The sequence below is a fragment of the Pinus tabuliformis genome, chromosome 3_2 (assembly GCF_031772625.1).
Source record: "Pinus tabuliformis cultivar Carrire ecotype Pingquan chromosome 3_2, CPIR1, whole genome shotgun sequence".
Lineage (NCBI taxonomy): Eukaryota > Viridiplantae > Streptophyta > Pinopsida > Pinales > Pinaceae > Pinus > Pinus tabuliformis.
Genome location: NC_142302.1, coordinates 631,352,792 through 631,424,880, shown reverse-complemented (window position 1 = coordinate 631,424,880; position 72,089 = coordinate 631,352,792). Strand labels below are relative to the sequence as shown.

Sequence of the window (72,089 nt, the reverse complement as noted above, 5' to 3'; positions counted from 1 at the left end):
ACGCAAAGGAGAATGTGCATGAAGTTGTGATGAAGGCGTGTGTGCAGGTGTGAATCATGTGGAAAGATCTACCATAACGAGACTATGTTGCAGCATGTATGAAGTGAAGAACTGCGTGTTTTTGTGGCTGGTATAGGCTGCACTCCAATCTCCAAACGGAGATGGCAGTGGAGACTTCCTCAACCTTTTTTGCTGGAGCTCCAATGTATTATCAACCTGCTAATCTAACTAAACAACCGAGAGCAATTCAACCATAAACTAGTCCTATCTATGCTCATGAAAAAGACTAATTCAACAACCTGTAATTCAAATTGCATATGAAAATGAAAACTCAGAGCGCTGAAACGAAATGCAAACAACACTACAGCAGAGTGGATCTATGGCTCTCAGGTTGGGCCCTAACCTGAGAGCTATAGTCTCCTTAAGAAAACTCAGAGCTAGATCAAAATCTGCCTTCTTTATTCATAATCTGATGTTATGCCAAAACTGGCTTACAACAGGAACTAACACCGAGCTGTGCTCAAAAATTACAATAGTAATGTGAAAGTTTCAACAACCTATCAAAGGCTATGGCCTCTATACTTATGCAAAAACGATCATCCAACAGGTCTCCTTGATTTTAGGAACTCGGCTGTCCAACTGAAGTTTAACTTGGTGATCCTGTAGAACAGTTATGACTGCTGTTCCTGTAGAACAGTTGGCTGCCTCTATGCTCGGTGCTCTATGCTCGGTGGGGAGATTGGTTGGAGCTCGGAGCTACGGTGGGAATCATGAGGAAGGTCCCCAAGACTGTGGACATCCTCTCCTAAAAACCAGCAGTGCCACCTCATTGTCCCCTTGTCTCCTTTTTCATGTCTTTTCTCCCTTTAAATGCAAAAAAAAACCTGAAAGCATCATGCATTAGTCACGTAGATAATATGTCTACCCTTCTTCCTACAAACAACATGAACAAACAAAGAAATGCATGCATAAGAAATAAAATATGAATGGTTTGAGCAAGTATAATAGGCCAAAATGAGCCCAAATTGTACCAAAATTGGGGCTCATCATCACCCCCCAGCTGAACCATTTGCTCATCCTTGAGCAACCTTGCTCCTGCTCCTTGTCCTTGGCCGAGGACTCGGGACCGGAACAGGCTCTTTCTTTTCTGCTTTTGATGGCCCTGCCTTCTCTGCCCCTGGTGGTGACGAGGGTGGAACTTCTTCCCTCTTTCCTGTTTCTTTGAGCCGGGCTTCGGAAGGCGATTGGCCTATCTTTCGTGTCCAGGAGGTGACCTTCGGGCTTCCTTTCTCGGGGGTGACCGGTGTCTTAGAGGGAGTTCTCTCACTGGGCGAAGTAGGAACACTCCCTAAAGTGGTTTGGCTGCTGGGAGGAGGCTGCGACATGTCTGTTTTCATCCTCTGACTTCTCCTGGTTTCGGAAGGTAGAGTGATCTCCCTCTCCCTCTTTTCTGTTGGTTTCGCAGGTGTACTGAGGGCGGCCAGCGCAGCTGCCGCCTCCTTCTCGAGAGGATCAACTTTCTCTCCCTTGCTTTTTACCTTCCCGGTGCTCCTTGTGGAAGGCCCTTCCCTTTCTATTTTTAGGCTTCCTGTAGAAGACCCCTCTTTATCCACTTTCAGACCTCCTGTAGAAGACCCTTTCTTTACGAGCTGTGGGCTTCCTGTAGAAGACCCCTTCTCTGTTTTTGGGCTTCCTGTAGAAGACTTTGTCTGCTTTCCTGTAGGCGTAGTTCTTGGGCTTCCTGTAGAAGCCTGCTTTTGTTTTCCTGTAGGTGTTGCTTCCGGGCTTCCTGTAGAAGCCTGTTTTTGCGTTCCTGCAGATGCAACTCTCACCACCTTATCTTGCTTGGCTGCATGGATTTTGCTTTTGGCTTTGACTGCAGGAGCTGACGAGGTGCTTGGGCTGGCAGGGACCACCTCGGTTTTGACTGCCCTACTTTTCAACCTCTTTTCCCTTGCTGACAGGATGGGGGTGTCCTCTTTTTCTCTGTCATCCTTTCCCTCCTCCTTCTCCTTTCGTTCTTTCTTCTGTGTTGGAGTCGGGATCTTTTGGCTTTTCCCTTTCTTATTCTTGGCTACTGGCTCTTCTTCCGCACCGCTAGAGGACCCCGTTTCTTCAAGCAACATTTTTATGTCCCCTTCTCTTGTTAAATTCCTAAATGATTCCCATGCGAGGGGGACCTTATATGAGTGGAGAGCATCCTCCACAAGAAGCTTGATTAGCCCATGGTGGGCTACCTGATCCGGAATGCCTTCCTTGAGCTTTGTAGCGCACTCCATCAAGGACTGTAGTAGAAAGTAAGGAATGCTCAATCTCTGTTCTGCAGGAAGATCAATCCGGTGTCTTAGTTCACTAAGCAGCCGGAAGTGATATGCATACACAACGTTGTACCGACCCTCACAGGTAATATATTTCATGATTTGCAAACTGACTTCGTTCCATGGTGGCAACAGGCTTGTCCTTCTCACCCCATTTTTGTCCTCTGTGAATGATTCTTCAGGTGGGAAGAACTCTTTCTTGGCTTGCTGGCTTAGCTTTCGTTCTTCTTTATCCCACAGGAGACCCATAGGAAGCTCAGTGATTCTGCTGATAGACTCCGGGGTGATCTTGAAGCTTAGGCCTCTGAAATTGATTGTGGCCAGCACCTCGGATTTTGGCCTCAGGGCCTGCAAGAATTCCTCAGCCACTTCCTCATCGTATCCTTGCAACTTATCACAAAAAGACATCCACTGTGCTCGTGTAAAAAGCTCTACCACGGCCTGATTTCTCCTCAATTTTTCTGAATCTGTGGGTTCTCGCATGATAAATCCACCCGGCATGATGCACAATTTTCTTAACCGGAGGTGGTGATGGTGGAGGAGTGTGAAGTTTCGGTGACAGAGTGCAGAACAATGCGTATAATCCACAAAATTTTACAACACAGTCTAACTACTTCAACAATCCTGTAGAATGACAGTATAAGTCTACAGACAGCAATTTCACCACTTTCTCTATACCCAGATAGTAACTGACAATTCTACCACCTTACATGACCATTTGCATGAGAAGTCCAGGGTTACCTCGTTACTCAGATACCTTTTTTACGTGAACACCCGCGTTCCTGTAGAAGACTGCGTTCCTGTAGACTGCGTTCCTGTAGAACTGTGTTCCTGTAGGAGCAGTGCGCAAATTTCCGGGAGGACTGCAATTGGACCGCGGTTGAGGTGCGCTTCACCGGTGTTCTGGTAGCCAACAGCTCGGCGTATCAAGGTGCAGAGACGATCGGAATAGCCACTCGAGTTCGAAGTGGTGGTTGATTGAATGCATGTCAAAATCTAGCCGATTAGATTTTGAATCGGCGCGATCCGTGGCGCGGGGGACAGCTCATCCCCCGCCGGACTGTTGAGCGACGTCATCAACCACTCACCGGCGTATTCACTTGCTGCCGCATTCATTCCCACAGATCTGCCGCCGCCTTTTTCTGCTGAACTCATTCCCACAGATTCTCACGTGCGTGCTGCTCATTTGTTTTGTGGCCGCCACCCGAACATTCAACTATACCATAACTCGTCGACGTGGCCAGTTTACTTGGCCATACGGCTGCTCAACCATTCACCTTTACGCCATGCAAACAAATCAAAGTAATATTCATGCGATTTGATGGAAGGAAGGGGTTAGACGCTTACCTGCGTGGCTGCACACGATTTTTCCAGTTTTTCGATGATGGTGAGCGGATCTACCTGCTGCATGCGCACTCACACAGACCCGGAGGCTCATGGTTACAGGTTGCTGACGATGGAGGGAATGCTGTGGTTGCATGCGCTCGCATTACCTTGGAGATGGCGGTGTTGTGAACGGTATCCACTCCAGCAGGTTGAACTGTTACAGGATTCCCGCGGGTGTCTCGTACCAGTTCTTCTTCCTTGGGTGTATGCTGCACGGCGGAGGATCTGGTCTTTCAATCCCGCTTCCGGAGCTTCTGATGCCTATGGTGTAAGATCTCCGCGCTTGTTTATCTTTGAAAATGCCTTTTCTCGCAAGAACTCATTGATCTGATTTGCTGGTGCAGGGGACTTGGATGCATGTTGACGAGGATGGTGGAGCAAGGTAACAGCGTCGTGCATGGGCCCAAAAGAGGCTTGCATGCATCCACACCAACCCGTAGTCATCAAATCTGCTCATGAAATGCATTCTGGCCCGTTCTGAGCCTCTACAGGAAGTTTCCTGTAGAAATACAGAGCTTCCTGTAGACAGGCAGCTCTTCCTGTAGAAACTGGCACCTTCCTGTAGAAAATCTGTGTCTTCCTGTAGGAGACTCAATCTATAATGAAAGTGCATATACCTTGAAGAACATAAGCATTCTTGGAGGAGGTGCTGGTGAGGTGTCCTGGCTGCATGATAAGGACCTTTGACCTTGAGTTGAGAGGCTTCCTCTCCTCCATAGAACACCTGCAATCTGCATGCAAATAACTTATGGATCTTGTTTTTTTCTTTTGTTTTTTTTCTTTTTTCCCTTTTTTTTGAAAGATAGCAGGGGTGCCTCAAGGAGGTTTTCACCAGTGCCATCTGCCCTGAGCGCCTCAGAGAGGTTTTCACTCAAGGATCTTTTTCAACTTTTTTCCTTTTTTTTTTTTTTTTTTTTTTAACAAAAGCAATAGGAGCGCCTCAATGAGGTTTTCACCCCTACTACCTGCCTTGGGCGCCTCAGAGAGGTTTTCACCCAAGGATATTTATTTTTTTTTTCTTTTTTTTTCTTTTTTTTTTTTTTCAGATCTTCTTTCAGGGTGTGCCAGAGGCAGAGGCAGAACCCTTCTCTATGACCAATACAGATTTCTCCATAGTTTTGATAAACTCTTGTCTTGAGAGAGGTCTCATGTAGATCTTCAATCGATGCCCATTGACAAGCATGGGAATGGCTTCCTCATCAATGGTTCGAATGAGGACAGATCCATTGTCATGGCATTTCTCCACTGTATATGGTCCTAGCCATCTGGTTCTCAACTTCCCCTTGAAATCTTTGTATCTGGAATCATACAACAAAGCCCAATCTCCCGGCTGAAATTGCTTGTCATGGAGATGTTGGTCATGCCACACCTTTCTCTGAAGTTGGACCACTTCTGAGTGAAGGAGGGCCTGCATGCGGTGCTCATCCAGTCCATTCAGCTGCAGTAGCCTTTCTTGTTGTGCATGGCTGAGATCTAGATCCAGCTGAGCTGCCATCCTCAAGGTGTTGTACTCAAACTCAATGGACAGCAAAGCTTTCTTCCCATAGACCAGCTCATAAGGTGTGAAGCCAGTGGTGGTCTTCCAAGTGGTGTTGTAAGCCCATGTGGCCTCAACCAGGCGATCTGCCCAATCTTTTCTGCTGCTGCTCACCACTTTGGTCAAGATCCCCTCTAATGCTCTATTGGTGACTTCCACCTGCCCATTTGCTTGAGGATGATAGGGAGTGGAAATCCTATGCTTGATCTTGTGATGAGCTAGGAGATCTTCAACCAAGTTGGATGTGAACTGGCTCCCTTGATCGGTCACCAGCTCTCTTGGGTAGCCAAACTTGTAGAAGATGTTCTCTCTTAGGAACTCGGCCACTTTCTCTTCTGTTGCTGCTTTGATTGCTTTGGTCTCTGCCCACTTTGTCAAATAGTCAGTACACACAATGATGTAGGATCTTTGCCTCGAAGAGGGATTGATTGGACCCACAAAGTCCATGCCCCACTTCTCAAATGGCTCAAGAGTCACTTGGGGTTGGAGAGGCATCTCATCCCTTTGGGTCGGTTTCCCCATTCTTTGGCATTGGTCACACTGACTGACATATCTTCTGACATCTTGATGAAGTGTGGGCCAATAGTAGCCTGCCTGCAGGATCTTGAAGGCAGTTCTCTTTGCTGCAAAATGCCCTCCACAAGGCCCATCATGACAAGTGAGGAGGATATCAAAGACTTCCTCCTCCCTTACACAACGCCTTAAGATCTGATCGGGGCCAAGCTTGAACAGGTTGCCCCCAATCCAAGTAAATGAGGCACTTTTTCTGATGATTCTGCTCTTCTCTTTTGAAGAGAGGTGCGGAGGGAACTGAGCCGAAACAAGGTAGTTTGCTATATCAGCAAACCATGGAGAGAGTACTGAGATAACAAACAGATGCTCATCAGGCATCTGGTCATCCACCGTCCCATCTTCATCTGCAGACAAATCCAATCTAGACAAGAAGTCAGAAACAACATTTTCTCTACCTGGTTTATCAACAATGGTTAGATCAAACTGCTGCAATAAAAGTAACCATCTAATAATACGAGCATTCACATCTGGTTTATTCATCAAATATCTAATAGCAGCATGGTCAGTATGTACAAAGGTCTGGTAACCAGTAATATAATGTCGGAACTTGTTTAATGCATGGACCACAGCCAAGAATTCCTTCTCGGTTACAGTGTAATTCAGCTCAGCTTTGGACAAGTTTTTGCTAACAAAGTAAATGGCATATGGAAGTTTCTGCTCAACTTGTCCTAAAGCTGCACCTATGGCTTTGTTTGAGGCATCAATGTGGATGTGGAAAGGTAGGGCCCAGTTTGGACCTCTCAAGATTGGTGCTGACACCAACTTGTCCTTTAACTCATTCAAACTCTTCTGACGATCGTCAGTCCACTTAAACTCCACATCTTTTGCCAACAGACCAAACAATGGTGAGGCTAGCTTGCTGAAATCTTTAATGAATCTCCGGTAGTATCCTGCTAATCCCAAGAAACTCCGGACGTCCCTTACTTTTTGAGGAGGTGGAACCCTCTTGATGAGAGCAATTTTGTTAGGATCCACCTGCAATCCTTGGGAAGAAATGGTATGGCCTAGCACGGTCCCCTCAGTCATTAGGAATTCACATTTTTCAGGACTAAGGGACAAGTTCATCTCGGTGCATTTGGTTAGGACTTTCCCAAGGTTGGACAATGCTTCCTGGAAGTTGGCCCCATAAGGAGTAAAGTCATCCATGTATATTTCCACTGCATCATGGACCAACTCCGAGAAGATGCTCAAGACAGCTCTCTGGAAAGTAGCAGGAGCATTGCATAGCCCAAAGGGAAGGACTCGGTAGGCAAAGGTACCCCAAGGACAAGTGAAGGTGGTCTTATCTTGGTCTTCCGGGCTGATTTGGATTTGATTGTACCCGCTAAACCCATCCAGGAAAGAGAAGAACTTCTTTCCTGCCAGTCCATCCAACACTTAATCTATGAAAAGTAGAGGGAAATGGTCTTTCTTGGTAGCTTTGTTCAGCTCCCGGTAATCCACACAGATTCTCCACTTCCCATTCTTCTTGGGAACCAACACTAGAGGGGACACCCATTCACTATCTGAAATGGGGTAGATGAATCCGGCATCCAACAGTTTCTGCAATTCTTCCTTGACAATGTCCTTAAGAGCTGGATTCATTCTCCTCTGAGGTTGCCTAACCGGTTTACAATCCTCTTTGATGTATATATGATGGGTATAGACCGAAGGATGGACTCCTTTCATTTCCTTATAGCTCCAAGCAAAAGCATCTAGGTGGTTGGCCAACAGACTACACAGCTCCTTTTCCTGGGAAGGAGATAAGGAGGAGCTAATCTTCAATGCTTTCTCAGGGCCGAACTCCACATTCTTAACTCTGGGAGTGACAGGGTTGGTTGTACAAAGATCCACTAAGGTGCTAGCTTGGGCATCCTCCACCAATTCCTCTAAGGGTAGTGCACTGGTAGGTGGATCCTGGATCAAGGTCTCGATCAAGTCATCCTCGCTTAGGGGGTCTTTCCTAGTGGTATCTAAGGTGCAGAGAGGTGCTGAGTACACCTCGTCTTCTTCTCCTTCTTCCAACCAGAGTGGTAAATCATGCTCTAAAGAAGGTTGGGCAGGAGGGTATAGGACTAGCTGCTTGGACATGGGACCATTTTTGATGGTCATGTTCCCTGCCCGACAACTTATGTAAGCATCTGCAGTAGCTAACCAAGGCCTTCCCAAAATGAGAGGATATCTAGTAAGCTTGGCCTTTGGTTGCAGAACCAGGAAGTCTGCAGGGTATTCCCAAGAATCAATGGAGACCATGACATCCTCCACAATCCCTTCGGGAGTCACGGTGGAGCGATCTGCTAATTGCATTACTGTCGAGGTCTTTCTCAAGGAACCCTGAAGATTGAGTTTAAGCATGGTATCCCTGGTCATCACATTGATGGCCGCCCCTAGATCAATCAAGGTGTGGGGGATAATGGTGCCATTGATGTGAACATCTACTACAGGACTTCCAGGATCTAGGTACTTTGGGCAGATGACTTGTCCTAGCATAAGGTCAGACAGTTGTCCTATGACATTGATAGTTGAGGCATCTTTCTTCCGTCTGCCTGGGTGTTTGAAACACTTCTCCTTAACCAGCTTGTTATATATTGGCACATCCTTGATGGCTTGGAGAAGTGGGATTTTTACACACAACTGCTTGAGCTCACCCAAAAGCTCATCTTCTTCTGGGTTAGGTTGTGTGGTGGCTATTAGTCTTTCAGGAAAGGGTGGAATAGGCTTTGGTTCACTCTCCTGATGGTCTTCCTCATCCTCTGGGGGAGGAGGCTGGCGATCTGGAAGAGTCTTTCCAGATCTAAGATTGATCTCCTGGATCTCCACAGCATAGGTAGGGCATGAGGTTTCCCCAGTGTATACCTGCTGGGCCTGTCTATTGTTGGGGTTCGGGTTTGGTTGAGCAGGCATTTGAGGTTGCCTTGGAGGAGCAGGAGGTAATGGTTGTGGTTGAACTGGAGGTGGAGGCAGAATGGCGGGTGGAGTGTTGTACTGAGGCCTCCACCCCGACTGAGGTGCATTCCATTGAGGCTGTGGCTGGGTATGTGAGTGATATGGATGAGAAGTAGGTTGAGTGGGGTACTGAGGTGGATAAGACCATGGAGGAGGCATGGACCATGAAGGATGAGTAGGGGGGCCCCAGGAAGGCATAGGAGTTGACTGGTTGGGGTTGTAATAAGCTTGAGATGCCCCTTGCATCCCCTGCTGATAAGGTCTAGATCCTTGTGGCCACCTTTGGTTGAGGTAATAGAGAGGCTCTGTGGGAGCTTCGGTCCCTTGGTACATGGCTTTAAACCCAGGTAAGGTTGGACACTGATTTGTTGGGTGGTCCTCCTCACAAATGAAACACACTTCAACCGAATGCAATGGGCATTCGTTCTTAGGGTGTCTTCTGGTGCACCTAGGACAGAAGACAGCCAAGGCTCTCTCAGCTTCTTCTTTCTTCTGCTGGATCCTGAATGTGTCCAGCTGCATGGAAATGGTCTGTCTCACCTCACTCTTAAGATCTTCTAATTGGTTTGTAAACTCATGTTTGGAGAAAGGGACACCAGTGGAGAGGAGATTTCCTCTACCTCGTTTCGTAGCTGCCTTGGAATGATTTCTAAACACAGTCTTGATGTCCTCATAAGGCAGTTGGTAAATGTCCCCCCCAGCTAACATGTGAAGGGTGTCTAAGAGATCTTCAGGGACTCCTCGGAGTAGAACCAACTTGAGGGATTCAGGGTCAAGTGTGCACCTGGCCCGCTTATAGCTAAGCTGGAACCTCTCCTCATAATCCTCTAAAGACTCATCACTCCCCATGGTCATCCGAAAGATCTCTACCTTGGTTTCCTTAGACCTACAGTAATCCCAATACTTGGTATTGAAGGCTTGCTGCATCTGAGCCCAAGTAGCGATGCTATTCCCAGTTAATCCCATGAACCAGCGTAGTGCTGCATCCTTAAAAGTGGAAGGGAAAAGCTTCATCTTTTGCTCATCTTCAGTATAGTCATAGGTTCTACAAAGGACAGCAAACTCAAACAAGAAGGTATCAGGATCCTCAGTGGTCAGTCCATGGAAGTGAGGCAAGGCGGAGGGGCTAATGTTCTTCATTTTCATCTCTCCATTGGTCTCTCGGATGGGGAAAGCTCCTTCTATTCTCTCATCTTCTCTTCTATTATCAGCCATGGCTTCAGATGGAGTGGTCTCTAACTCTTCTTCTTCTATAGGGTCTTGGTATATCTCAGGATGTTCACCTATAGGTTCCTCTGGGTCACTGTCACCAAAGAAGAGAGAAGGGTGACTCAGTGATGTGGTGGGGGTGTTTGGTAGGAATTTGCTTGATCTATCTCGGTTCCTACGAGGCATGAAATGGAAAGGACTTTTTTTTTTTTTTTTTGAGTGCTTTTGCTTTTTCTTTGGTACCTGCAAAACTGAAACAGAGTGATCTACAACTAACTATATTGCTGAAATGAAATTTGCGGAATTGGAAAGCTAATCTAGGAAAGCGAGAAATATTAATCTAGGAAAGCAGGAAATGCTAATCTGTGAAAGCAGGAAATATTAATCTAGGAAAGCAGGAAATATTAATCTAGGAAAGCAGGAAATGCTAATCTATGAAAGCAGGAAATACTAAGCTAGGAAAGCAAGAAATACTAAGCTACTTTTGCAGAATGGAAATGAAATAAACTACTGAGCAGAAGTAAGAGTACGAAAGTAGAAGAAGAGCAACAATTACTAATACTCTGACGCTTCCCCGACAAAGGCGCCAAAAAGATGGTGAGCTCCAGTATTGTAGCAATAATGCTACAACTCCTGGGGCTTCCTGTCTCTCATTTTATCAACCCGGTAGTTTGTACAAACTTGGAAGCGACGGTGCTATATGCACAAGTACTAGCTCTTGTCGCAGCTGTCACTTGGTCAGCTGGCACAAGTCTGCTAGGGCTCAAGCCAACTTCTATAGGCTCTCAGAAGAAGCTTGCTAATTGATGGATGAAAGCTATTCTCAAAGGAAAACTACTCTACTTGACAAAATCGACTGAAAGCAAATCAAAGCATGTAAACCTAGGAAACCCTAATTTAACTAGTCTAACCTCTATAATGCAAAGAATGTGAATGAAACCTCTACCAATGCTGTTGTTACCTCTAATAAGTGGAAATGCACGGATCTAAGCTACTTGCATCATAAAAGACATGTTTTTGTATTTTTCCTTTAAGTGGATGGAATGATTGTGATTTTGTGCTAACTAGGGTTTGGTTGTGCAGATGGGATGGAGAAGGAAGGAAAGCATGGGACAGGTTGGGGAGGCTAGGAGAGGTCCCTAGGGATCCTTAGCATCCATCCACAGAGGTTCCTCGCATTCAGATGCTCAGCAACTGAGTGAGTGGCCTCCTACAGGATGTCTGCAGGGGATCCTACAGGATACGAAGAGATTTCTACAGGATGTCTACAAATTGCTACAGGATGACCTACCGTGAGTGTTTGAAGTGATGGAGGAGTGATGAAATGGTAGGGGGAGATGTGTAAGGTGGGAATAAGGCTGGTGATGGCTGAGAAGTGGAAGAATAGGATAGGGAGTGAGTGTAGGGAGTAGGTTGGAAGATAGAGGACTAGGTCAACGAAAGGGCTAGAGAATGAAGCTATGTGAGGACTGAAAGACTTTGGGAGATAACAGAGCAGAGCAGGGGTCAACGATGTGTTTGCATGTGTGATCAAGATGGAGAATGAGGTAATGGAACGAGAGAGAGCAGTGTAAGTGAAACAAATTCTTATGACTGTCACCAAACCGAAAATGTATCAACCTAAACTACCTGTGCGTATAAATTCAATGAACAGCAATCCAAAAAGCGAAGGAGAATGTGCATGAAGCTGTGATGAAGGCGTGTGTGCAGGTGTGAATCATGTGGAAAGATCTATCATAACGAGACTATGTTGCAGCATGTATGAAGTGAAGAACTGTGTGTTTTTGTGGCTGGTATAGGCTGCACTCCAATCTCCAAACGGAGATGGCAGTGGAGACTTCCTCAACCTTTTTTGCTGGAGCTCCAATGTATTATCAACCTGCTAATCTAACTAAACAAACGAGAGCAATTCAACCATAAACTAGTCCTATCTATGCTCATGAAAAAGACTAATTCAACAACCTGTAATTCAAATTGCATATGAAAATGAAAACTCAGAGCGCTGAAACGAAATGCAAACAACACTACAGCAGAGGGGATCTATGGCTCTCAGGTTGGGCCCTAACCTGAGAGCTATAGTCTCCTTAAGAAAACTTAGAGCTAGATCAAAATCTTCCTTCTTTATTCATAATCTGATGTTATGCCAAAACTGGCTTACAACAAGAACTAACACCGAGCTGTGCTCAAAAATTACAATAGTAATGCGAAAGTTTCAACAACCTATCAAAGGCTACGACCTCTATACTTATGCAAAAACGATCATCCAACAGGTCTCCTTGATTTTAGGAACTCGGCTGTCCAACTGAAGTTTAACTTGGTGATCCTGTAGAACAGTTATGACTGCTGTTCCTGTAGAACAGTTGGCTGCCTCTATGCTCGGTGCTCTATGCTCGGTGGGGAGATTGGTTGGAGCTCGGAGCTACGGTGGGAATCATGAGGAAGGTCCCCAAGACTGTGGACATCCTCTCCTAAAAACCAGCAGTGCCACCTCATTGTCCCCTTGTCTCCTTTTTCATGTCTTTTCTCCCTTTAAATGCAAAAAAAAACCTGAAAGCATCATGCATTAGTCACGTAGATAATATGTCTACCCTTCTTCCTACAAACAACACGAACAAACTAAGAAATGCATGCATAAGCAATAAAATATGAATGGTTTGAGCAAGTAGAATAGGCCAAAATGAGCCCAAATTGTACCAAAATTGGGGCTCATCACTGCCTCTGCCACACTTTCCAATGTCTTGGCTTTGCACCAATTCTTCTTTCATACTCAATGCTGCACAATCATCTACCTCTAGTTTATATAGATTCTTCACCCGAATCCCTATCCTCTTAGTCTGACCCATGGTTATGTGTCTTAGGAACACCTTTCCTTTACTGAAGACAACATCATAGCCTTTGTCCTCCAACATCGCTATCAATACCAACTTCTTCTTCAGTCCAGGCACATACTTCACATCTGTCAAGGTGATAGGAGCTCCATGCTCCCTCTGAAAAGCAACCGTGCCGACTCCTGAAACACTATACCTTCTGTCGTCACCAATCTCTATGCACATATTAAGGCCTTTCTCCTCCAAGGAAATGAATAAACTTTTATCACCGGTCATGTGGAATGAGGCTCCACTGTCAAGATACCAGACACAACCCATCATCGATGACACCATGCATGTGATGAGGGTAAAGTCCATTTCGAACTGAGAGGCTAATGTCTCACCTTCCAATCCTTCTGAGGATCCCTTCTTAGACTTCTTCGATGGGCAATTAGTCACATAATGTCCCACCTCATGAAAATTAAAGCATCTCACTTTAATCATGTCACCTTCTTCCCTCCATGAGAAGAATTTGATTTGAAATGGGAAGCCTTCCCCTTCCCTTTCCTTGCCTTACTTGCTAAGGCCAGATTTTCTTCATCATCATCCTTGGATGAAGAACCATCTCGTGTGCTCCTCCTGATCTCCTCCTACATAAGATCCAACCACAGTCGTTCCCAATCCGGTAGTTTCTCCCTTCCATTCACAGAGTCCTGGTAGCTATTCCAACTCTTTAGAAGGCCAAGGAGAGCGAGGCTCACCATATCATCATTGGCAGTAGTTATTCCCACACTACCAAGCTCATCTTTGCATGTGGTGAGCTTTTTCAGATATGTGGAAATAGTATCGCCCTTCTCCATCTTGATTCTTCGAAGCTTATCCTTGAGCACCAATTTCCTCTAATCACTACTGTTCTGGTAGAGGTCCTTCAATGTCTTCCACATTGAAAATGGAGTATCCTTCCCATGGAGACTCAAGACAATATGGTCTCGAACTCCCTCAAGGATGATCTGTCTCGCCTTCGCCACACACTTCTTCCACTCAGACAACTCTTGTCCATTAGTTGAAGTTGTCTTTGGGATTTCCTAACCAATGAAATCCTTCAAGCCATTGTATTCTAATACAACCTCCATTCTATCTTTCCATGCTATGTAATTCGAGCTACCTTCCAAGGCATCCTCGAGTCTCAAGCCATAGAACGCCATTGGCCAACCTTGAAGTATGATATGAATTCGATTTGCACCTGCAACCCCAAACTTTGTTAGGTGTGGAGCATGATTATTTAGAGGTCTTTGTTTCAACCAGATGTATACCCCGGGAAGTTTCTACACCCCTCCACGTAGGGGAGTGTCGGGGGGGCCAATCCCCTCTGGCTCGGGGGTCCGGGGGCCAACGGTCCCCCAGCAGGGGTTTCGGGGGTAGCGCCCCCGAAGCTAAAAACAGATGTAGAATTGCCTTGTAAAAGTATAGTAATTTCTAGTCAATCTGGGCCGTTCATTAGGTGGATGATCTGACAGTAGAACTTATGTTTAATTTAGGGTTTTTTGCCCTAGAAGGGAACCCCTCTCTTTGTATGAGGGCATTGTATTGAGGCTGTGTAGTAGATGTGTATTTCCGAGTGAGAAACATAGAGGTGAGACTGTGAGAGAAAACAGAGGATATTACAGTGGATCTGCTGTAGGTTGTGTCTCTTCATTTTGTTGGATAATAGAAAGGAAGGACTGGATGTTTGGGGTGGACGTAGCCCAAACTGGGTGAACCACGTATATCTGTGTCTCTCTGGTTTTATACGCTTTCTGTGTTTATATTTCTGCAATATTTTATGTGTTCCATTGCTCTGTAATATATAATTTCCTAAGGCCAGATTTTCTTCATCATCATCCTTGGATGAAGAACCATCTCATGTGCTCCTCCTGATCTCCTCTTACATAAGATCCAACCATAGTCATTCCAAATCCAGTAGTTTCTCCCTTCCATTCATAGAGTCCTGGTAGCTGTTCCAACTCTTTATAAGGCTAAGGAGAGCAAGGCTCACCATATCATCATCGGCAGTAGTTATTCCCACACTACCAAGCTCATCTTTGCAGGTGGTGAGATTTTTTAGATATGTGGAAATACTATCGCCCTTCTCCATCTTGATTCTTCAAAGCTTATCCTTGAGTGTCAATTTCCTTTGGTCACTATTGTTCTGGTAGAGATCCTTCAATGTCTTTCACATTGAAAATGGAGTATCCTTCCCATGGAGACTTGAGAAAATATGGTCTCGAACTCCCTCAAGGATGATCTGTCTCACCTTCGCCACACACTTCTTCCACTCAGACAACTCTTGTCCATTAGTTGAAGTTGTCTTTGGGATTTCCTGACCAATGAAATCCTTCAAGCAATTGTATTCTAATACAACCTCCATTCTATCTTTCCATGCTATGTAATTCGAGCTACCTTCCAAGCCATACTCGAGTCTCAAACCATAGAACTCCATTTTCCAACCTTGAAGTATGATATGAATTCGATTTGCACCTACAACCCTGAACTTCAAACTTCGAATTCTCTTCTCAGTATACTATTCACAGCTCTGATACCATGTAGAAAATTTCTACAACTCTAGCTCTGATACCATGTAGAAAATCTTCTACAAATCCAACTCCGATACCATGTAGAAAATCTGTTGGTAGGTTAACTCGATAATGCAATATAAATCAAAGCAGAATATTGTAACCTACTTCTACTATCAATTTGTGGAAGCTTAAAGATTGAGCTGAACAATATAACCAAAAGAAGAAGAATCAATCTTGCAATACACATGAAAATACTTTTGGGAAAGCTTCAGCTAAAAACCCCACACTATTGTATTATCATACGTGGTGGAAATACATAGGAATTATACAAAGCCTTAGCTCTCATAGCTAGCCAACTCTCAATACAATCCTCACAGATGCTCACAGGAAATCTTGGCTTCTCTCTAGCCTTCCTCTCTGCCCTCCAAGCTCCTATTTCCTTGTGATGTTCCTTGTGGATGATTCTCCTGTTACCAAGTGGATTTATCCTTGACTGCATACATGAGTTTTCTCCATGAGAAAACACATGCAAATGACAGTACATTGTCCTTGAAATTTAACTCAACTGGGTCTTTCTCAGAATAGACATGCATGAGTTTCTGATGAGGGAATCTTCAGTTAACTGGAGTAGCACTAGTTGAGTGCATGCATGCATCAACTGACTGTCAACTCTCTATTAGTTCCTCAAACAATTTGGAACTAATTTAACTGGACTTAACTCAGTAAACTGAGTTAACTAATTACAACTCAAATATAACTCAATCTTATCTCCTTAATGTAAGGGACAACTCTTGCATGACTTCAGAAAGACTTCTAACTTGAATTTCTCCAACTAATTAATTTAAAATAAATTAATTAATTATTTCCAAGTAGCTGTTAAGACTAAATTTGATTTTAATTCACAATTTAATTCAAGGACAAATTAAATTGGAATATTCTTGTTTCCATATTTCAACACCGACAAGAATTTAATTCACTGTAAGCAACCATAAATTTGAAATTTTGGACAATTTTAGTTATTGATTACATGCCTATCTCCACACATTATCAAGTTTTGATTGTCAAGTCTACAACTATTTCCTTGATACTTCAATCTAAGTAGATTGAGTTACATAAATATAATGAAAACTCTCCCCAGTATACATTGTTATGGAGTTTTGCAAAGAGACTTTGTTAAAGCTTATTACTCTAATCTAAATAGATTATGTAGACTTTTTTAATAGCCTATGTATATCGTTGTTGAACTTTTCAGTGTTGATATTTTAATCTAAGTAGATTGAGTTACATAAGTATAATGAAAACTCTCCCACTATACATTTTGAAAAATATCCCACAGGAGTTTTGCAAACAGACTTTGTTAAAGCCTTATTACTCTAATCTAAATAGATTAATAAAATTATGATTGGAATTTTGCAAGCCACAAATGTTATTATCCAATATGTCGATCCCTTGTTTTTATATAAGGATTATTATATATTCTAGCATTGTTCACTAACATAATAGGGTGAATGTTGGAAAAAACATTGAGAAAAAATATGTGTTTATGCTTATATAGCTCGTTGAAAAACTTGCATTGTTCTTGAAATTGAAAGAGGCCATGGTAGTCACCCAGTTCTTTGTGACTATAAGGAACTGAATCATCAAGCACTGAAACCTCTATGAAGTGAAGCCCTAAACCTGGATGGAATTTGAATACATGCCTCTACAGATACCACAGTCATGGTATTCTCGGTGACTCCTTCATTGCACATATTTGGAAGAGAACATGTGTATTTCATGCCATACTGCGACAAAGCTCCACAATGTTTTTCAAATGTGCGCACCTGTAGCAATACAAATATTCTTATGTTTAGAACTTTGAGAGTCAGATCTTATAAAGAGAATGGTGTGCTTTAATTAGTGTAATTTTTCAAGATGGCTAACCATTAAGGGATAATGATAGTAGAATAAGAGGATTACAACATGATCATCATCGGAGAAATGCAAGGTTAACAAAATGGGAATTTGTGTGAAGTTAATGCAGATGCACACTTGGGTTTCATAGCTACAGAGTTGGGTTCATATCTACCCAACTATGAAACAATAATGTTTACACATTTCACCAAAAAAAAAGTAAAGTAGGATCAGAGGATTAGAAAATCACCATTGTTTTGAGATAGTCCCAATAATCAACTAAAGGTTGACTTGGTGGCCATACAGTGTTCAACATATTAGTACCCCTTGCAGATCCAAACAAAAGCTTGCCAATGAGATTCATGCTTTTTTCAACATGCATATGATGTGTCATCAAGTCCACCATATGTCTCTATGATTCCAACTTCTCAATGGAGCCCTCCTTAAATCTTCTATACTACAAAATAAAGCATAAGAATCACTAGATATTGGCTTTTTCCTCAAAGTCCAAAAATACACGAGACTGAAAAGAACAACATATACTAACACTACAAGATAGTTCATGTAATTCTATACTAATACCGCAAGATAGTTCATGTAATCCCTTTCCTTTCCTAATATTCAACGGGGGAGTTTATAACAAAACTTATATTAAGAGATTGAAGCTTAACAAAATAAGTAGTTTTGAATTGAAAGATTGTTTGGTTCCAAACTTGATCAATTTGATAAATAAGTGAATAAAAAATGTAGTTAGGTGGATGAATACCACTTTTATGGGGGGGATTATCATCAATATACTACCCTTTTCCATAGATAGAGAAGATATGCATCTCGTTGATTTACAACTTTCACGTCCTTCTCATCAGGGAATTCTGGAAAACCATTATCATAGGTGAAAGTAGCATTGGCATTCGTTGGGTGAGATCCAATGTATAGAAATAAATGCTTTTTTCTAATATGGATGTCACCATGCTGCATCACATGGGATTCGACCCAATATTTATTATGGTATGATGTCCTGAATTTTACCTGCAAAAAGCCATCTTATCATTATACTAGTATAAAATGGCGCAAAACACAAATATGTTCCAAGTGGACAATGAAATTTGGAATAAAGTAAAGGCACTTCCACATTACAATGTGGTGAATGTGGAAGAAAAAAACCTTTACTATTAGAAGTGAAGGCTAAATATTTATGGATAGTCGAGATGATAATTGCCATATTATGACTGGAAAGTACTCAGGCTAATTATTTATGGGCAGGAGATCATAGTTGTGAGACTATGAGTGGCAAGCACTCCCAAGTATGGTTGGTATGGCCCTAGGGAAAATATTGTATAAATACTTACCTCCCACAACATGTTAGGGTATTGTACATGAAAAATATTTTAACCCTGACCCCTACTTCTAGTCAAGGAGAAATAACAATCTTTCTAATTTCCATTTTATTTTTGTCCCATGCTATGCTCTTCATTTTGGATTGAACGAAGATATGCGATACCATTTTACTTATTTCCCATGTTATGCTCTTCATTTTCGATTGAACGAAGACATGAGGATCGACCTCAAAGATCCTGAAACCAATATGTTTCAAAATTTAAACCCACTTACCAATTGATATTGTTGCTTTATAGTTTCAGTCTTCAAGTTGTGTTTTTCACTGCAAAATAAAAGTAAAATCAGCACACAATTTCAGTCAATAAGAAACATCCAAAGAAAAATAACTAATGGACAGAGATATTGTAGTAGTTTGCACTTGCAATTGATTGCTTGATATGATTGAAAGTCATATATTGTATTTTTGTTAGGAGTCAAACACTTAATATTCAGATTACAGCAGAGAGGTTTGCAAAAAAGACAAACAATGTTCCATCGTTATACTCTTTGCAATATATATATATATATATATATATATATATATATATATATATATATATATATATATATATATATATATATATATATATATATATATATATATATAATGTTTGCAACCATGTTTTTTAAATGCATAATGCAAACAGGTTGTAACATTGCATTCTATTAGTTGCAAGTCAGGATCCTGATGATGAGAACGAGACTCTAGAATGCCTTCAAAATATGTGAGAGCTCTCAGATAGATTGTAGTTGTACTACAAATGAATACAAGCTAAGAAATGCTCCATATTGTGAGATTAAGGCATAGATGGATGACATTGTACATTTCATCCTCTCCCCATAAAGAGCCACATGGGACTATGCTAGTGACAACTCACCAGAGCATTGGATCTATACTAGCTATATTTTCAAAAGATGGGACAAGCAACAATAAACGTAAGCCTTTGACACTCCCAAATGTAATAACAGGTTCCAAGCGTGTGTAACATTGCCTCTAGGTTCTCCAATATAAGCCTAATTAAGAGAACAATAGAGTGTTATTGCCCCCTTTCTTTTGTTGACAAAACTCTTCTGTAAGTATTGATATAAACAATGATAATATCATTTTTTCCATATACAACTTCCTTAGGGAAACTCTCCAACAATTTCTTCACATTCTGTGAATGGTGCTATACTATTGGTAGACATGTGCCAACCCTCAAGGGATCCAAGTGGATTATGCCTTGTGAATTTTTTGGTCATTATGGCTTTGGCATGGCATGCCAAATCACTTGAACTAACCATTGGGGATACAAAACAATGTTATCTATCTACCTACCGACCTATCTACCTATCTAGATATATATACACATATTTGTTTTCTCTAAACCTCATGAGTATTTTTTTTATTAGGAGAACACCTTGTGGAAAACTCTTCAAGTAATTTTCCATGATCCATGGATGGTAAATTTGGTAAAGAAATGGACCTAATTATGGTACTTAACTGTTAGGGGATCAAGAGAGTTGAATCTGTAACCTCCCTAATTTTCGATGAGAGGTCTCACATTTGGCTCATGACAGATTTGCATACATGGCTTACATATCAGAGAGCTAATTAAAAAGATAAAAAAAATATATATATATTCTTGAATTAAAAGGACATATATTAGACCTTTCAAAAGTAGGCTCTGAAAGTTGTTGACTATCACAGAACCTGTGAGCTATATCAACAACAGAAAACAAACTTTTCATGGCTTTAAAAAACAAAAAATACATCATTATAGAAGTCAGAGTATGTGTCTGTAGAGAATTTTATAGCTAATGTTCATGAATGAAATCATTTGTATGCCCATGCTAAGAAACTGAAATGGTTCAAACACCCTGCTCTAGCCCCAATGCCTTTTTGAAAGGCCATTAACTACCTTGTTCCTGTCCCTATATATGTGAGACAAAGAAGTGTGTGGGAAGGTTGTCATTTAGTGTTATATATCATCATGGAGTGGCTATAAAGTGAAATTTCTGAGTTTTGATTTCTTTTTTCTTGAAAGGGATGCCCCATTTTGATTTTTACAACATTTTGAATCCTAGGGGAAATAGAGAAGGCACTTCTATTTGCACAGAATGTTTTCTAGAGATGTTGTTTCATGGAATGAAATAAGAGTGGGATGCATGTTGAATGGTCATGGTAGGGAGGACCTGAAACTATTTGGTCGGATGCATCTTGTGGGTATAAAGTTTGGACGTTGCGGAGTGTGAATAGGTGTTCCATTTGGGGATTTCTGTTAGGTCCCTATAATACTAGTGATTCCCCCATTAGTATTGTCATTGTATCCCTTATTGTTATTATTCTACCCCTATTGTCCCCATATTGTTATTAGTGTGCCCCATAGAAACCCACTATTGTTATTGTTGTGCCCTTATGTTATTACTATTATGTCGACTTGATTATATTGTGACCCCTTCGACTCCTATATATAGAAGGGAGGTTTGGTCATTTGTATCATCTAAGAATTGTTCATTTGTGTAATGTAAAGGAGTTTTCGCCCTCGAAGAGGCTGAATTCTAATATGTTGATCTACCTTTTCTATCTTTTTGTGAGCTGGTTTCATAACATTTGGTATCAGAGCTTTGGATTCTAGGGTTTCATTGCTCCAAACAAGTCATCGTGGCATTTTTGCTATAACATTTTTTTTGTGACGTTTCAGAAGCTAAAAAGAAAAACCCATTTTAGTCAGTATCATTCCGAATTTCGGTCCAAATTTTAGAGCTTGTCTCTCTATATTTTCAGAGATATGATCTAAGGAAGTTAGGGTTTTTGCAGACTCCCTAATTACATTCCAAATAGGTGACCTGGGGAAAAGCATCATATTTTTTTTTTTTAGCATCAGATTGAAATTTCGTAAGAAGTTTCAAAAAGAGGATGGCCTGTAGTTTTTTGTATATCAATTTTAGGTACTAAGGTTGAAAAAGTGACACGCGGAACTTCGTACAATTTCGCTCTACTGAACTAGTCTATAATCAGGTCACTGTGGGAGATTTGGCATAAATCTTCCTTAGAGAATCCAATATTGATCAAACTTGTGGGGTTAGAAAGAGAACTCAAAGGCCCACTGCAAGACATGATTTCAGATATTCGAGATCCACAGTTACAGAGATACAACAGATTCCATATCAAGCTCTTACAAAGTGAAAACAAGGTGTGTAGTTTTTTTAAAAATTTTACATAATATTGGTTTGAAAAATTAGTTTGAAGGAATTCAAAGGGAACAATGAAAAATTATTAGCTTTAATTGATGCCCCATAGAAAGAAAATGGAAACACCTAGTAAGAAACCTGAAAGCTCTAGCATGACTCGTGAAGAAAAGGAAGAAGTGCAACATGATATATCAAAATCACAAGACCAAGTACAACAAATTTCACTCTCACAAAAGGTAACTGAAGCCAAGATGAATGGCATGGAAGCTAATATGAATGGTGTGCAAGTTAAGATGGATGGCTTGGAAGCTAAGATGAATGGTATGGATGCTAAGATGAATGGCATAGACACTAAGATGGAAGAATTGAAGATAAATTTGAATAAGTTGCTACAAGAAATGGTTACTAATGCTGAAAGGGTAGTAAAGGAAACTCATGATGAGAAAAAAATAAATGTTAATCATGATTTCATAGACTCTAATGTTGGATTGAAGACCCACTATGTTCCAAAAATTGATATGAGGAAGTTTGATGGCAAGGATCTTGGAACATGGATACTACATATGGAGCAATTTTTCGATCTGCATAATGTGAAAAACACACATAAGGTACGTATTGAAACTTTATATTTGGAACCAAATTAGTTTGTATGGTATTGATGGCTTTTCTCTCGTAAAAATATTGTCACTTGGGCAATTTTTACAGAAGAAATGATAGCACATTATGAGGATACAAAGAGCAACACCTTTTTTAGCCAATTGATAAATCTCAAACAAAGGGGTTCAATGATGGAGCACATTTGGAACTTCCAAAAATTGAACATAAGGGTAAAAGATATTCCAGAGGAGAATAGTATTGATGTGTTCATAGGGAATTTAAAGGATAATATCCAACATGAGGTTCGCCTTTGGGAACCTGATTCATTGGAGAAAGCATTCAGGTTAATAAGAAACATGGAAAGCAAAATTACGGCAACCAGGAAGCCTACCACTCACAATTATAAATATGGAAATGTTGTTGCCTCGAGCCTTCCACAACCTACAATATTGAAACCACAACAATTGGAAGAAAAAAAAAGGGCTTTGTTACAGTTGTGGTAGAAAATACACTAAAGGTCATAAGTGTGCTGAGAAGAAATTATTATACATAGATTGTGAAAAGGACGAAGAAAAGGAACAAGAAATGTCAAAAGAAGAGGATATACTCCAGGAAGAAACGATAGATAAAGAAGAAAAGAATTTGACCATATCTTGTAATGCATTGGCTGGAATTACAACTCCTCAAACTATCAAGATAGAAGGACATATCAAGAAGAAAAAGGTAATAGTGTTGATTGATTCGAGAAGTACCCATAATTTTATTTGTAAGATAGCCAAGGAATTGAATTGCTTCCTATATCCAACACTAGAGTGTGAAGTGATGGTTGCAAGTGGACGAACCATAAATTTCTTTGGAAAGTGCTATAATAGCAAGCTATCCATGGGAGAATATGTATTGAATAGCCCAATGATTTCCATTGCAATGGGTGGTGATGATGTTGTACTAGGAGTCCAATGGTTACAATCCTTGGGTGCAATATCTTTTAATTTTCAAGAACTTTTCATGAAATGTTGTGTGGAAGGAAAGGAAGTTGAATTAAGGGGTATTGTAGGGAAACCAAGAAAGATAATTAGCTCTAATAGTATGACAAAGCTTCCAAGGAAGGAACAATGAGGTGTAATTGCACAGTTATGTTCACTAGAGGTTCGCACATCGAAATCATCTATTTCTCCAGATCTCCAGAATTTCTTGGACAATCATTCCAAGGTATTTGATACTCCCAAAGGCCTCCCACCTATTCGTGATCATGATCATGCTATTCATTTGATTCCAGGAAGTGTTCCTCCAAACATCAGGCCGTACAGATATCCCTATGCTGAAAATAGTGAAATTGGACATATGGTTGCAGAAATGCTAGAGGCTGGTATAATTCAACCTAGTAAAAGTTCTTTCTCTGCTCCTGTAGTATTGGTGCACAAGAAGGATGGATCATGGCACATGTGTCTGGATTATAGGGAGCTCAACAAGGTCACTATTAAAGATAAATTTCCCATTGATGTCGTTGATGAAATATTGAATGAATTGCATGGATCAATTTACTTCACCAAGTTGGATCTTCGTTCAGGATATCATCAAATCATAATGAAGACTAAAGACATTCTGAAAACAAAATTTAGAATTCATGAGGGTCATTATGAAGGTTTGATGAATTCCATTTTCAAATCCTTCCTTAGAAAAATTGTGTTAGTATTTATTGATGATATACTAATCTACATCAAGTCTTGGAAGGATCATGTTCAACATATTAATAGGGTGCTCAAACTATTGGAGGAGAAACAATTATATGAAAAAATATCCAATTGTTTCTTTCGAGTACAAGAGGTGGAATATCTGGGTCATATTGTATCTCATGAAGGTGTTAAGGTAGACCCTAGCAAAATTAAAGCAATTAAGGAATGGAAAATCGCCACGTCCATAAAGCATCTGTGAGGATTTCTCTGGTTGAGAGGGTATTATCACAACTTTGTCAAGAATTATGGGAGAATAGCAGCATATCTAACAACATTATTGAAGAAAGGTGCATTTTCATGGACCCCAGAAGCAACAAAGGCCTTCGAACATCTTAAAGAGACAATGTGCCAAGCACCGGTCTTAGCTACACCGGACTTCACAAAAACCTTTATTGTGGAATGTGATGCTTTAGGAAATGGAATTGGTGTTGTTTTAATGTAAGATGAAAGACCCATTTCTTGTGAAATTCATCCAATCAAAGGAAAGTATTTTCACAAAGCTATTTATGAGAAGGAAATGTTGGCAATACTACATGCACTTAAGAAATGGCAACCCTACCTAATGGGAAGACACTTGAAGGTAAAAAAGGATCATGATAATCTTAAATAATTTTTACAACAAAGATTATCCTCTGAAGAGAAAAAAAAATGGGTCATAAAGATGTTGGGTTATGACTTTGAAATCATCTTCAAAAAAGGGAAGAAAAATGTTGTAGCAGATGCACTCTCAAGAAAGGGTGAGGATGTGGAAGCATTGTTGTGCACCATTTCTATTATCCAAGCAGATTGGATAAACGAAGCAAGGGATGAATGGAAGAATGACGAAGAAGTGTGGGCACTCATTCCAAAGTTACAACAAGATCCCAATACATATGATACATTTAGCTGGAAAAATGATTTCTTATGGTACAAATATCGCTTATACCTATGTAAGAATTCCCAACTCAAACAAAAGATTCTTATGGTATTGCACACTTCTCCCTTAGGTGGGCACTTCGGATTTTTAAAGGCTTACCATAGGGTTAAGAGGGATTTTTTTTGGGATGGACTTAAGTCGGATATTCAAAATATTGTGGTGGAATGTTTGGTTTGCCAACAAAATAAAGTTGAAACAATTAAGACCCTAGGTCTATTACAACCCTTATCCATTCCAAGCCAATGTTGGGAGGAGGTTTGAATGGATTTTATCATAGGTTTACCCAAGTCCGAAGGAAAGAGTGTCATCATGGTGGTAGTTGACAAACTTACCAAGTATTCACACTTTTGTGCATTATCGCATACATTTAAAGCCAATATAGTTTCTACTGCATTTATGGAAACAATTCAGAAGCTACACGGAAGCCCAAAAATTATTGTAAGTGACAGAGATCCCATTTTCACTAGAAATTTTTGGACAGGATTATTTTCTTGTCTCGGTACTCAGTTAAATAATAGATCATCTTATCATCCTCAATCTGATGGAAAAATTGAGATAGTAAACAAATGTTTGGAAGGATATCTTCATTGCTTTGTATCTGATAAACAAACACAATGGGTCAAAAGGTTGCCTCTGGCTGAATGGTGGTATAACACTTCCTTCCATACTGTAGCAAAAATGACCCCATTTATGGCACTTTATGGATACCATCCACCATCCATCACATCATATTTAAGAGAAAATTTTAAGGTTCAAGCAGTGGAACATCACATCGAGCATCAACAACAAGTTCTCCAACTCTTAAAGGATAACCTCATGTTGGCACAGAATAGAATGAAACAACAGGCAGATCAACATCGCAGTGAAAGAAGTTTTGATGCAGGTGACTGGGTATTCCTACGGCTACAACCATATAAACAAAGGTCCCTCAAAAAAGCTAAGAAGAATAATAAATTATCACCAAAGTATTATGGTCCGTACAAGGTGTTGCAAAATATTGGTACTATGGCATACAAATTGAAGCTTCCTGCAGCTTCTCGAGTGCACCCAATTTTCCATGTTTCATGTTTAAAGAAGGTTATAGGTGACAAGCTCCCAATTCAAACAATATTTGCAGAACTTGACAAGGAAAAATCATATTGGAACCTGAAGTAGTCACAGAAACAAGAACTCGATAGCTACGAAATCGATCAATTTCAGAGTATCTCATCAAGTGGAAGAACTTATCTGTTGAAGATTACACATGGGATGATGAGAATTTTATACAGAAGCATCCAGAACTACTCAAGCATTAAGGACAATTCTTTTCGAAAGGAGAGGGGCATGTTAGGCCCCTATAATACTAGTGATTCCCCCATTACTATTATCATTGTAGGCATTATTTTTATTATTGTTACCCTATTCTCCCCATATTGTTTTTAGTGCCCCATAGAAACCCACCATTGTTATTGTTGTGCCCTTATGGTATTACTGTTATGTCGGCTTGATTATGTTGTGTTTCGTTAGACTCCCATATATAGAAGGGAGGTTTATTCATTTGTATCATCCAAGGATTGTTCATTTGTGTAATTTAAAGGAGGTTGCCCCCTCGTAGGGGCTGAATTCTAAGGTGTTGATATATCTTTTCTATATTTTTGTGAGCTGGTTTCATAACAATTTCTATAGTATGAATTTTTTTCATTTTCTATCCTCTTTACACTTGTTTTTAATCAATCTTTTCACTCCTAGAAGATCTTTGTCATATTTTCCTTAACACTTATTTATGTTAAGGCTTTTTGGAAGGGAAAATTTTAAGAACCCCCCCTAAATTTACATGTATAATAAATGGGCGAATCTCCATGGTATATAGGAAAAATGGAAGGCGATTTTATCAATAATATGATATGTATATATAATTTTTTGGCGAATCTCTCACCAGTCATGGAAAATATTTTACTCAATTATAAAATCTTGTGTTTATTGAATACACAAATGAAATCATTGCATTTCTTTAAAATATATTTTGAAATCAAAATTACCGAAATTACATATCGATAACCTAGTGGGTGTAGGATAAAATTCACCTGTGCCATTCACAGAAAGCATGAGAAAAAACCTAATACTATATATAAAACCAAGAAAAATTCAAATTCATCACTTCTAGGGACCTCGTAACCACCCTGCCAATACACAAGTATGTTCCTGTTTGCAATTAGAAAAATTACCCAAATTACAATCTGTTTACTCCACTTCTAGGGACCTCCTAACCACCCTGCCAATACACAAGTATGTTCCCTTTTGCAATTAGAAAAATTACCCAAATTACAATCTGTTTACTCCAGCATATGTTGGGAAGTTATAGAAGGATCACTAGTGCAATCAATCCATTCCTTTTAGCCCTGGATTTGTTTCAGTTTAAAACAGAAGTATACAAATATACTTGTCCAATGTCTATGCTTTAACCATTCACCTTAAGATGTTTTTACAATATAATTTCCTAAGTCTATTTAATATCTTCATTATCATAAAACCAACCTATATCCATCTTAACTCCACATCTACCACTCTTAGGGGGATGAAATCTATTTATCCCTCTGAGCACTTGGTAGACCCAGAATTAAGATGGATCTAAGATAAAATTTCCCCTTTAAATAGTCTATGCTCACATGAATACCATGGGTCAATACCATGGGTTATCATAAACCTGGAGCTTAAAATTTACTATTAGTAATTTATAAAAATTAATAAAATTAATAGTTGATTTTTATTTTATTTTTATTTTAACCAAGCTAAAATGTTTAACATACATTAAATTACAACATCCATTTTTACTCTTGACCGGATCAAATATTTTTTCACTCTATGCTAGTTTGCATATCACGATATTTGATACCTCTCGGGGGTTAGTAGATCCAGAGTAAAGATGGATCTATGCTGGTTTAATTCCCCCATTTAAATAGGCTACATTCCAAGTGAATACCATGTGCCATTTTGGTGAATACCATGGGTCAATACCATGTGCCATTTTTATTTTTATTAATACTAATATTAGGGTTAATAATGTTTTTTTGCATGGTATTAATAACAATCTAGTCCATGGTATTTGTCCCATAGTATAAATATAAGGTGACTTATGGAGTAAATATAAAAAAATGTTTTATTTGTTTACCATACCTCTCGTTTATTTATATTTTTATTAATTTACCATACCATTCATAAATACAAGGTGACTTATGGAGTAAATATAAAAAAATGTTTTATTTGTTTACCATACCTCTCGCTTATTTATATTTTTATTAATTTACCATACCTCTTTTACAAATATGGTATTTGGCCCATAGGATTCACTTAAATAAAACCTATTCTTGAAAATGGGTGAATGGATTCACTTAAATAAATCCTATTCTTGAAAATGGGCGAATGGAAGGTTGTAACTCCTAATTTCAAGGCCTAAATTTACCTTTTTTACCCTCTCCCTTAAAATAAGGTGGGCTATTTGAGGTGATTTGTAAAAATGTACTATGATACAAAATATTCGCCCACTAAAAATTTAAAACCCCTTAATTTCGCCAAAGGGCGAACATTCACCCCTAAAATCACCCCTACTTTTTGGAATAGTTAGGATTTAGAAAAATTGCCATAATGTTACTTTTTGACGTGTATTATTGAAGTATATTGTGGCATGTTTCCTTTTGGGTTTCAGGTTTGAGCCCTTCTTTATGGTATATATAGAAGGTGATATGAGGGTGATAAAAGAATTCATCTTGTGCAACATTCATCCAAGATAGCTCTGAAATTCGGATGCCCTAGTTGCAGCAAGAAAAGGGTCAAGGGACAGTGTGAGAATAAGTCTGAATTGAAGGCCAAGGAGCAACATGGGAGAGGTCTATTTGGAGGCCGAGTTCTGGGCAAGATTATGGACCTTCTAAGGGTTGTTTGAGGGCTAAAAAGGCAGTTGTTCTAGGGCCGAGATGCTGGGTTACTAGGTCGAGGAGGAGAGGACATTACACTAATGTTTAGGAGTTGTTTGGGCATTGTTTGAAGGGTTTTTCACTACAAGACTAATATTTTTTACGCCGCAGGCCATAACACCACAGTAGGGGCTTGCATAGGGCATGTTAAGGGGATGGTTTATGCCCTAGATAAGAGCGTAGCAAGGAGGAGTACTTCAAAGGTATGTCACAGTTGATTGAAGGTATGTTTGGGGAATGTCAAAGGAGTTAAGGGTTACAACAAGTGCCCTAAGCAGCACTATCACAAACAGCAGTATGAAAACATAAAGGACAACAATGTTTTTTGGAGGAACGTTGGGTCAAGAATTGATCTGTTTAGATCATATTTTTTTGCACCCTATTGGTGCCATGTAGATGACATTTCTTGGTGGTGAAGTGTCATCTTAGGAGAAGAATTGAAGTGATGAGATTGGGTGTCATAGATCTAGTTGGATGACAGCAAGTTGTCTACCCAAAGTAGCCCTAGATGAGCTATCTTGAAGGAAGAAGAGCAGCTGAAGGTTGGGTGAAGATCGGAGTCAAAGTGCAACACATTGATGGATGAAATTTGTTGCTAGCCTAGAAGATTGGAGCTCGGGAATTAGGCCTACCCAGAGAGAAGTTGATGAGCCCACATTCATTGTAGCAGACGTGACTTGCAGCAGTGATAGGAGGCAACCCTCTTGGAGTCTCGATGTGTAGATGCCTTGATGGACTAAGGAACTACTAGTGAGTAGTATGGAAGCAAAGGACTGGAAGGACAAGATATGACATTGAAGTTGGGCAATGAAGTTTGTCATTGTATCTTGTATACCATAGACTATTTTATTATTCATATTTAGTTTAATATAACGAAGATTGGGATTGTACAATATTATACAATTTTATTTAAAACTGTGTATATTATGCATATGTGATTTACTGCTTTATATTTCCACTGTGCAAGTAGTTTATGGTTGAGATTCTTGGTTTGGTAGTGTCAGTGATTTTAAGACTCTAACTAGACCCAAGGTCATGGAAATTGAATAGGAATGTGAGAAATTATGAGATATGTTGGAGGATTGGTGGATCTGATTTAAAAATTCCCCAGTCATTAATGTTATAAATTCATGTTAGTAGTTGTTATGGCTAATATTAATATGTCATGGATCGAAGAATACATAGAAATCTTCATGGCAAGTAAGATATGCTCATTAGATAAATTTTCAGGTCTAAAATGGTTCTTCTAAGGAATATTATAAAATAATAATGGAAATAATAAAATATGATTAGATTACCTCATTAAGTTTTGGAGGGAAAAAGGAAAAAACTACTTTTTCAACTCGTATTTTCATCTTATCTCCCTATGATTTTACTCAAACTTCAATAGAGAGAAGTCATTGGATGCTGAAATTAATTTTTAATCCAAAGAGTGCCATGTTTCATACTTTAGATGGACCCCACTACATGAAAAATGTGAAATACATGAAAAAGTGTGATTGCAATCACAATTTTTTCATATATTTCACATTTTTCGTGTAGTAGCATCTATTGAAAGTTTGCAACATGCATAATCCTACGATGCAAAATTAAATTTTGCATCCAACGAGTGTTCCTGCTTGAAATTGGAGTAAAATCGTAGGGAGATAAGCTGAAAACACAAGTTGAAAAAGTAGTTTTATTTATTTATTTATCTTTTTAACTTTTTACTCCAAAAATGGTGAATCATCCCCCATGGATGACATCATCATACTGAATCCTATTGGTTCTTATAAAGTTGATTTTTATTTTACATTTTTGTTTTGAGGACCATATTTTACCTCAAAATTTGTCTAATGCATTGGAGAGAGCCTAAAGGAAATGCACCAAGAAGGGGGTGGCCCACTCCTTGAAACAAAAGGTTAACTGAAATAGCAAGGCTAAAACTTTTCTCCTTTATGGTCGGTACTGGACTCAGGATAAATCAATGTACATTAATACAACTCTTGAGAAATTTCATTGAATTTTGACCTTTGATACAAGTTATATAAGAGTAGTGGAAATATTCCATCACTATAACATTGATGTTGGAGGATTGGAAGGAAATTGAACATGTTGATGCCATGAACCTGTTGTAGCAGTTACAAACACCCTCTAAAAATTTTCCTTAGCTTCGTTTTGGAGCCTTCCTACCAACCTTTCACAGCAGCATGTCTTGCTTCGTCAAGCACACAAGCTTCAATGATTTTCTTACAGAATGATAGCCTATCTATCAAAGCTTGATGCATTCTCCTCACGGCTGTTTCTCTAGACTTGGTCAAACTGCAGGCTGAGCATCTCCCTCAATAAATTGCGCAATTCTAAAGGGAAACCAACCTTCCCTCCAAAAATTGCGCAGTTCAGTCTGGCATCCTGCTGGGCTCCATAATTGCGCAATTCCACCAGTCAAGCTTCATCCAAAAAATTGTGTAATTCCTCCCAGCAAGGCTGCTTAGCCTAGGAATTGTGAAATCTCAAGCAGCAGTCGGCTACTCTGCCCAGAAATTGCACAAATCTCCTAGGTAGCTAGCCCATCTCCCTTCTATAAATGTGCATTTTCTCCTAGCAATTGAGCAGCCTCTTGCATGTGCAGTTGTTTTGACCAGTTCCACCCGGGACCAAGGAAACTTGACTTGCATGCATGACTTACTTTTTATCGGAATAGAAAAAGAAACATGCAAGAAAGCATCCCTAGATTTGAGCTATTTTTAGCAGCTGGAGGTTACATGCAAAGATTTCTTTAGAATATTTCCCCCAAGTGTCGCTCCTTCCTAGGTTTGTGGCATAAGCATCATGAGCTTCAAACTTATTTATTCGACGCTTCAGAGCTCATTTCTTCACATCAATCTTGGAGCTCTAACATCCCACACCACATCTAGGACTCTTCGACACATCAAGCTCAGCTATTCACAGGTAAGTGGTCTCAACTTGTCTTTTGCATCATTTCTGTTGCTTTTTGTGTTTTCACTTGTGTGAGTGTTGTTTGCTTGATTTCTTGGAATGCTTGTTGTCATGTACATGCATACTAGCTTCAGGGAAAATTTGAAGAACCCCCCCTAAATTTATATGTATAATAAATGGGCGAATCTCCATGGTATATAGGAAAAATGGAAGGTGATTTTATCAATAATATAATATGTATATATAATTTTTTGGCGAATCTCTCACCAGGCATGGCGAATATTTTACTCAATTATAAAATCTTGTAAGATATTGGTGAGTCTTTCACTAAATAATAAAACTTTGTAAGGTCCTAGTGAATCTTAGAATTGTGAAATCTTAGAGATTTTTTTGAAAAATTATAAAACCATATATGACAAGAGCCACATGGTGGCAATATCACTGTTTTTTTCACATTTCCACGAAATGGAACTTGTTTATAAAATTATAAAAAAGCCAACCAAGTCCCTTATAATATGCAAGTAAGCTTATAACAGAGTCTGATACATCTACTATGCTTATCTTCATTCAAGTGTCATAGCTACTATACTTAACACTGTGAATCACAACTCTCTCAGAACTCAACTCTATAGTGTAATTAAAACCTTTGGAAATTGAATCTGACAACTCTATAAAAAGGATTAGTGAAATAGAAGCTTTTGTGAATGAGCCCACTAATTATCACTGCTAAACAATCAATCCAGACTATGAAGTATTCCATCTTGATCACAATCGTGCTCACGATCAAGGGAGTGCGACCACCTAGCCTGACATAATGGCCATCATAGCTTCCAATAATCAACAACCACCTTGCAAGGACATCCTAGCTCATGTCTCATGAATTTTATTCATCAATCTTAACTAATATAAATCTTATAAAGACAATATTAGAATCCTCTCCAGATTCATTGTTAATACAAGGGTAAAGGAAATTTTCTAGCTCAAGGCACTAGCCAATACCAACTTTGGTATTTGTGACCCCTTTGTGGGGATGCACCTACCCTACCCCATTGGGTTTCTGCCTTGTAACATAGTTCAAGGATAACAAGACTTTCCAATCTTCCTACTCCATTAGACACACTTTATATGCTATACATAGTGAATGGAAAAGAAGCATTATAGAACACACAATTTCACAGAAGGAAGAAAAATCTTAGCCGGTTCAATATCAAAATCTTAACCACTGATTAATAAAGAATAACAAGTAGTGTAATGAATTGTTTCGAGTTATTTATTTGCAAGCTGTAAAGAATGTAGTGGAATGGAAAATATTACTTAGACAACCCTTCAATATTTTCTACCAATATGTCTGTGCATGTACATATGAAATTAAGAGCATTGTTGAATACAAAGTTTCCTTTTCTCTTGCCTCCATTTTGACAAATCAGTGTGAAATCAGTGTCACTTTGAATCTCCTTTCCTGTGTGGATGTTTTGAAAAATCAATGTGAAATCAAAGTCACTTTGAATTTCCTTTCCTGCGAGGGATCACATCCACAGTTGATTAGTAAAATATAATCTACTATATATTATGTTCAAGAAACTGACTATAATCTACAGTGGAAACGAGACCTCAATTCTTATTCTGAGTTTGAATATATCAGGACAACAAAAGAGATAAAAATGCATATGGCCTTAGTAGCTAGAAAACAATCACTCCATCATTACAAGACCACCTAGATTTTGGCACTTAATCTAAATAATGGCAGTAGTTGTAGTGCTTATTTGCATTAACACCATGGAAAAACAACAACAATGTTTCAAAGTACACTTACTAGAAAGGTTGTAACGTTCTGAGAATATTTAATGATAGCATATGATCCTCATAGCTATGGTGGGAAAACTAGGGAACCCAAATATTGGAAGATATCTCATACCAAATCTGAGAAAAAATAAAAAAGGGAAAAAATCAAAATCTATAAATCAAGCAATGAATTGTTTACAAATCAAATACAATTCCTTTAACTAACAGTTAAATTGTGGTGATATATTTAAATATTTAGTAAGAAGGTAACTTCAAACCATGGAATATTACCTTTGTCATTACTGTCATCCCTCAGTGACTGAGATTACAAATCAATACTTTTGGAAAGATTGTAAGAAATTCTGTGAAATAGTAAAGCGTAACCTCTATTTTCATGCAACAAAATTAAGACATTGTTACATCAAGAGCCATAATTGATACATAATCAATGAATCAAGTCCTTGTATGGCACAAGCTTGTTTCACAACCTCTATTTTCTCAATAACAAAATCAAGACATTGTATGTGGTTATTGCCAAAAGGAAACTACGTTCTAATTTGGAAGAGGATCTTATCAAAAGAAATGGATTTATTCAAAGCTACAAAGAATTTGGGTTACTGAAAAATAAGTTGGAATATGGGATCATGATACTTAAATTGAAAAAATATGCTTTCCTTTTAGAAACATTACAGTTATACAATGTTTTTTGAAAGCATTAGAATTTGAAATTGGGCCTTTCTATCAAGACAAATTTTCATTAACAGAATGTACTTTCCTACCTGAAACGTTGTAGATATCCAAGAAAAACTTGAAAAGCATAAGAGAACTTAGCATAATGTACTTTCTTTCCTTCCTTAACATTCTTAAAGAGCTGAGGTTCCCCAAGTCATCAGGTAACTTTCGAAGGAAATGACAGTTAGTAATAGTCCAATTCACAACTGAAGATGTGTCACAAATACGAGGGGGCATCTCCTCCAAATCACAAAAGTGCTCCAGGTTAAAATCTAGCATTATTGGAAGCTTAATGCTCGAATGGTTGTTATTGAACCCAGACATTTTTCCATTCTTCACTAAAAGCTTAAAGATAGCTTCCCTAAGTTCTACATGACTTTACTATGCTCTTGAAGTGAGCGCACATGCAGGCTCTCCAAGTGAATAGTCTTAAACTAAGTGAAGATAAGGCCAATAGATCATTCAGTGTGGATCTCTTTAACCCATAATTGAATACTATGTCTCTCTTGAACCCATAATTGAATACTATTAGGACTTTCAAATTTTTCATGGAACTCAAAAATGTTGGAAGAAAGTATTTTCTTCCAAAAATAGTAAAACTAAAGCCTCTGCTTGAGGACAATTGATGTCACACCACTAACACTTCTCCATGGAATCTATATAGGTAAACCACAAATGCAGAATTCCATTAGAATATTGTGTTTATTGAATACACAAATGAAATCATTGCATTTCTTTAAAATATCTTTTGAAATCAAAATTACTGAAATTACATATCGGTAACCTAGTGGGTGTAGGATAAAATTCACCCATGTCATTCACAGAAAGCATGAGAAAAAGCCTAATACTATATATAAAACCAAGAAAAATTCAAATTCATCACTTCTAGGGACCTCGTAACCACCTTGCCAATACACAAGTATGTTCCTGTTTGCAGTTAGAAAAATTACCCAAATTACAATCTGTTTACTCCATCATATGTTGGAAAGTTATAGAAGGATGACTAGTGCAATCAATCCATTCCTTTTATCCCTGGATTTGTTTCAGTTTAATACAGAAGTATACAAATATACTTGTCCAATGTCTATGCGTTAACCATTCATCTTAAGGTGTTTTTACAATATAATTTCCTAAGTCTATTTAATATCTTCATTATCATAAAAACCAACCTATATCCATCTTAACTCCACATCTACCACTCTTAGGGGGATGAAATCTATTTATCCCTCTGAGCACTTGGTAGACCCAGAATTAAGATGGATCTAAGATGATAGAATTTCCCCTTTAAATATTCTATGCTCACATGAATACCATGGTATTACCATGGCTCAATACCATGGGTTATCATAAACCTGGAGCTTAAAAATTACTATTAGTAATTTATAAAAATTAATAAAATTAATAGTTGAATTTTATTTTATTTTTTATTTTAACCAAGCTAAAATGTTTAACATACATTAAATTACAACATCCATTTTTACTCTTGATCCACCAAACACCGAGAGGGATCAAATATTTTTTCACTCTATGCTAGTTTGCATATCACGATATTTGATACCTCTCGGGGGTTAGTAGATCCAGAGTAAAGATGGATCTATGTTGGTTTAATTCCCCATTTTAAATAGGCTACATTCCAGGTGAATACCACGGGTCAATACCATGTGCCATTTTGGTGAATACCATGGGTCAATACCATGTGCCATTTTTATTTTTATTGATACTAATATTAGGGTTAATAATGTTTTTTGCATGGTGTTAATAACAATCTAGTCCATGGTATTTGTCCCATAGTATTTTGCCGATAGGTTTCACCTAAATATAACACCATTTTTGAGTGTTCGTGCCATTTTTATTTTTATTGATACTAATATTAGGGTTAATAATGTTTTTTGCATGGTGTTAATAACAATCTATTCCATGGTATTTGTCCCATAGTATTTTGCCGATAGGTTTCACCTAAATATAATGCATTTTTTGAGTGTTCGTAAATATAAGGTGACTTATGGAGTAAATATAAAAAAAATGTTTTATTTTTTTTACCACACCTCTCGTTTATTTATATTTTTATTAATTTACCATACCTCTTTTACAAATATGGTATTTGGCCCATAGGATTCACTTAAATAAAACCTCTTTCTTGAGCCTTCATAAATAGAACGAGGGTTATGGACTAAATATAAAAAGAGGTTTTATTTATTTACCATACGTCTAGTTTATTTATATTTTTATTTATTTACCATACCTTTTGAGTAAGTATAAAAAGACGTTTTATTTATTTACCATACCTCCACTTTACTTATATTTTTATTTGTTTACACCCTTGCATGTATATAAGGTGACTTATGGAGTAAATATAAAAAATGTTTTATTTATTTACCATACCTCTCATTTATTTATATTTTTATTAATTTACCATACCTCTTTTATAAATATGGTATTTGGCCCATAGGATTCACTTAAATAAAAGCTATTCTTGAAAATGGGCGAATGGATTCACTTAAATAAAACTTATTCTTGAAAATGGCTGAATGGAAGGTTGTAACTCCTAGTTTCAAGGGCTAAATTTACCTTTTTTACCCTCTCCCTTAAAATAAGGTGGGCTATTTGAGGTGATTTGTAAAAATGTGCTATGATACAAAATATTTGCCCACTAAAAATTTAAAACCCCTTAATTTCGCCAAAGGGCGATCATTCGCCCCTAAAATTTTCTATCACTAGCTTGTACTAGCACCATTAAAGTTTTCATTACGATCTCACTATTGTCACATGCATGAAACTGTTTTGCACGAACGGTTGTTGATTTGGTGACTTGCTTCACCCTCATGCACGTTGTTCCGTTTTCTGAATATTTCGTTCACTATTTGCACGCTTGATCATTTTCTTCTGCTTACACTCAATATCGCCATGCATTCACTTTCACATTTATTTTCAATTGCCCATCGGCGGGTCTAGACAACCTTGGCCCAGACTCTGCCTCACCAAGACAACATTACACAATACTGAGAGGGAAGGCTCTGTTTTCCCCTCAGGAAATGCACATTTCTACCCAGTAGCTGTCCTTTAGGCCTGCTTTGCACAATTCTAAAGGATTGTCAGCAAAAATCCTGGATTGTCCATTGTGCAATTCCACAAGCCAGTCATGCCTCCCAGATAGCCCAGACTGCTTTTGGTTATGGCAGCCAGTCACCCAGCCTCCCAGAAGAAATTGTGCAATTCTTACCACTATTTCCCCAAGTATGTGTTATGTCGTTCCTCCAATTTTCTTTGGTTTTCGTTGACATATTTCTTGCAATGCATGTCGCTTTGTCTCCAGATCTAGTAGGTGTTCATCTGCCTCTTAAGAGTTCAAGATTAATGGCCTCCAAGACAGCAGGATCAAAGGACACTAATGGAAGTGCAACTGGAGCAGCGGTAGAGTGAGTGTTCACAAGTCTACCGATCTATGAATATACCAAGCTGATTCTAGACAAGGACATCCATCTGAACTGGCAAGAGGTCAATGATGCATTTGCAGGAACATTTGGGGAAGACCTCGAAGACCGCTAGGTATATGTGAACATCCACAAGTCCGGCTTGTACCGGATTGCATGCAGATACCCCGTGCTCCCATGTGTGGATATGATACACTTGATCATCTTGCACACTGACCCCGAGACGATGACCTTGAACAGTGTCAGCAGGATGAAGATTGCAACCTTTAGGGCATAGGATTATGATGAGATGTATCAAATATCAGAGCCCATAACTATCATGGAGACACCCTTCATCTTACCTAACAACAATGTGAACTCCAGAGACATTATGAAGAAATGGATAAAGGAGCTGGCTAGATTTAGGATGACACCCAACTAGATCTATAAGATGAAGATACTATGGAAGGTGTATCAATACTTGGTCATATTTGCATGTCGACTGTATGGCCAAGAAAGCACATAAAACTTCCCACAGAGTTGGTTAATCTCGCTAGACCAACTAGCCAGAGAGGGAAAACTATGTAATTCATCTAGTATGTTGGCTCATCAGCTGAAGGAACAAGTAACCAGGGCTCGACAGTCGCCCAAAGGTATCCAAGAAGAAATCTACATGTCTGCCTGCATCTTGGATGTAGTCCGTGCCTGACAGGAGTTCGAGGACTTGAAGTGGGCATGGTCACTGGCGAAGACTGATATGAACACTTATTGTAAGATGTTGTCTAAATCTAGCTTCAGAGGAGTTATCACACGGCTATTTGATCATTTTGTCACCCCAGTTTACAAGATGAGTCGAACAGGATCCACCCTGCATGTCGATGGAAACAATGGAGGCACTGATAGACATAGCTGATTGGTATGCCTCACCATCTGGCACCTTCATACAGATGTACAGTATAAAGAAGCCTCCGCATGTTCTACAAAAGTTTTCCTTGGACGTGTTTGTCATGCAGGAAGTAGCATATCACATCTCGTCAGGATTGACAGCTAGGCTACACCGAAAGAAGAAGGCACCTTGGCTCACTCTTCCACTGCACATCAGGTTATACGAGATCCGAAGTTTCAAGCATGCAGATGTCGAAGTAGAGAAGATGAAGAAGTATCCATTCGACCTCTGAAGTTACAATTCATATGACCCACATTGTCTTGAGATAGATCACTGCACGAGAGTACAGTTAAACTGGATCCACGGGGCATTTCATTGGGTGGAGGAGGACCCATGGAGATATTGCTACAATTTCTCTAGACCCAATGACCAGGTCAGCTTCGCTGTGTAGTGGTTAGTGAAGCAACGTGAAGCAGCAACCCGGAGAGCACCAGAAGCAGCAACAGAAATAGAGGTGAACATACCAGTGCACGATAAGGGCAATAGGAAGATTGTCGATCGCATGGAGGAAGAGAAAAGTTGCAAATTACGAGCAGATCCACTTGTGGAGAATGCAACTTTGGCCATAAAGGCAAAGAGGCAACAATGCAACAAGTGAAATGCACAGAGGCTAAGAGAGAAATAGAGAATGGAGGAAACAGAGAAGAAGTTGCATGAGTTGAAGGAGCAACTCCGAAAGGAACAGGATCTCCACAAATAGGAGAGGGAAGCACAATAACAACAGGTACAGTAGGGGGTGCAAAATGTGTAGATGGATGAAACAGCATCCGTACAGGTAGTGGACTCATCAAAATAGCTAGCATCAGGCAAATAGGGTGAACCATAGTAGGATGAGGACTTCGCTCAGGAGATAAAGAGAGCACTAGAACAGATGGATATGGACATGGAGCAGCAGGAGTTAGAGCATGACATCGACCTCATGCCTCACCACCAGAGGTCGACCCACCATCTTCACTGCATCCAAAAGATGAGCAAGTCCCAAGTGACCAAGGATCCATTGAGATCCTTGGATATCAGTTAGAAGGAGAGATGCACAACATCTCATTCGATGAGTCTCAACATAGAGTTGTGAAATTTCACAGAGTGTCCACTCAGGAAGATCATACATCTCCTGTGCAGTATGAGGAAGGAGTGATCATGTCTAACATGCACAAACATCTAGTAGCCTTGGCTGATGCTACTAGACCATATGCCGAAGCCACTAGCTCAAGTGTTCGCTTTCTGATAACTGAGAATGAGTGAATGGCTAAGGAGCTACAGACGGACAACAAAGTAGGAGAGTTGGTGACAACGTCCACCTAAGCAGAACTGAAGAAGGCAATACTAGATGAAGTACTATCCCTTGACACATTTATGCGAGCATTGTATTCCAAGTTTGGTACTGTGCATAAGGCAGTCGTCCATCTCAACGGATGGCAGCAACAATGTGCTAGAAGAGCACGTATCTTATCGAATGTGCATGTTGTTGTTGATTACATACAAACATAGACGATGAGATACAAAGGAGCCCTGCTTCACTTGCCTAAAATGATGAAGCCAAGAGTGGTCGAGCTGAAGGTACACATCTAGAGTTAGATCAAGAACTATGAAGATCTTCCACGGCTCATCACTAGTCTACAGGATTCCCATGCACGTGTATTCAAGAGTATGGATGTTGTGGTGTGTGCACATGTGATCCCATCTATTGGGACTCTCAGCCAGGAGAAGAGAAAGGCACATGTCTGACTATAGCTTGACTCATACTTTGATGAGTTGATGCACATTTCCACCAGCCCAGACTTGCCAATCAGTGCAGACACCATGCACAAGTATGTTGCTGGTCCGGCCACATTGAAGACAGTGATGCGCATGCTTTTAGATGAGTTGGATAGAGGAGCCCGAGCAATGTACCCGGATTCTATGGAGGCAAGAGTTAGGTTCCAGAAAGATGTCACCTTGGAGTACATGAACACCATCACGAACTACCGATCTTGGCATCAATATGCTATTGATCATCGTGAGGATGTTGAAGAGTTGGACTTCCCACGATTGTCCGAGTCATAGTGATGTCTTGCATGGCTTGCTGAAGCCATTTTGTCTCACATGGGTACATGTGCATTGTAATGTAACATCTTGTCAAGTGTAAGTTCAAGTGTCTATAGTTGGATGTCATCGTCATAGAGTAGATGAAGAGTCATGAGGGTATATGAACTGTCACAAAGGGGAATGTTAAGGGTCACCCCAGCCTTTGCTATAAATAGTCCCTCATAACTCATTGTAAAGGCTTTTGGTTAGCCAAGCTTTCGATAGGACTATCTTAGAGAGAGCTTGGATAGTATTGTAACGAGCCTTGGCTTCTCCACTATGTAGAGCTAGTACATCTCTTTAGAGGAGCAGACGGTTGTGGCTGTAACGTTCTGATGTCGGAACTAGTGGTTGGAAATGGATGTATTGTATGAATGGAACTTACACTTATTAATATAACAAGAGCTAGCACATTTCATGCATATGTTGTATTGTATTTAAACTATCTGTTTACTCTAAATGATATATGTATTTGTTTTCTTACGCATGCATGTATATCTATTTCTGTGTATGTATGTATGAATATTTCTTAAATGTGTTGTTGGTTTAACCATCACTTTGGATTGCTTGCTAACTTAACTTCCATGTTGTGATGTATCTTTGCTCGTGTGTTCCCTTCTTAACTCCGTGTTATCACAGGTTTCCAAGGGGCGCATTCATCTCAACCCTAGTGTGTTAGAATCTCTCATTCACCTTCCTTGGCTGACTTCATATGTCACACCCTTGCTACCAACAGAGTTATCTTAATTGCCTCTGTGCGAAATCGCGGTTAAGGCATTACCGTATGACCCACTGCTAGGACTCCTACACCAAATGCTCTCAGCTCTAATTGAGAATTCTTACGGGGCAGATCCCCTAACATGTTGGCAAGTCGAGCACCATCAACATTTCTAGTGCTAGAAGGAGGGCAAGATGACACGCTATGTCCTCTCATCCTGATTTGAACCTTTACATATCTATCATGGATTCTTGCACTCTTCTCCCTCTGCGATGTTTTTTGAATTCTAAATCTATTACCATCATGAGGGAGTTTTTCAATCACTTGTCCACATACAAGTATGATGGTGAAGATGAAGTGGCTTGGCCTGAGTTCTTTCATGATTTTCTTTCCATGCTTCATGAGGAAGATGGATGTTCTGACAAACAGCACAGTTTGTTGCTTGCATACACACTTCGTGAATCTCCTCATCGATGGTTGTGCAGCTTGCCGGCTAACAATGTGCACTCACTTGAGCACTTCTGTGATCTCATTGAAGACACTTTCTATCATTTTGATCTAGACCATCTTGACCAAAAATTGTTACAACAATAGAAGGCTCCACATGAATCGCCTATGGATTTTTGGAAGCACTTCCGTGATTTGCAGTTTCAAGCTCCGAAGAGCCAGATGAAATTTTTCTATCTTTGGGACCAATTCGAGTATTATGTTAAGAAATCTACTCATCCCAAGAAGAAGTTTGAAATCAAGCCTCACTCTGTATTCTTCAGTGGTGGAGCTACATAATCACAGACGGATGTAGTCACTGTCACAAGCGATTGTCCATTGTCCCCTCATCAAACAGTTTCACCACTACAAAGTGATGTGTGAGATCATTCTCAAACATCTGTTCAGTTGTCACATCCTCCCAAAATCACTTTGCTTACTTTTCATGCAGATTTGGTTGTGAGTCCATCAAGTTGTCATATGAATTTTGTTCCACAACCTCTGTCTTCATACTCAGCTAATCCTTCAGATGATATTGTCTTGTGTTCTTCCATTATGGACTCTACACTTGTTGTGAACAAGGATCAATCCATCGACGGAGTTGGTGTTGCATAACCAACGTGCATTGTCATTCATGAAGAGTATGACTGGGAGCTTGAGCATCAACACTCGACTAAGGTTGACTCCCTTCCATCCGAGCCTCCTCTGTTCTTCCTGGACATCTTTGGTGAACCTGCCATCCATGATTTTTCATGTGTATCTTCATCTATGGATGCACCCATTGTTGATCAATCACAGGACACACCGGATGTCAGTCCATCATCTGAAAATGGAGAGGATAAGTTATTCATTGAAAATCCACTTGATATTTCATCTTCCTTTTCTAGAAACACAGAGGATTAATTTGTCCACTTTTCAACTACCCCTCTGTTTGATTCATCAGATCATGAGGATGCCGATAAAATCAATGATTTTTCCAATCGTGGCTGTCGTGATCCATTTACTTCCATATTCGATCACAGTCATGATTCTATCGCAGTCAATTTTTCGAAGCCACGGGTTTACAATGATCTATTCGACGATGAAGTCGAAACACCCAAGACTGTTGAGGCACTTCAGCCCGTGCTGATGGTTATGTCAGGCCCTCACTCTCTTGGGGTCAGTTTCACTTCTGATCAGGAAATTATTCAATCACCCAAGGCTCCTCATCACTCATCTGTATGCATTGAAGATCAATCTCACACAAAGATCATGCTTCCTCCACTCAAACTGCACGATCCCATCACTCATGCATTGGAGGAATCTTACATTGAAAGCATGCATGTGCGACACAAGTTGTATTTGTTTCTTTCATTTGCTTGCATGTCACAGTCAAGACTATTCATATGCTTCAAAGTTGCACGTAGTTTTTCACAACGTTGTGACAATTCCACGGACCGCATGTCATGCACTTGCACTCACTTATGTCCCATGCACACTTTTAAACATGAAGTGTGTTTGTCTTCATTGTTATATCTTTCTTTTTTGTTGGTTCGCACAACCGGGTTGCTTACGAACCAAGCCTTCACCAACATGGGTCAACTAATGTGCCAGTGGCTTCATTGGAAATATCACTTCACATGATCAGGCCCATGCACCGTTAGCTTAGGAGTAGGAGTAGTGCTTGCTTTTAGTTGGTTTGCTTGCATGCTTGTTTGCTTACTTGTTTTTCTTCTTACTTGTTTTCTTACTCACTTTGCTTTTTATTTTTGTTTTTCTTCTGCTTTTTCTTTGCTTTGTTTTTATTTGCTTGTTGTTCGTAGGCTAGTTACGCATGAAACCATGTATGACTCTTGAGACAAGCTGGGTAAAGTACAAGAGGTCTTGTATTGCTATAACTACTTGGTTATCTGTCATCCTGCCTCTGTATGATGAACTTGTTATCTTTATTCCATGATACGTCGAAGGAAAATACGTATTGTTCGAAGTGAACCTTGGTGAAAACAGAATCCTTGCGTGCTAACTAATGTCACCTACTCTAGTCGGTTGTTTTTGGGTTGACCCTTGTCAGCTAAGTCAAGTAGAGTAAGCTGAGGGGGAAAACTTAACAAGCATGTCAGAGGTATATAATAAAGTACTTCTCTAAAGGAAAGACCTCTTCTGCTCTCAATAAGTTGAGATCCCTCTTCTGCCTCTAAAATGAATAAGTGTTCTGCACAGTTATGAAAAAATGAAAAGTGAAAAATGAAAAAAAGAATAAATAATAAGGCAAAAGAAGAGAAATGATTCCTGTGCAGAGAGGTGATGCAAGTAACTCTGTCGAGGTACTGACCAGGCTTGCTGGTAGCGAAGCAATGCTTGTGTTCCTGCGTGACTCCGCTGGGGTACTATCCAAGCCTGCTAGTAGCTGAGCAACACAAGAGATGAAATTAAGACTCTGACAACTATATTGCTTGTGCACCAATATACCCCTCAACCCCAATCGAAAAAATTGTGTTGACTTAGCTTGGAATGTGTGTCAAACGACCAAGAGCTTGGCAGATACTACATCTTGCAACTAGGCTAGTGTGAAACCAAGACGAACTAAGAACTGAACAATACTTCCGTAGGTGTTAGACTTATTTTTCACGAACAAGGTCCATTCAGAGAACTGGAGTTCTACCAGTGTGTCGCCAAGTTTTGTAGCGGCTAAAACCACCCTCCAAAAATTTTCCTTAGCTTCTCTTTGGAGCCTCCCTACCAACCTTTCACAGTAGCATATCTTGCTTCATCAAGCACACAAGCTTCAGGCTGAGCATCTCCCTCAAGAAATTGTGCAATTCTGGAGGGAAACCAACCTTCCCTCCAGAAATTGCACAATTCATTCTGGCAGCCTGTCAGGCTCCAGCATTGCGCAATTCTTCCAGTCAAGCTTCATCCAGAAAATTGCGCAATTCCTCCCAGCAAGGCTACTCGGCCCAGGAATTGTGCAATCCTGGGCATCAGTCAGCTGCTTTGCCTAGAAATTGCGCAAATCTCCTGGGAAGGTAGCCCAGCTCCCTTCCAAAAACGTGCATTTTCTCCCAGTAGTTGAGCAGGAACTTACATGTGCAATTGGTTTGACCAGTTCCACCTGGGACCAAAGAAACTTGACTTGCATGCATTACTTGCTTTTTCCTAGAATAGAAAAAGCAACATGCAAAAAAGAATCCCTAGATTTTAGGGAGATATTTTTAGTAGCTGGAGGTTACATGCAAAGATTGTTTTAGAATCTTTCCTCCAAGTGTCGCTCCTTCCTAGGTTTGTGGCATGTGTGTCATGAGCTTCAAACTTATTTATTCAACACTTTAGAGCTCATTTCTTCACATCGATCTTGGAGCTTTGACATCGCACAGCACATCCAGGACTCTTTGACACATCCAACACATCTATTCATGGGTAAGTGGTCTCAACTTGTCTTTTGCAGCGTTTTTTATCTCTTTTTTTTTGCTTGTGTGAGTGTTGTTTGCTTGATTTCTTTGAACACTTGCTGTCGTTTACATGCATACTAGCTTGTACTAGCACCATTTCAGTTTTCATTACTATATCACTGTTGTCGCATGCATGAAACTATTTTGCTTGAATGGTCACCGATTTCGCAACTCGCTTCACCCACATGCATGTTGTTCTGTTTTCTGAATATTTAATTCACTATTTGCATTCTTGATAATTTTCTTCTGCTTACACTCAGTATCGCCATGCATTCAATTTCACATTTTCTTTTAGTTTCCCGTCGGCGGGTCTGGGCAGCCTTGGCCCGGACTCTGCCTCACTAAGACAACATTACGCAATCCTGAGAGGGAAGGCTCTGTCTTCCCCTCAGGAAATGTGCATTTTTTGCCTAGTAACTGTCCTTCAAGCTTGCTTTGCGCAATTCTGAGGGACAGTGACTGCTGGCCAAGAAAATTGTGCAATCCAGTCATTGAACCCACAACCATTGCCAGCTGGAATTGCGTATTACGCAATTCCAATAGTCAACAGTCAGTCTAGATTGTGCATTGCACAATTCCAGCAGCCAATAATGCCTCCCATATAACCTAGATTTCCTTTGGTGGAGTTCTGGCAGCTAGTCACCCAGCCTCCTAGAAGAAATTGTGCAATCCTTTCCAGTCTTTCCCCAGGTATGTGTTATGTCATTCCTCCAATTTTCTTTGGTTTCACTGACATATTTCTTGCCATGCATCTCGATTTGTCTCCAGATCTATCTGGTGTTTGTCTGCCTCTTCATAGTTTAGGATCAATGGCATCCAAGAGAGAAGGATCAAAGGACATTGATGGAAGTGCAACTGGAGCAACGATTGAGAGAGTTTTCACAAGTCTACCAATCTATGAAGATACCAAGATAATTCTAGACAAGGACATTAAGCTAAAATGGCAAGAGGTCAATGATGCATTTGTAGGCACATTTTGGGAAGACCTCGAAGACTGCTAGGTATACGTGAACATCCACAAGTCTAGCTTGTACCGAATTTCACGCAGATACCCCATGTTCCCATGCACGGACATGATACACTGGATCATCTCACACAATGACCCTGAGATGATGAGCTTGAGCAGTGTCAGCAGGACAAAGATTGAAACCTTCAGGGCATAGGATTATGATGACATGTATCATATGTCAGAGCCCGTACTATCATAGAGACTCCCTTCAACTTACCCATCAACAATGCCAACTCTAGAGACATTTTGAAAAAATGGGTAAAGGAGCCGGCTAGATTCAGGATGACACCCAACCAGATCTATAAAACGAAGATACTGTGAAAGATGTATCAATAATTGGTCATCTTTGCATGTCAACTGTATGGCTAAGAAAGCATAGAAGCCCTCCCAGAGAGTTGGGTAATGGCATTGGACTAACTGGCTAGAGTGGGAAAACCATGCAACTAGTCTGGTATGTTGGCTCATTAGCTAAAGGAACAAGCAACCAAGGCTCGACAGCCACCCAAAGTTATGCAAGTAGAAATCTACATGTCCACTAACATCTTGGATGCGATTTGTGCCCCACGGAAGTTCCTGGGCTTGAAGTGGGCATGGTCACTGGCAAAGACTATTTTGAACACTTATTCCAAGATGTTATCCGAATGCAGCTGTAGAGGAGTTATCACATGGATGTCCGATCATTTTGTCACTCAAATTTACAAGATGATATTCGAACAGGATCCTCCCTACATGTCGATGGTAGAAATGGAGGCACTGATAGACACTGATTGGTATGCCTCACTGTCTAACACCTTTATACGGATGTACAATGCAGAGAAGCCTCTATATGTTCTACCGAAGTTTTCTTTGGACATGCTCATCATGCAGGAAGTAGCATATCACATCTTAGCAGGATTGACAGCTAGGCTGCACCGGAAGAAGAAGGCACCTTGGCCTGCTCTTCCTTTACGCATTAGGTTATACGAGATCCGAAGTTTCAAGCATGCATATGTCGAAGCAAAGCAGATGAGGAAGTATACATTCAAGCTTTGAAGTTACAATCCGTATGACCCACATTATCTTGTGAAAGATCATTGCACAAGAGTACAGTTCAACTAGATCCACGGGGCATTTCATTGGGTGGAGGAGGACCGCTGGAGATATAGCTACATTTTCTCCAGACCCAATGAACAGGTCGGCTTCGCTGTGGAGTGGTTAGCGAAGCAACATCCCAGAGAGCACCAGAAGCAGTAGCAGTAGTAGAGGCAAACATACCAGTGTGGACAAGGGTAATAGGAAGATTGTCGATCGCATGGATGAAGAGAAAAGCTCCAAATTCTGAGCAGATCCACTTGTGGAGAAAGCAACTTTGGCCATAGACTAAAAGAGGCGACAATGCAACAAGCAAAACGTGCAGAGGAAGAGAGAGAAATGGAGAATGGAGGAAACAGAGAAGGAGTTGCATGAGTTGAAGGAGAAACTTCGAAAGGAACAGGAGTTATGCAAATAGGAGAGGGAAGCGCAGCAGCAACATGTACAGTAGGGGGCACAACATGTGTAGACGAATGAGAAAACACCTATACAAGTAGTGGACTCATCAGAATAGCTAGCATCAGGCAAATAGGGTGAACCATCGCAGGAGCAGGACTTCTCTCAGGAGATAGAGCGAGTGCTTGAACAGATGGATACAGACATGGAGCAGCAGGAGTTAGAGCAGGACATCGACCTAATGCCTCACCACGAAGAGGTCAACCCACCAGCTTCAGTGCATCTAGAAGATGAGCAAGTCCCAAGTGACCAAGGAGACACTGAGATCCTTGGAGATCAGCCAGAAGGAGAGATGCACAACATCTCATTCGACGAGTCTCAACATAGAGTTGTGCAATCTCACAGAGTGTCAACTCCAGAAGATCATAAATCTCCTGCACAGTATGAGGAACGAGTGATCGTGTCTGATGTGCACAAACATCCAGCAGCCTTGGTTTTATTGGGAAAACTAGTGTCTATGCAGAGCTGCAGGTCCCACTAAGGCTGGTAGCTACCTTAGAAACAAACAAACTAAAACTACTTTCATTTTCCTTTATGAGAAATAGATAAGAGGGGAATAAAGGAGACCAACCTCTGTCTTGCGCTTGGTTCCTTGTTTGATCCCTCTCTCTTCTGGTAGATCTTTTCCACTCGCTTCCTTGTCTACCCAGCTTCAAAGGGCACCTGTAGAATCAAAGTAGCATAACACTATCCAAGAACATAGATCTATTATCATAAACAATATAGGACCAGATATATATTAACCACACAAATGCATATATCATCAATCATACAAAAATGTGGAGGAAAACTTCAATAGCTTTATTGATAATCAAGAAAGAGTAAAGAGGATTACAACCAATTGTTCTGACCCAGCATCATCCTCTTAGCAAGAAAGCCCTTCTTCACCTCATGAAAAGCTTAGATCACCCAACACTATGATATTGCACCAAGAAACCAGCATCACTTCCTTACAAGATACAAAATTCCAGCCTCTGGATCTCTGGGATGAGGGATCCATATATAGATGTTTGCAAGGGGGGTGAGTCAGCTTTTGAGATTTGATTAGTGTCCTCTCTCTGATAGTTCTTGAATCCACTTGGAGATTGATGATCTCTTACTCATCCCTGGGCAAATGCAGAGAGGCAAGTGTCACAGGAGAAGTTTCTAGAAGATTCCTTGCTCCTCCACCTTGCAGATTGACCCTGCCATTTGTCCACTCTCGCCCATCGCACCCCATAAAAGGGCTTTCCAAGATGCATCGCACCTCCCATGAGTATTTAGGTGGGATGCAACGCACTTTGACCAGTTCTGAGCAGTTTTTCATGGAGAACTTCTGGGAGAAGATGTAATCAGTTGACCTTGTTCTTTTAGAGGTTGGAACAACACTTTTAGGGACTTAAGAACCCTTGGTTTATGGAATTTTATGATTGGGGTTGCAGTGCCCAAAAATGTCTATAACAGTTGCCCCCTAAAGCATGAGGTCGTTAATTTGTTGATGTCGGGTGAAATGCTTTATCATGAGGGTATGAAGTTCTTTTAAGCTAGAAGGCGATCTCTAATAAGATAAAATACAATACATTATCTTCATAATATTTTCATGATCTAGCTGAGGCAGGCATTCCCATGCTCAGCTTTATAAATTCATTTTCATGTACATAAGACATACAATCGTCTGAGTGTAGACTGATGATTCTGGTAGAGCCATCATCCCTTAGGTTGGAAGATTATCTGTGTAGTAATGATGTACATTCGATGTCTTTATTTTCCTGAATATATATCGCAGCCCGGATGGATGAAACTAGATCCGGGGTCTTCAATCTCATTCGATCTTCACTCAAAGTACAAGTCGATCCATGTGAGAGATGTTTTGGAGTCAAACATGGAAAGACATCGCCTGATTACCAGCCAATGGTGTAAGCTGTTAACAGGCGCGAGAGGAATCACCGATAATGATGATGACCCTCAAGGTACGACAGTACAATTTACGTGGTGTCAAAAAGGGACTTGGTGTCGAACACCACGCAAAATCTTTCGGTTGAAAGCGATTGATGTAAACCTGTCGCCGGAAGTGAGAAACTTGCCATTGAGGCATGCAAGCTTCAAAGTACTGAAAGGGTTGTTCCTAGATCGACTTCCTGGATAATGAGCTGATGTCGACAAGAAGCGATCCATCATAGGAGGGCCTTAATGAATCCCACATCTACGACACAGAATGGAGCAAATGATTTTAATGGAGGTGAAAACGATCTGATGATATAAGGTTCAGGGTGGCGGTCATGAAATAATGGAGCGTAAATGTATTGTAGTGGATGAGACACAGGTGAATTCTCTGAGCGACTTCTCTTGAACATATCAGCGACACTGACATGATGGATTGGTAGCGTTAACCCCCAAATGTGGATGGTGTGATGGACCAATGGCGATATGACCAGTGAACGGAACAACCCAACCCAACTCCGATGCAGAGTGAAAGTGTCATGTTCAAGAGCGACTTGCTACCAATAAAGTTTCTTCAAGTTTTCTTCCCAATTTTTCTTCCCAATTTTTCCCCAGTCATTGCTAACCAGTACCTCTTTATTTTTGTCAAGCTTGAGGAGGATAACATATGCTTGTTCTATAATTTTCCCTTCGGGCAAACCCATCGCTATGTTTTAACGAGCCTAGCGATAGTGAAACTCATTCTTGTCTGTATGGACAAGTTTGTCGCTATTCGGTTTTAACGAGTTTAACGACAAGGATAACTCGGTCCTTTTCAATTTTAGAGAGTCTAAAAAAGGGACGTAAAGAAAACTCCAATAATCCTTTTTCATCATATAATCCCTTGAGTCCGAAAAAGTATAAAACAATACAAAAGGGATGAATTTTCGGTACTTTTAATGAGCCGAACAAAACAAGCGCTTGATCTTTTTGTGTAATAATCCCTCAAGTCCAAAAAGATTAAAATCTAGAGGGATAGCACTTCCTGTCCCTTTAACGAGCTGGAGAGGCCAATCGCTCGGCAATATTTTCATATTTTACAAGTCAGTTGGAAAGAGCTTAAAGGAGACTTGTTTTTTGAGGAACGAGTGATAAATTCGGGTAGCAGCTGATTCTAGGTAAGGTTTGGAATTTTCCAATCACGGCAGTGTCACAAGGATGGCTAACAGGATCACTCTTCGCAGCTATTCCTCAAAAGGGTAAACAATCAAATGGAGGTGAATGATCGACCAATACAGAGTGGAGGTGATGATGAGAACACGACCAAGGCTCAAAGTCTGATGATAATGCATTCACGATGGTTATTTACCGGGAATTGGTTTATTTTTTAATAAATGAGCTTAAACTCTGGGGGAAACATTTGCTCATTGCTTATGTTTAATTTTTAACGAGCTTGAACTCCACATAAAAACTGCTCGTGGCAGGTTTATTTTTTAACGAGCTTGAACCCTACAGTAACACTGCTCGTGATAAGTTTGCATGCCCCCAGCATAATAACGCAAATCGAGGTGCATGCCCCCCAAGCTTCATTGCATTCAACTCGGTGGTTGGAATGAAGGTTTACCTTTGATATTTGGAAAGGGATTTGTTTCATTTTTTAATGAGGTTGACATAGTAAAAGAACTATCCTCATGACTCCTTGTTTCATTTTTTAACGAGGTCGACAGGAGATAAGAACCGTCCTTGGAATCCACCGTATTTATAGTATTTGATAGAAAATCAAAAACTAAAGGATGATTAAGGTCATTGGAATAATCTTCATTATAATCTGGGAGATGGGAACGATGGTGGTAATCTTCCCATGGTGCCTCTCCTAACATCATTAATTGAATGATTCCTTTGTCTATAGAATGTAAATGCAACCAAGGATCTAAAGAGGTACCATATTCCTTAGACCTATCTATCCAAACACTTGATGAGCATTGATTTGGGTTTGCCCCCCAGGCCAAGAAAATTGATTGCTACAATATTTCTAAAATGGCGATGATCCATGCTGACAAAATGTTTAGGAATCTTCCGAATCCATTAGATATAGAAGATTTCATATTGCAGGTTTCCACTGTGGCCATTTCCGCCAGATTACTCGGAGGCGGTAGGGAAAAAGTACCCATTAAGGCAGGGTCTTTTAGGAGACCTACTCCGATATTTTGAAGCGAATGATTGCTTGCATGGATCATTGGAATGCTTCCCGTAACTTGTGAACTGTTGGGGAGAAATGTTTGTTGGTCGACGATTGTAATTCCTCCTTGAAAGGGAAACACAATCTTCCTGAAGTAGGTCGACACAACTGCGGCCATGGCATATATCCAGGGCCTTCCTAGTAGGATGTTGTAATTGAAGTTTCCGTCAATTACTTCAACATCAATTTCTACTGTTTTTCCCCCTAGTTCAACTTGCAAGTTACTTAAAATCCCGTATGGAGTGTATGATCATCCATCAAATTATTTTAACATTGTTGACAATCGCGACAAGGGTGGTGAGCCTAAATTTTTCTAGCAACTCCTCGACATAATACATGTAGATGTCCCCTCATCAATAATTGTTCGATGAACAGTTTTGTTGAGGGCTTTCAGTTGAATAAGTAAATCTAGTTGAGCTAGTAACTGAGGGTCATATCCTTTGTGATTAAAGGATACAAGATTGGAATCTGTTGGGTCAATCCCACCTATTACTGATAATAGATCCTGCTTTTGGGAGAGGCAATTTTGCGGTACCTCAAGTGTCGACATAGCGGACGGCGATTGGGCCAGGTCCTCTACTATATTATAATTCTGTGCTACTTTGGCACGAGGATTAAATTTCGATTTGTGTACTACTCCCTTTGGCGGCTTTATCATTGGTTCAGGAATGATGGGTGGCACAACTTCAATCAAAGTTGTTGTCAAACTACTAGGTTGTTCATTAGCCTTGTTATTCGACAGCTGTGGATTCTCGTAATCTTTATTCCTTGTCAAAGCATCATTTTGTTGCTTTTAGATAGACAAAATAAGCACTTGGGATCAGGAAGCATTTTGATTAGCAACCAGTTTGGTTCCCGGGTTTGGAAACGGATCAGTCAATACTGCTGAGGTTTTTGAACTCTTAAAGAGTTTCTTAACTTCAGCTTTATATGGACAATCTCTCGTCCGATGATCCTCATCCCATATATGACACCCCGCAGGGGGTTTCCTTTTCCCAGAAGGTTTTTCAGGAGATGACTGATCCTGCTTCTTTTTTCTCCCTTTCTTTTTCTTCTTGCCCCCTGGTTGCTTCAGTTGTTTGCCCTTGTCAGTCGACACGGCATTTACCTCTGAGGCGAGAAGTTCTTCATTTGCATTTTGATCAAAAATCTTACAAGCTTTCTTAGATGTAGCCTATGTCGATTTCGTGCTTGTCGTACCTGTCACGCCATCGCCGACATGAGAGTCTTTTTTTGATTTAGGAGGGGGAGGAACGAAAAATTCCGGTCTAGGAGCATCAGGTATTTTATCGTAGAGCGTGCCAGATTGAGTATAGATCAAGTCTAGATATTGTGCACGAGTAATAACTTTCTCTTCAGTGACGACTCCTCCCTTTGCCACATCTTCTGTGATAGAAGGTAATAATGACTTAATAAACCATTCAGCTAGCAGCTAATCAAGAACATATGTTTTTACCATTCTGCGACGACGTCACGACTCATGAATATGATCAGATATGTGAGTGGCCGTTGTCTGTTTGAAATTGGTAAGAAGCTCTGTTCCTGTTTCGTACCTTATTGGTAACTGAAAATGGGTTAAAAAGGTTGTGGCTAGGGTGCTAAAGTTATCAAATGAAGCTCTAGGCAATTCAATATGCCATTTTGCTGCCGAACCAGTTAACGTTCACTGAAAAAGGTGAAGCCTAATCGAATCATCGTTTAGAGTGTTAGATGAACACCACAGATGAAAGGTCATCACCCGGATTTCCATTAAATTTAGGAATATCTGACGGAAGTTTATGCAGAATCGTTGGCCACCAAGGGGCATAAGTAATTGGATCAGTTGTCAGCCGGTTTAGATCTGGTAATTCTAGAGTTGCTACAAAGGGCAACTGTTGATTCAGGTTAGGCGAAGCATACCCAGGATAAGATGGAATCGCCTGAGCAGTGGGTCTTTGCATACCAGCATAATGTATTTGATGTTGGTAACTTTGATAAGGTTGATGGGCATAACCATTATAATATGGTTGTTGATAACTGCTTTGGAAATGCGGTTGCCCATTACTTACAAAGACTTGTTGCTCAGGTCCTTGATATGATTGCTGGAATGGCGGTTGTTGAGATTGAACCAGCCATGGTTGTTGGACCATTTGTTGTTGCCCAATACTGGATGATTGACCAAGATGAGGAGTCATAGTACTTTTTTGAGCCTAAGTCGCTCTAGATAAGGAGGCACTAACCTGAGGTTGTGATTCAGTCATTGAGACAAGAGGTTGTTGTATTGCAACCTGAGAAACTTGGGGTTGACATACAACAGGTAGCGCTTGTACTTGCGACGCAGTCACCATAGTAGGTATAGTGGGAATATTCGACACAGGGTGGACTGGTTGCATTGAATATACAACCCTTGGTTGCTGAGGCAGTATTGGTACCCAACTGCTGGATGTAATTCCAGTTTGACCTGAACTTTGTTGTAAACTCCCATATGGTTGTTCTCTGGGAGGGAACAATGAAAAGGCATACTGCCCTCCATATGGTGGAAATCTAGTACTTAAAGGGTAGATTGGCCTTTGAAGACACATTGGATCAATTTGTTGAGTTTCAACATAAGAAATACTAGATGATAATCCGGATGAAGAAATAGGAACTGACTATGTCCTCGAAACAGTACCTGATTGGACTCCGGCTTGTTGTTGATAACTTGCCAGGACAGATGGTATACCAGCGAACATCGTTGGAGTAGCAACAGGAGGTTCTACCACTGCTGTGTTGGATGACACAATCCTGGATGTCGACGGTTGTTCAGACATATCTAGTCTATCCAAAAGATTGCCTAGCAATTCTACAGGAGCTTCTGATGACGGTAGACTAATTTCTGATGAAGAAGGATATAGAGTGATCCTGACTCCAAATTGCGATGCAGTACTAGATGGAGGATCCTCCACAATCTCTTCTATAGCAATCAGACCAGGTGGAAGAGGTAGACCGTCAGGTCCGTAAAATATTTCTGGGGCCGAAGAAGGTATAGAATATGCAGCGACAGATGTTTGGGGAATAACACCTTCTGAATTAGCTGTAGATGGAGATGCTTCAGTAACACAAGTGTTTACCTTCACACTAGGATCAGTTCTACTGTCCTTTGGTGGTTGCTGAACTTCTTCTGTAAAGGCAGGGATACCAAAAATGTTTGGAGTAACCGGAGTCTCCGAAGGTGTCGAAATACTTGTTCTAACTGTACCAGGGGATTTGGAACCGGTTAAACGAGTTCGCTTTGTCCGTAACAGTTTCGATTTTGGAGACAAAGACGGTTGACTCGTAAGCCTCTGCGAACGACGGGGTTTCAATTGACTTTCTTCCACGATTGCGGATTACTCGATCAACTAAAAATCAAGGGGAAATATGTTTCCGAATTAAATGAATTTTAGACGCTTTGACACAACTTGTTTTTTCGATTTTTAAGAGTCGAGAAAAAACAAAAGATGACTCTAGTCACCTTTGATTTTTAATGAGCCTGAAGTGACAAGTGCTCAGATGGACCTTTTTCTTTAAGGAGTCTGAAAAGGAACGAAAGAGACTACTCTGGAAATCTAGACAGAGGGATTACCAAACCAATCACAAAACTGCAGAATACTATTTACGGTACGGCAATCAATCTTCCCAAATGCTGTGTTCAGTGCATTGCGATCGATAGGGCGGCAGACACGACTTCCTATGGATAAAGGATAAAGCCTATTGTGGTCTCCCAATATATACTCGACAGTACGTGGGAGCACAAGTCTGTACTGGCACTTATCATCTCAAAGTGGAGGAATCACCCAACCAGCAATGAAAACAATAGTTACCAGGCTTTACAATGCCGGAATACGTCTCTAGCCTAGACTTCTAAATGTTGTGTGTTAGGTTCCAAAGAATTTTCAGATTCATTAAATTTATTTTACAGTTGATCTTGCTTAAGAAATTTGCCTTTGAGGTTCACCGCATGATGTAGATGTACAATTCCTAAAATGCAATCTAAGATGATAAAAAATCGTTTAATCTTCTTTTTGCAATGAAAATCCTAGCTACTAAGGAAAGAGAGATGGCGTTCTTTCAACAAAGAGCAGAGAGCACACACTATATGCACTATCCTAAATCAAACCAACAAACAGTCTAAATGCAAATGCACATGCATGTATTTGTTTTCAGCCTTCTTAATGTGTGAATGATAAAAAGAAAGCTAAGTGCAAATCTGAATTATTTTTCAAAGCGACATTACTAACAAGTTTCTTTTCAAGAAAAAATGAAGACAATGACGACACTTTGCGATTTGGAATTGAAAACTTGCTTTTGACACTCGAAAAACTACAAATTCAAATCAAATACAAGAGTAACAGTGTAATCGACTATCAAGAACAATCGGATTCTCTTCTATGACTGAAAACGACACTTGCGACACTTTCAAATCAAGAAACGATAGTACAATTACGCTACTTCTTTGTAAAGGAGAACTGAAAATGACTCAAAATACATAAAAACATTTGCAGTTATTTGCACAATGGAGGCGGAATAATGGCAAGGAAGGGGGTTTCAACAGAGGTGTACTGACTATAGGCAGCAAAATTCTTGAATAGAGCTGAAAAGAGTGAACACAGAAACCAAAATCTAGGAGCAGGAAAGGCCTTGTCTGATCAGCGCATCTGTAACATAGTGAAAAAGAGATGCAGCGCACCTACTACACTCAGGAAGTGCGATGCATCTGGAATTCACATAAGAGACATTGCGTTGGACACTTTTAGGGACTTAAGAGCCCTTGGTTTATGGACATTTATGACTGGGGTTGCAGTGCCCAAAAATGTTTATAACACTTGGCTGGTGTGACTAGAGCATATGTTGTAGCCACTAGCTCAAGTGTTCACTTTCTGATACCTAAGAATGAGCAAATGGCTAAGGAGCTACATATGGCGAGAAAGGAGGAGAGTTGGTGACAACTTCTGCCTGAGTAGAACTAAAGAAGGAAATACTAGATGAACTACTGTCCCTTGACACAGTTATGTAGGCGTTGTATTCCAAGTTTGGTACTATGCTTAAGGTAGTCATCCATCTCAACGGATGGCAATAGTGATGTGCTAGAAGAGCATTTATCTTGTCGTACATGCATACTCCTGTTGATTACATAAAAACATGGATGATGAGATACGAGGGAACCCCGCTTCACTTGCCCAAAATGATGAAGCCCAGAGTGGTCAAGCTGAAGGCACACATCTCGAGTCAGATCTAGAACTATGAAGAGCTCCCGTAGCTCATCACTATTCTACAGGCTTCCCATTCACATGTATTCAAGAGTATGGATATTGTGGAGCACACACATGTGATCCCATCTATTGGGACTCTCCCGTATTGAAGACAATGAAGCGCGTGACTTCAGATGAGTTGGACAGAGGAGCCCGAGTAGTGTACCCAAATGCTATGGAGGCAAGAGTCAGGTTCCAAAAAGATGTCACCTTGGAGTACATGGACACCATCGCAGACTACCGATCTTGGCATCAGTACGCTACTTTTGATCATCATGAGGATTTTGAAGAGTTGGACTTCCCACGGTTATCTGAGTCATAGTGATGTCTTGCATGCCTTGCTCAAGCCATTTTGTCTCACATGGGTACATGTGCATTGTAATATAATATATTGTCAAGTGTAAGTTGAAGTGTCGATAGTTGGATGTCATAGTCATAGAGTAGATGAAGAGTCATGTGGGTAGATGAACTATCACAAAGGGGAATGTCAAGGGTCACCCCACCCTTTGCTATAAATAGTCCCTCATAACTCATTGTAAAGGCTTTTGGTCAGCCAAGCTTCCAATAGGACTATCTTAGAGAGAGCTTGGACAATATTATAACGAGCCTTGGCTTCTCCACTACGTGGAGCTAGTACATCTCTTTGGAGGAGCAAGCGGTTGTGGCTGTAACGTTCCGTTGTCAAAACTAGTGGCTGGACATGGATGTATTGTATGATTGGAACTTACACTTCTTAATATAATATGAGCCATCACATTTCATGCATATGTTGTATTGTATTTTAGTTATTTGTTTACTCTAAATGATATATGTATTTGTTTTCTTACACATTCATGTATATCTATTTCTGTCTATGTATGTATGAATCTTTCTTAAATGTGTTGTTACTTTAACCATCACTTTGGATTTCTTGCTAACTTTCCTTCCATGTTGTGATGTATCTTTCCTCATGTGTTCCCTTCTTAACTCTGTGCTATCACATGTTTCTAAGGGGCGCACTCATCTCAACCCTTGTGTGTTAGAACCTATCATGCACCTTCCTTGGCTCACTGCATATGTGACACCCTTTCTACCAACAAATTTATCTTACTTTCCTCTGTGTGAAATAGCAGCCAAGGAATTACTGTACGACCCACTGCTGGGACTCCTACACCAAATGGTCTAAGGTCTAATTGGGACTTATTACTGGGGAGATCCCTTGACATGTTGGTGGGTCCAACACCGTCAACAAAACCTTAAAACTTCTGACCTTTCATCTCCGATATTGATTATTCTTGGAAAAATGGGAGAGAAGGCTTTCTCCAACATGGAAGAATATGACCCAAAATGAAACTTTCCAATGAGGTAACTATGAGGGTTAGGGAAGTAGAAGATTAGGATCTATCACCCAAGTTCAATGATGAATTACTAATGGAGGGGCCCTACATAGAATTTAATTTTGGTGAGGGGAGGGTTGTTGGACATAAAACTAAGGTGGAAATTCTTCACGATGAGGTTCCCTAGACATATAAGGTAGACTATTGGAAAATACCCTTTATATGCCACAAATGTTATGAAGTTTGGCATATTAATAAGTTCTACCCAGCTTAGGGGCATTCAACTGTCCCTTGGGAGTATGACAATTTCCATGTGACATAATCATCCATGGAAGAAATTGGTTTAAGGGCTATGGACTCTCCTCTAGCATGGAACCATCAATATGTGAATTTTGTTGTGCATGATGGAATCAATGTTCATTTTGGTATGGTATCTTTTCCTCCTCCCTTGAATATTGATAATTTTGTTACTATCCCTCCTTACTTTTTTCCCCTCCCTTACCCTAGGCCTCCCCCCACATCCCCTTCTATTCCTAATATCTTCCTTCTTCTCCCCCCTCTAATCCTCAAACTTAGAAATGGAATTATATTTTATTGCCCTAAATGGCACACAATGAGGTCCCCTCTTCCTATGGAGAACTTTCTAAGGATCTCACGATTTTAAACCCAGTTGGAAGGAAGTCTAATTTGCGTAAGGCATAAAAGAAGGAAAAAATGGATATTCAAAAAGGACAACAAGCATCCATTTATAGGGCCCTTAGAGTGAGAATATCCCAACAACTAGGTGCCCCATAAATATCCTATGTTTCAACATGAGGGCTATTCATAGTTCCTAGAAAAAAAATTCCATCAAGAGACTTCTAGGGTATATAAAATTGGATGTTGTTTGAATTCAAGAAACCATGTGACCGGACTAGAAGGCCCAGGTTTTTCTCAAAAGGTTTTCTCAAGAATTGGTTGTTCTATCACATTAACTACAAGGGTTTATCTAGGATATTGATTATTAGAGGGAGCCCAAGGTGGAAATCCATTGACTCACTTCACTACCCCTCAATTATTTTGGTGAAATTAATTTTCAATGATTGTGTTGTTCCTTTCTTGATTTTAAATATTTGTGGGCCTTGTGCTAATAGGGTTCCTTGCTAGTAAGATCTAGCTATAATAGGGTCCTTTTAGGATCATAATTTTATCATTGTAGGTGACCTTATTTTTACCATCTCTCTCTGATATTTTTAGGGCCCTTGTCCTTGCATTGATCCTCAACATCAATTTTTCTCCGATTTGCTTTTACAAAAATACCTAGTGTACATCGAACTAATCAGGCTCTTACCCACATGGATGAATGGACACTCATGGGGGAGTGAAGTATGAAGTATATTGGACATATTCCTTGTTTCAAAAACTTAATGAACTCTAGCTTTTTATTTAAATATTTGGTGCTCACTAGATGGATATCTAATCATCGTCATATACTTTTGAAGCATAATCTTGTGAAGAGGACCAGATAAATTCCTTTTCATTTTAATCCCTCATGGTTAGAAAATGAGGATTGTCACACCATGGTGAGTGGTCAATGGTGAAATTTAAATAATATAAGATTTGCCTCATTCACGGAAAAATTTGTAGAGAACCTTAGCTCAATCAAGAAAAAATTAAATGAATGGGAAAGCGAGCATTATTCCAAAATGAAGGCTAGACTCATTGAGGTAGATGCTTGGATTAGTGAGTGTTTCTATTGACTGGAAACTAATCCTCCCACTGATGTTTCTTTGGTCCTATTAAAACCATTAGAGGAGGAGAGGCACTCTATTCAGTTGGAGGAAGAAGATCATTAGAGAATCATGAGTAAAGCCATCTAGTTACCTTCAAGTGATAATAATACTAGATTCCTCCATCAGTTTGAAAATGTGAGGAAAAAATCTTACAAAATATAACATATCTCTGATTCTAATGGTTTGTTGTTAAACTTGTATGAGGATAAATTAGTTGTTGCAGTTCACTGCTTTTAGTTCCTCTTTTTGTCCCCTCAAGGATGTCCTATATAGGAAATGCTATAGGTGGTGGAAAATTATCCTAACGTAATATCAAGGGAGATGAATGCTACTCTTTTAAAAGAGGTCACTAAGAAAAAGATTATGGGTGCTCTAAATTTAATGCAGAATTTAAATTTCCCAAAACATGATGGTTTTCTTTTAGAGTTCTTCTTCATTTTTTATGAATTGATAAAATAGGATTTGTTTAACTTAGTTAATGAATCAAAAAGTTTTGGTAAATATATAGGATCTTTCAACACTTATTTTCTATGTCTTATTCCAAAAACACAACAGGTGACTTCATTTGTGGACTGCAAACCTAGAACATATAGTAATTTGATCTATACGTTAATATCAAAGATAATTTCTAAGCGTGTATTCGATACTTTCATCTATGAGCACCAATTTAGTTTCCTTTGTAATAGGAAGTACCATGATGCAATGGGTTTGGCTTGGGATATTTTCCATTTATTTAAAATAACAAAATTGAAATCTATTAATTTAAAGTTGGACCTCTCCAAAGCATATGGCAAGGTGGATTATACCTTCCTGCAGTTGGTCCTCATCCAATTGAGAATTTTGTTGCAAATGGTTAATTGGATCATGGGATGTCTGCAATAAGCCCCCTTTTTCATTTTTATTAATGGAGTCCAATCGCATTTCTTCAATTTTACTCATGGGCTTTGACATGGATGCCCCTATCCCCTCTTCTATTTCTTATTACTGCCAATTATTTCAGCATGATCATTAATGAATACAAATCTAGGAATATTCTCCATGGTGTGAGGATTTTTTATGAGGTGGATATTTCCCACCTCCCTTTTGCTTTTTCTTGTCAATTTGTCTATGATTCTCTAGGCTTGACCTGTAGCTTAAGGAGTCGTGACCCAGGGGAATATAAGTTTTCAAAGTCACTCGGGGATCGCACCCAACCTAGGCCACACCAGCCCTTAGATGACTAGATTTTTAGCATGTATCTTCCCCCTAGCACAGGGCACAACCACCGCCGATGAGGTTTTATCCTGGGTTGCCTTTCTAACGAGGCCCATCCTCAACTGGTTATGTTAGTGAGATTTGACTCCCCACCTCCCTTTTGTTGATGGTATGTTGGTTTGTATTTTATGGGATAATAGATAATTTAATTCTCTCAAATGTTCCATTGAAATATTTTTCATATCCATTAGAATGGTAATAAGTTCAAAAATTGCATGCATCATTTATAGTAACCTCTCACATGACAATACAATACAATGGAGAAATTTGTCCCCATTCCTTAATAAAGACTCAGACATAAAGTTGAAGTATCTTGGATTTTTTATCAAGCCAAATAAACATCAAAGAATTGATTGAGCATGGATGGTGGAAAAGGTGGAAACACGTATTACTTTATGGGCAAACAAGTTTCTATCTTGAGGAGGGTTCCTAGTGTTGATCAAATCAGTTCTAGAGATGATTCATGTGTATTGGAATTCTATCACAGTGGTCTAGAACAAATCCTTTCAATGATAAGAAAAAATAGTTTTCATTTTCCGTGGTCAAGAGATTTAAATAAACATGGAATCACTTTAGTAAGATGGCCCCAACTTGTTGCCTCGAAATACATTGGGGGTTGGGGATTAAAGAATATTCAACTATTCTCTAAGGAATTGGCTGGAAATAATTTATGTTGTTTGATCGTTGGAAACTTGCTTTGGGTTAAAGTTTTATAGGAAAAATATTTTTTAGGGATTTCCATAGTGAACTGGTACAAGCATCTTAACAAATCATCCAAGGGGTCAAATGTATGGAAGGCATTTGACAGGGTCGCTCCTGTAGTGGAGAAATGCCTAGCTTAGTGCATTAGGGAGGGATGTATGATTCGAGTTGGGAAGGATCTGTGGTATGGTGTTGGAGACAATTTTTATTAGCCCCCCTACTATAGGAGGCTTTGAGGTGGTTACGTATCAATGTTTTGGCAGATGCAAGATCCCAAGATCCTTAAGCTAAGGGAATACCCAATTGGAAATCTGCGACACTTAAGGGATTATCTGGGACAATGGAGATAGAATGGGATGGGTATGTTAACATACTAGTTAGAAACTATATTTATATAAGGAATGAGGTTCTTAATAGAATCCATTGGTCAAAAAATCCACAGTCAGAATATTTTTTTGCCAAGCTTGGGTATCAGGCATCGTTTGAGGACACTTACATCAACCCAGAAAGATGGTGGTAGAAGGTCACTTGGGGTGTCTTGTTCACATTAAAATAAAAACATAAAGCTTGGTTGAATTTGAATGAAAATTTTCTTACTTGGGACAACCTGGTTAGATGAGTATGGACTCAACCAAGTTGGTATGTATTGTGTAAGGAAAAGGAAGAATCCCACATGCATTTGTTTATGGGATGCAAATATTCATCAAATATTCATGAGATTCTGCGGGATTCTTACAAACCAAAGGCATGGTGGTTGGGAAGAGCACTAGGTGATGCCTTTCATGCTTGGTGGTCTGATAATTCGATTCTCCCTTTTGATGGTTTTCCCTGTTTCTTTATCTCTCATATATGGAGGTCTAGGAATCTCTCTATTTTTAAAAACTCCTTCGTGCCTCCTAATATCTATGATACTAAAGTTGCTACCTTAGTTAGGGAATATAAATCTGATCTAAATCCATTTAAGCACCAAATTTTGATCATGCCTGCCATAAAATATGAAACCCCCTATGAGTATTTTGACTGAGCTAGTCAGGGACATCCCCCTCATTTTAGTGTGGGGTAGTGTTGTATTTTAGTCACTCACACTTCATATATGGAGGATATGCATTGATAAGGGGGTCAAATAATAAAGTATAACTTGCAAATTTATGGGTCGTATTGGAATTGACAAAGAATAAATGGTTTTTTAATCTACATGCTTTTGGGGATTCACCAGTGTTCATTATTTGGGCTAACCATAAGGTAGAAATCTTCAACATTGGACTCAACTACCTTCTTCTCAACATTCGATTTGTTGAGGCTTCTTTCAAACATATTTTTTACTGTCTTACCTTCCATGAGTTAAAAATGGAAGCAGATGGCCTCTCTAAGAAGGCCCTCACCCTCTTGATGGGCTCTATAGGGATGTATGAATTTTATGATGGGAATGAGATTGAATGCATGAAGACAAATCTCTCCTTCTAGTAGTCTTCCATATCATAGAGTTTTCTTCTCCTTTTGATTTTTTGTAGCGGGCACCAATAATGTAGTACAACAACATGAGGTAAAAATTTTGGTGTTGAGGAAGATATAGGAGCAGTTTTATACAAATTTTCACAAAGCAATTGTTTTTTATTGGATTACTAGTCTACAAAAAATGGATAACTTATGAATATATTAATTTTCTTTATAATATAAACATATTTTTTCTTAAAAAAAAAGAACCTCATAGTATAGAATTCTTATTTTCAATATAAATTTATGAGATCTACTATGATGAACTATTTAATGGAATATCCATGATATTTTATGGATCAATATGGAGGATAAAATAAATATCCTCTTTGAGACTCTCATTATTGTGATTATTTTATATCTATGTGAGGTTTGAGGATGCAATATCTCGAAAGAGTCATGCAAAGAGATAGAACAGATCTAAAAGTAGTTTATAATCTATCATCTGAAGATCAAAGTAAATACACCTAGCCTATCATCCTCATTGAAGAAAGAATTTACCATATTGAGAGAATGGCTATGACAAAGTATCCAATGTTTAAGAGGAGGTTAAACACATCAAAGATGAGAGACTTCCTAAAATCGCTTCAAGCTCTATCCAAATCCACCTTTGGGTCAACAAGGATGGCATAAGGGTGGTTGATCTTTGCTACACCATTAAATGTTAAAGAAAGATATTATGTTTTGGAAGAAGGGTTATATTCAAAATTATTATTACATCAAAATTTAAGGAGAAATTTTTATGTGATAAGGAGTTAATGGAGAAAATGTAATTAAGAAATTACAAGGAGGTGCTAAACCCATATCTCAAAAATCAAAAGTATCTCTCTATCTTGACTAGTGTAAAGAAGAAATTAAGCACTAATAAAATAAGAAGAAATTCTCAAGAGTTCCATATGAAATTGGGTGTTGGTCAATTCCCGAAACCCATTAGGATAAAATATGCTATCATGTTTGTGACACTAAGAGCATTGAAGTAAAAAAACACTCTCTCTTAAATTGTTCATCATATACTCAAACTATATCTAAATTTCAAAATATTTTCCACACTATTAACCTTATTAACCTTTTAACTCACCACAACTATGGTGATCTTGGAACTCCATAGACTTATTAGTAATTCCAAGTTATATCTTACCATGGAAAATTTTAGGGGCTAATCTTCGCCCAGTGGGCTAATTTTCCATCATTTTCCACAAAAAAGATTCGCCAATTTCCAATTTTTATAAAAGACGATTCGCCCAAATTTTAGAATATAAAATTATTTTACCTTAAAAATCGCCAACATTGTATAGAGACTATATGTAAAATCATTATAAATTTGAATAATTTTACAAATATATCAATAAAGATTTTATAGTTTGCATATTCGGGATGAGTGAGATTCGCCAATGTTTTTAAACTTCAAGAAAAATTTCCATCCTTAAAATTTTCCTTGTATCTTACCCCCTCAATGTCTAATAAACCATTTTGGATTTCTATAAACATCAATGATTGTCATTTTATTTAGCATCATCATTTAATAATTAAGTTACAAAAAATCATCCTTATCCTATATATTAATTCTCTTTCCAAAATTAGTATTTCTTATATATTAATTTTATTTTAAAGATTAACATTAACATATACATGTAGGTCTATTCCCCATCACTTTTGTTGTCATCTAAAGTAAAATAATCACAAACAAAAAAAAGTCATAAGAGAATTAATCATGATTTGGAATAAGTCTTAAATTTCATAAAATGTTATCTATGTTATAACATTTTTTTCTTAAGGTTTTTATCTTTGATAAACTAATATTATTATATTTCCAACGCTTTTTTCACCACAACTTGAAATTGAATTCATATCAAAACTATATTTGAGGCACAACCTTACATCAAACTTTTGTAAAACTAGGGAGATAAGGCTTTGGTATACAATTCTTTCAATTTAATTGAATTTAAGAAAGATCTGGTCGAAAGAGGCTCTTAGGCTACACTACTATAGTATCTAGTAGTATGACTTTTTCAATACACACCTAAAAGTATATAGGATTTGGTAAACATAAAATATCTCAATAACAAGGTTGTGAGGACCTCCATGAATTCTATCCCTATCTCGAGCTAAAATCGATACATTAAGGTCAACGATGTCTAATGTTGACATGATTATTGAATTTGCAATGGAAGGGGAACCAGGTTGGCTCTGCTTCATCGTTGATAAAACATCCTCGAGTTGTTTCCGCAAGCATATATCTCATCCTTTGTTCATTGAATGAATGTCCTATGATCAATTAGCATCTACATGGATGTAGTGAGGCTAGACACTATTTGATTATATATCATTTTTAATTCCATGATTTTAGTCTACAATTGTTGTAGTTATTGCTAAATATGTCCCCAAATTGTGCCATCATTTCACTATGTGCTAGCCATCATTCCTCCGCATCTAAATTGGTTTTCATTGCAAAACAATCCTCTATTAAACCTATAGTCGATCAGAGTATGTTGCATGCAATGCAATCTATAGCCCTCAATCCAAAAATCTTTCCATAGTAATATATAGCGAGAGAGTAAAAGAAGTGATAAACACATCATGCATGCCTTGAACAAAAACCATGAAATGAAACCTCCTAGCATGGCTTGTGATTGAATCTAAATTTAAAATAAGGTTTAATCCCACAACAACCTACGTGTATGCTCATGAATCATCATTATCCATCAAGTAGATTACATCGGACAAAGTGTCATCTAAAATCATAGATGAGACCATTGGCACAATGAAACATCTGTCTTGCATATTAATTAATGATGCCAAGGCAAGCAATAGCCAACAATTGAAGCATCTCCCCACTATCATTGTTTTTCCACATTTTGACTAGATGACTCATCAATTTAGTTTTCATTCAAGCACATACCTTAATGCATTATAACTTCAGCACACTATGTGACTCATAATGAATTGCGTGGTATATCTTGGCATACTCATGTCAACATCTATCAAAAGAAACAAAGTTGTGGAATGACAAGTCTCGCAACAACAAGCTTGGCCTGTCACTCCTACTTATATGCATCATCATAGGGGAAAACCATGCCACATTGACCTAGGGGAGATTAATTTCACGCTTGCATGCCTCATCATCTATAACTTTTCCACTTATATCCAACCTTTATTATCGTCTAAATATCTTAATTTTTTATTCATCCTTATGAGATAAAGAAATGACTCTCTTTCCTAATAAGCATCAAATTTCCAAATACCAAATCAATTCGTTTATTAGCCATTTTATCACCATTTTAATTATTTTGGAAATTTGATAAAAATAAAATATCTTATTAACGAAAAATTTAATTTAAATAGATATTTCCTACCATTTAATATCCTCTATCCGCTATCCTCTATCCGCTAGTACCAACCAAAGTTCTTGAAATATCTTACAATAAACATTGAAAAATAACATATACTTCTCCAAAATTATCCATACCCTTTCCTAAGCCCTATGCATATGATTTTTCAACTTTTCCATATACAAAAAATTACCTATCCTTACGGCCCCTTTTCAACCATTTATTTTGTAAACATTATTATTGTTTTTTTAATTCCTTAATGCTTAGCTGTTATAGTTGTCAGCAAAAAAAATTGTATAAATGAAAACAAAAGTATATCCTTTTAGGATCAACTAGAGATACCATGATACAAAAGTATATGCTTTAAGGATCGACTAAAAATAGTATTTGAAAATAGCTACGGTCTCAAATGCGTGGCATGATATCATCTTCCAAAACCAATCCATATCTTTGTGTCAAGTCCATATCGATTTATCTGTTTAATTAATCCATATCGAAAGAATCTCGTTACGTGCCCTCTTCCAAATCACGAAACAAATACTCAATAATTAATTAATAAATAAATAATTTAATACTAGGGTTGGGTACCTTCAACGTATGGAATGCATTTATTTATTTTCTGATGCCATTCATGCTCTCTTGTTACAATGATTTTATTAAGCAGATTTTTCAATGGAATATATTAAGTTGATTTTCTAACACCATTCATGCTCTCTTCTTGTCTCCTTCAACGTATGGAATGCATTTATTTATTTTCTGATACCATTCATGCTCTCTTCTTGTCTCCTGCTATTCAGGATGGTGCTGATTTTTAATTAAATTTATTAGAAAAAAATACTCTAAAAAACTTATTTTGTCTATTAATTAAACCCTATATATCTAATTATTATAAGTTTTGAAATTTATATGGTAAAATAATTTTTAATTAAATTATGATTTTTATTATTTAATTTTTTTTTTTTATTATTATTACCTATGTAATTCAAAACTCAAATAAAATTTATCGTTCTAACAAATAGTTGTGTAATTCAGAAATAATTTAACAAAAAAATATCCCACAAAAAATTTAGATAAAGCATTTTAATTAAAATTTTCCAATAGCTTCATTCCAATGATGTTCCAATGATTTATATAGATATAAACAATTATATTGTTTAAAATATTCTTTTGTTACATATATAGATTATATAAATTCATCAATGTGAAAAATCTATGAAGAATTTATATCTCAATTCAAATTTATAAGTTGAACACATCCTCGTTGAATTCTAAATCAATTTTAAAAAATAAAAAATAACCACACAAACTTCCCAACCTATAACACAACCAGTTTAAGTAAAATAAGAAATCATAAAAAACTATTTAAAGTAAAATCAGAAATCATGGAAGATATATACCTAGATATTGATATAAATAGAACGCAATACTACTGAAATCTCACACACTGTGTGTGACAGCAGAACGTGGACAGCTGATTTGATCTCACACCCACCCTTCACTCCGCTTCGACTCTTCGTTGCTTTATTGATCCGAGACTCACAGAAAAGCGAATTCAAGAGTCAAATTCGGCTCCATCGCCTCACTGTCATCTACGTTAGCCTCCCTTCAAATCTCCAAATTCTCCGACCCCGAGTCCAGGGATGGGAAGATCTCCCCATCCATTTCCAGGATTTATCGGTGCCGGACTCTCCTCTGCCGGCAGGCCACCAGAACGTGAAGAACATTTCCCGCGACATGCTGCCGCTGGTATACGGTCTCATACAGAAAATGCAGGAGCCACTGGAGGCTTTAATGGCGGAGCTGACAGGGCGTGAATATTACGAATCCCGGGGTCTTCCACCACCCGAGCGCCTGGTTCTCATTTACGACATGTACATGGGATTCTCGGCCGCCGCGGCTGCAAAATTCGGCATCAGTTCCTTCATATTTTTACAAATGAGTGCGAAGCTGTGGCTGTGCGCGGAAGCGAAATGTTGGGACGAGCAGGAGCCTCTGCTGGTGGTGGCGGACATTATGAGCAGGGTGCAGGCGACGCCGGACAGTGTGCTAAGTGACGTCTATAAGGACATGGAACTGACGTTGCGATTGGCGGACGGATTCTCCTTAATACATTTGCAGAGTTGGAGCCAAAATTGATCCAACACCGGGAAAGCTTCGGAGCGGGAGGGAGAAGTGGGTTCACGTTTTTATTGTGGCAGTGGTCTTTCAATCGCTCATAGGTAGGTTTAATTGCTTTTCACCAATACTTTCAAGTGTGGGCTACACTTAACATTCAATACTTAGAATATTTTCATTTCACTAAGCATTTATCATTCATTTTACACAGTGGAAACATTCATCTTTAACTTCATTCACATAGAAAAGTACACAAGTACAATTAATCTTTAAGGAAGAGGCAACTCCCTAATAAGAGCTTGCTCACAATACAATATAACGGTATAATTTTACAGTTTCATATACAAGACAGTCTTTCAAGGCAGCCCCAAAATATAACTTGGCCAAAAATGCCAAACTGCAATTTTCAAAGTTCTACCCAAGTTGTCATTCAACTTGGCCGTGCAACCTTACCCTTGAACCGTGGCATCGTGTCTGCCTACCCATGTCATAGTGCACGCTCCACCCGACATTGTCATGTCACCCGACCCGCAAGTCGTGTTAACTCTCCACCCGGCGCCCGTGTCATACCACCACCCGGTTCTCCGTTCAACACTGCCCCACTGTTATGTCACCCGAATCGCAAGTTGTGCAGACTTCCCTGAGCTCGGGTCACACCGCCAAACCTTGTGCTATCGTGGGGGCACGCCCAATTCGCGGGTCATGCACTCCGCCTGCTCGCCTGAACCACCTACTCATCTGACTACCCAAACTTCGCCCTCTGCTCGGTCTACCCAACCGCAGTGGTACCACAGGAAGACCCTGCCTTGCTGCAACCCGATACACCTGACCTACGATTCTATTCAGCCCTCAAACCTGCGCCCTCATTCTGTTTCCTCGCCTTGGTGCTTCAGAGTGTCACCCGCCTGCACCTCGGCCTCCTCTTATGCTCGCACCTTCTTCGCCTCCAATGCTTGGAAGTATATTCTTGCTTGTTGGTTGATTGGTCTTTCTCCCATGCGTGCATCACATGTTTATACACTTTTTCGTGGTTATATCAATTCAACTGTTCATGCCATCAACTCGAGTCAGCCCGCCCCCTCATGTCGGCCCGCCAGATCCACTTACCCGACATCTCACCGAATAAGGTCGCCACCGTTAGTTTCCACAATTAGCCAAATTTTCTTTTCTCCGTTGACTCGCCGCACACCAACTCGTCCCATCGTCACACGTTCATCGCACACAACTCATCCGCTCGTCGCAACCGACTCGTTGCATTTAACTGAGGGTGCATTGGCTCAACTCGTCGCACGTCACACGAACAACTCATGGGCATGACAAGTGGCGTCGGTGATTGATATCTCTGGCGGAACGACAAAATCCGATAGCCCCATGACACCGAGATTATGGAATGGTTGGATCAACAAATAATGGAATCTGTCGTGTATGTGTCAATTGGGTCAGAGTTGTCACTTTCTCTAGTGTAGGTGACAGAGCGGGCACTCGGACTCGAGGTGAGTGGAAAGCCTTTCCTGTGGGTGTTGCGCCCACTGCTCTCAAACCTTGTTGTCGACGTGGACTCCACGTCTTTAACGCCCCTGAGTTGAAACGTGCATGGCAATGGGCGCATGACGAGCGAGGGCGGCAAGCTGGAGTAACCAGCGAGCCAGCACGTCCACACGGTGCGACAAGTCGGGTTAACCGAAGGAGGAATGCGGAGGTCATTCGATGGAAAAGGTGACTAGGTGTCGAAGTCTTTGAGTGGAGGACTTATATGGCAGGGCGGTCCTGGGTGTGGGCACCCTTTCCATAGCCGACATGGAAAAATTAACCAAACAACCATGAGTATGGGTTGGCTGGCTTGGGCTGACGTGAAGAAAACTTGGCAAAGAGGTGTATATAAAGGTGGAGATGGTTTGATGGAAGCATCCAAGGAAGTGCAAGCAAGGAGTCTTTTCCTAAGACAAAGTGCGAGCTACACTTGTGTTTTCAAATAAGAAGATGAGGTGCAGGCAGTGCTCTAGGCCGCAACACTTAGCCACAACAAAAGCAACGTTGGGTGTGGTGAACTACAGACGGGCAGGCAGCATGAAGGAGCAACACGAACAGCCGGACAAGCTGAGGTGAATGGTCGAAGGAATAGAGCGAGCGTCGGTTGGGTGAGCGCACACGGAGGTGCCAGGTAGACCGCGGGAAAGTCTGAACAAAAGCGCTGGTTGGTGAGTTGGGCGGGTGTGCGAGCATGCTTGAGGCACGATGACACGGTGGTTGGGGAGTTTGTGCGAGCGCGCCAGTGAATCAATGAGTTGGGAAAACGTGCGGTGAACGCGCCCGATGAGACAACGAACGGACGAGTTGACGAGTTCGGGTGAGCGCCGGTTGGTGGAGTCATGTGGATGTGTGATGACTCATGCCGAATGGGCGAGTCGGGTGGAGCTCGCCCATGCACGATGAATCAATGACGAAGGGCGAGCTCGGGTGGAACATGTCGGTGAGTCAAATGAAACGAAGCGCAAGTTTTGTGGAACGTGCCTGGGTAGGGTGAAACGGTGCAACGGTGAACGAAGTGGCATTGGGTGGGCGACATGATAGGCGGGCGAGCTGAACGACGAGTTCAGTGAGTGGGAAAGCCGAACAGTGGGCGCGTGCGGTGAACGACACGATGAGCTGGGCGTCGATGAACGAAGGTTGGGTGAGGCTATCCGAGGGGCACCTCCACCCGATGAAAAGGAAAAGCTACACGACATTGCAACCTTGGTGCAGAATTTAC

The 72,089-nt window shown here is 39.6% G+C and overlaps 1 pseudogene; it reads right to left on the bottom strand.

Moving 5' to 3' along the window:
* Nucleotides 1–16,950: 16,950 nt before the first annotated feature.
* Nucleotides 16,951–68,961, bottom strand: LOC149182202 (vacuolar-processing enzyme-like; annotated as a pseudogene).
* Nucleotides 68,962–72,089: the final 3,128 nt, after the last annotated feature.